The following is a 72,089-nucleotide window of genomic DNA, read 5'->3' as shown; positions in this document are numbered from 1 at the left end:
TAAACTATTTTTATCTTACCAAGTAAAACCCTGACCACAAATGATAGCTGAACAAAGTGGCTTATCACGTGGGATATTTATTATCAGCAAAATATTCTAAGATAAAGAATCTTGACCCTTGTGGTTGATGTGTTGTGGTGGCGGAAACTGGTGCGTGTACACAGGGAGACCAACTCGATGGTGGAGGAGTTCATGTTGCTCGCCAACATCTCTGTGGCGGAGCGCATCGTAGACGAATTCCCCGAGTGTGCGCTGCTCCGACGCCATCCGGCGCCTCCGCCTTCCAACTACGACATATTGGTGAAGGCGGCGAAATCAAAGGTAGATGTAGAACCCCTTTTAACGACCACCCTTGTTAACTAATCGCTTAACAACGGGCCTCCATAGAGCTCAATGTGTAGGCTTAACCGACCATTTCTCTGTTAACGACGGGCTGTTGTAGGTACAGTAAATATGAATTCATGCCACGTAGAAGGGAAACAATAAAATAACAAAAATATAAAACGATAAAATTCTCACGACGTTTCGACTGCAACACAAGCAATCATCATCAGGTGTGAAGACCACAACAAGAAAATTTGAAAAAAGGGGCAGTTATTTTTAACGTTAGCACCACGGAGAGAGATTTGACAGTTTGTTCAGATGGACGAGTCCATCTATGTTCGGAAAAGAGGAGGGGGGAGACGAAAAATAATGGATGCGTTCTGAAAGCCACCTTAAGCGTGATCAATCAATTAAGACCCGAAATGGTTTATCAAATCTCTCTCCGTGGTGCTAACGTTAAAATAACCGCCACTTTTTTCGCATTTTCTTGTTGTGGTTTTCACACCTGATGATGATTGCTTGTGTTGCAGTCGAAACGTCGTGAGAATTTTATTGTTTATATTTTTATTATTTTGTTGTTTCCCTTCTACGTGAATTTACCGAAATAACCAAGAATATGAATCCCTGCAGTCACGAAAGCTTTAAATCAATGAATTAATGCATTTATTAACAGTGTTTATTTTAATATGATGTGTTTATAATGTTAGTATCTTTATGTATTAATATCCATTTTTAAATATTATAAAGTACGTTTTTTGGGTGAACAAGGGAAACTTTCGATGCTATCGGAATGAATTAAGCTTTTAACACGTATTTCCTATACTCGCTTAATGACCAAATCCTTTAATGCTCGTGTTCGTGGAACCAATTACCGTCTTTAAGAGGGGTTCTACTGTCTCTAGATTGCTGTTAACCTTCCTTCAATATCATCCTCCTCGCAAGGAATTCAGAGGTTGCCGGGTGGCTCAAATTTTTGTTTGAGGTCTTTTGATTTAACTGGGTGAGAACTCAAGAGACCATAATAGTCTCATTTGCAAGGGTCACCTGGGTCACCCTATGACCCAGAGATTACAGCTGGCACCATGGCTTCAAAATCCAGCAGCCGCATTGAACATACTGTGTTATCAAGTGTAGGGAGTTGAAGGACTCGGCTCGTTTCCCAGCTACTCCACAGAAATAAGCAACAAAAAACCATCACGATAAATGTGGTACTGTATTTAATTTTAGATAAATTCCAGCACTGAAATGTTGAAATATCAGTTCGACTTATCGTGATGAACATTATGCTCAAAATGGGTGGGAATGTGCTACCCCCTACTGTGAAGCAGAGGTGTCTTGAAACGATGTCAGTATTGGCCTGAACGAGCAATTGCAGGGCTGTCCTACCAGACAGTCTCGTCCCTTCACCTGATGAAGGCCGCTTGTGTTGTGGCCGAAACGTCGTGAGAATATTATTGTTATTTTATTTCATCAATTTATTATTTTATTCTCATTCTACGTGACTTTACCGAAAGAACCAAAGAAGAACAATGCTATACTTAAAGTAGCGCATTTTGATGTGACGTCACATTTCTCAAACCCCCCCTCGTCACACATCGTCACAAATGTCTGACCCCCCTCCCCCCCCCCCCGAGGTGTTCATTCTGTGGTGAAGGGATGAGGAAAAGGAAGAGGGAAAAGCATGCAGTGTCGCCGCACGCAGGCAACATGTTTATCACACAGTTGTCAAAATATAAAAATACATATATATGTAGTGGGTTTTACGGAGACTGGAGACGTCTTTAGAGGCAACACGGTTTATTTGTAACTATGAACAGAACTCCCCTTAACTCCCACTATCTAGGGAGGTACAGCCTCCGGGCTAGCGTGCCCTCGCACTGATCAAACCTGGCTCTCAGCCCTCTGGCTATCTGTGCCCTAGGGGAGGCTAACTGACCCGACCCAGGCAAGGTACGGGTCCTGACCACTGGTCCGCGCTCGGCCCCGACCCTTATAAGGATGTCGGGTCCCAGGGTCCTAGCTAGGCTGGTCTTCTATTCTTCGTCTTCGGAGCACTGCCCTGAGCTGTCCCGGAGGTGCCCCTTTAATACACCTCTCGGGGGCTCTCCACCCCCGGTACCGCCCCCTCTCTAGAACCTTCCAGGGGGCTCTGGAAGAACTCCCCAACCCCTCACCTGGGGCCTGGCTCTCTCTGTCCTTCCCCAGCTCAGGGTGGCACCCCCTATGGGTTTGTGCCCGCAACTGCAGGTAAGTATACCGACGGTAAAGGATGTGCATTTATGACGCTACATCTATGCGAGAGAGGTTGTGTACAGGAGTCTGCTCTGCGGGAAGCAAGCATTGCCATACGAATGAGATGAGCTCGCGTTCGATGCGGGCAGTCTTGAGGACGACCGTCGACAGGCACGCGTGGAGGCACGCCGTGGTCACAGCGCAGCGCCGACTCGTGTAGGTGGTGATGGCCCAGTTGTAGAGAGGAATGCCGGAGCTTCGAGCAGATGTAGCCGAATGTAGGATAGATCATCTTGAGGAGCGTTGCCCTCGACCCCCTCCGGGAGGCCGTATGGTTTACTAGGCACTCCCGTCCCTTAGAGTCCAGTCTGATGTAAGCCTCCTCAGGTTCCAGCAGCCTGGCTTCGTAGGTCTTCATTGCACCGCTCTGCTCGTCTAGCATAGTCTGAAGGGTCATATGTGGCTGCCTCCTGAATCTTCACCCTCCTGCAAACCTTACTCGACATCTCGTTGAGGACCCAAAGAAGGGCAGTATTCTCTTTGTTTTTTTTTTTACAAAAGGGCTTGTAAGAGCTCTCGTTCCTCCCACCGGGATCTCTGGTGTCAACTTGAACGGGGGTGGGGGGGGGAGAGACAAAGCTACGGCTTTTTTCCCAGGGGATCTGTCTTCTATGGAGCACAAAGATACAGGCGGAAGGTCCCCTTGGCCTAGCCATGAGGTCAGGCTCGAGTTGCTTACTGAGGACCCTACACCTAAGGAGGCTGTGGATCGCCCTAGGAAGCTCCAAAGTAGAAAACCAGCTTTCCAAGGCCCCCTATAAAGTGCCTGAGGCCAGGTAGAAAAATAAGAAAACTATCAAACAGGAAAGCGAGTGGTTATGTTGGGTCGAAAAAGGTAATGTTCTAATGTAGGGGTTGGAGCGGTCATTGCTGCTTACTCGGCCATGACGTCACTGCAACTCGTTTGATTAACACTTTTAAAATACAAAAATCACGACGCATACTGAACATATTATTCCGAATCGGTTTTACCACCACTACCACCATGACACAGTGGCAAGGCTGGCACATCGCAGTGCAGCTGCTAGGCTGAATCATATGAATGAATATAATCAAATCTAGAAATATCCTTTATGTACCCAGGAGAGCCCCATTGAGTCTCGAGACTCATTATTAGCTCCGTGCTGCATTAAGATGTTTGGACAATTTCAAGCATCAGGGTTCGGCACGTAGGAGGAAACCGGAGAAATGCGCAGATGTTGTGAAGCTGGCTTGGTGGTAGAAGTCAGTCCAGAACATTTGGCCCCACACCTATCACTGTAACGAATGAGTGTTCTACGGGGGCATTCTAAGCGAGGACTGATTGTATTAAAATCTACTTTTATCTACGAATCGTAATGTATCAATAATGTTAACGTGTAACATGCCCCACGGTTTTTCTTAATCTGGAAGGAGGGAACAATGGATGATCTGTGTGCTGATGATGTTGATGATCTCATAATGGCTGTTCACTTCGAGGAGTGGGAGAGTCTGATGGTGAACCTGGATCGTGCCAATAAGAGATAGGGCCTTACCATTCGCCCTACCAAATAAATCAAAGCAGTACCTGCCTTGATATTTTGTATGTCTTTAAGGACTCCACCCCCTCAACTCCGCATGATAGGTAGTTGTGGAAAGAGTGGAGGTATTCCCATATCTGGGCAGTTGTTCATGACCAGCTCCAATTTCAGAGCGAAGGTCTTACTCTGAATTAGTTCAATGGCATATCCTTTTTTCAGCTGCATAGCGCTGTATAAAAGTTACATGGCCTATCACTTCATAAAAAGCTCTGGTTCTTTTCTGCCAAACTTGTCCTCTCCCTCCCAGCTATAACCTCCCGAAAGCAACATGTGACCTTTGTTTTGGCGTGACAAACACCAGTGAAAGCAAAACACCGAAAGTGTAATGACTACACGTAATGCAAGAATCTCAGTTGTATTTCTCAACGGGTATTGAATATGAAGTCCCAGGAGGGGGTGTCGATGCATCTCCCAACAGCATCCCTGGTGGTGCTGGGGAATGTTGGTGGGAAAAGCCATTAGGCTGATGTATTTAAACATCGTATTCTGATTTATGTGGAGACACAAAAAGCGAGTTATGCTTCTACAGTATTTGCTTGTGCAAAGCATGGACAATCATTGCCACAGAGAAAGAATCAGCTCGGTGGCTAGGAGATGTTAACTACCTCACCTGGTATGGAGGAGGCCGAGGGTTTGATCCCGACTCTGATGCCTTTATAAGGAATACCTTGGATATCGAGGTGGTTACATTTTTGGAAAGTGCAGCAAAAGCCAAAAGCGTGATATTCAATACTTAAGCTTGACCTAAATAATGAGCTTACATACACGGCAACCAAAAATAGACACATCACAATAGAAATGTGCTGTACTGAATGCCTAATTTACTACTATAATGAGCCAAGAATGTCTGTGTCCCGCGCGTGACGTCACTCCACGTCGAGCAGGCCCCCTCATTAATACTCATGAATAGACTAATCTCTCACACTACAAAGGCCACTGCCACAGCCATTGACATGCTAATCTCACAATACAAAGGCCACTGCCCCAGCCTCTGTGGTTGGACCATCTCTAGCTCCACCCACCTACCTTGATGCACTCATCTCAGGCCTATATAAGACCTTGTCTCAGCAACTTTCGGGTGACGTCACTCCACATGGGGGGGGGGGCGAGGTGCCTCCTCCCCCCTCCTCAGCGTCAACTTAGAAACTCACTACAAAGGCAGAACCCTCACGTCACGCGATCTCCCTAACGCTATTAAGACATCGAAGTAAAAAAGACGTCATGATGAACAAGGGATTATAACCTTTAAATGAAATAGGTCTGTCACCGCGGCCTTACAAATTGCACACAAATGGCTGCAATGAATATCATTTCGCGGTCTGATTTACTGCAATAGATTTACTGCAATACACCCATGCTTGCACGGGCAAAAGGCTTGTAAACAAATAATCCCCTCGCCTGCTCCCCACCACAATATCACACAATGATATAGTACTTCCTTGTACAGTATACCCGCTAAAGACCAAAACTAATCCCCATGATAGGTAAATTGATATACATAGAGCTTGCCGGCGATAGGTCTAAACCACGAACTATGAACTCGTGATATTCAAGGGTCTCCCGTATTTGGAGTGTGCATGTTCTCCCCATGGTCACGTATCCTTTTCTCCAGGTCCTCCGGTTTTTTTCTCCACATCTAAAAACATGCGTTAAGATAATTACTGCTATAAATATTCACATAAGCCACTACGTTGAGCAATCATATGTGGCCAGGCTGCTTCTGGAAAAGAGCTATATATCTCGGTGGGCCTTACCTGGTCAAATAAAAATAGGTCGCTTACAGGAGCTGAATGGATTGCCACATCACAGGGACGCAAGGAATCGCAGCATGGAGATGGCTTCATCCAGCAGTGGATTGATCCTGGTTTATGTTTTGCAAATAGTAAACGTAAGCGTGCACTTCCAAATGAAGGTGTTTAAAGTATCTGTTTATCTTCTTTGGTTCTTTCGGTAAAGTCACGTAGAATGAGAATAAAATAATAAAATAAAAATAAGACAATAAAATTCTCACGACGTTTCGGCCGCAACACAAGCGGCCTTCTTCAGGTGAAAGAACATAACTGTCGGGACGACAGTGCTTCAATGAGTGCTGCTGAGATTCGTGGCGTCTTTTAAGCTCGGTGATAGGTGTGAATGACCTAGAAAGCAGGAGAATTTAGCATTGAAATAGCTAGGGATTAGCTTGTGACAAAAAATAGCTGTGTTAAAGTCAAAGTTTACATATCAACAGAGGCATTTAGTATATGGACGCTAAAGGGCCTCCAACTACCCAACTATCATACAGTAAACCAATGTGGGAAAAAACTAAGTCTATATTACATCAGTATAATAATTGTACTTGATATATTCTTCAATAAGCTGAGCTATTAATCACAAAGCAACTGGGTATACACTACACTATATAAACAGGTCCCTGCAGGGTGGGCTGGTTAGAACATTGGAATTTTGTCTATTGCAGGTTGGTACACTCAGTTTACAACTTCGTTCCTTCCAGTATTAATACCATATAGTAAAACCAATGAAAACCAAAATATAAACTACCTCAATGTTTTGATTTAAAGCTTTCGTGACTGCAGTAATTCATATTCTTAGTTTTTTCGGTAAAGTCACGTTGAAGGGAAGCAACAAAATAATAATATATATAAAACAAAAAATTCTCACGACGTTTCGACCATAACTCAAACGGTCGTCTTCAGGTGTGTTGGTTTGCATAAATTTATTTTTAAACGGCGCATTTATTTATTTATAAAAATGTTAGCGCCATGCGCAACGATTTGGCAGTTTATTTAGGACTAGTCCATCTATATTCTGAAAAGAGGAGGGGGGAGACGAAATTTTTTATAATGTATGCTGTCTGAAAGCCACTGTAAGCGTGAACAATCAATTAAGACCTGAAATGGTTTATCAAATCTTTCCAATGATTGCTAAGATAGAATCCATCTTCTCGGTTGAAATTGTCTCTGTGCTTGTATATGTGGATAGCCTCATGAACGAATCTCTCATGGAAGCCAGATGGCTTACAAAGAACCTCTGTCTTGGAAAAGTCAATGGCATGTGAGCCTACTGAATTAGAACAATGATCTGCCACGGCCGAGGTGTTGGTCCTACCGTGTTTAAGGTCTGCTTTGTGTTCACGAATGCGGTCCGAGACATGGCGTTTGGTTTCTCCAATGTAACTACTACCACAGAGGCAACTTAGTTTGTAGACACCAGGGTATTGTATGTCCGGAATCACATCTTTTACAGACGGAACCAGATCACGGATTTTATGTAATGTGTTGAAACGGACCTGGATCTTGTGTTTATTCAAGATTTTGGAGATTTTTTTGTGATCCCCGCAATGTAGGGTAAAGTGATGGTTTTGAAAGGCTCCTCAAGAGGGTTCTTCTTCATGGTTTGAGTGATAGCTTTGCGGATTGTATAGTCGGAGTAACCATTAGCCCTAAGAGCTTGGTGTACGTGCTTGAGTTCACTGCTTATGTGTTCCTGGTCGGATATGCATTTATAAATAAATAAATGCGCCGTTTAAAAATAAATTTATGCAAACCAACACACCTGAAGACGACCGTTTGAGTTATGGTCGAAACGTCGTGAGAATTTTTTAGTGTTTTATATATATTTTATTATTTTGTTGTTTCCCTTCAACGTGACTTTACCGAAAAAACTAAGAATACCTCAATGTTATCAATAAACTCTATATACTCTCCAATCAGCTGAGCCACCAACAATAAGTCGTTATATATCACAATGCCATATTGCAAAAAATGGCGGTTTTTCTTCCCATCAACGACCAGCACCACGGACAACGAACGAGCTTCGTTCAGACGGACGACTCAATCCATGCTCGGGAACGGAAGAGGGAGAGAGACAGCCATAATGCGTTGTTATACTCCATGTTATAAACCATACCATTAACCGTGGTGTGAGAGGTATTAAGAGGCAATATCAGCGAAAGAGCTGCGGTCTGACGGTAACCGTAAAATACAATTAATTAAGAACCATTGTAAAGATGTTTTAAACCATTTCGGAACTTCATTAGATTTATTGGCTGGTTGGGGAGGCTATATTAAGTTTGCGAGGTCTGAAACTCCAGGCCAAACATAAACTTCCGTTATCTCCGAAAAAGTAAGATGGATTGATGACCAAGCTGTGGAGGTCTGCCTAAATTCATGAGATGTCCATTGTTTCACAAGAGATAGCATGACTCGGATAAGAAATACACTATTAATTCTTATACACTGATCCATGCATACAATTAGTATATTAGTGGACTACGTTAGAGAAGGAGAAGATCAAGGGAGTAGAGGAGAAGAGGAGTGCCGGGGTGCCCGGAGCCCAGAGAGTGCCCAGAGGGGCCAGAGAGCCAGGGGCAACCCTCATGTTTATGTTGGCTGGATAGCATGTGCTCCCGTGCATGTGAGGTTGCTCTCAACAGAAGTCGTTCCTTGCACGAGAATGGCTGAAACGCTGAGTAACCACTCAGAGGAATAGTGGTTAAGCAGTGGAGACGATATAGTGGAAAAACAGTGGAGATTTCTGAAATATAGAAGACTTAAAGTGTGTTGCTAAAAAAATCTTGGAGGAAAGAGAGGATACATGTGTGCCTCTTGGAGAAGGAAAGGCATTGCTCAAAACTGTGCTGCAAGGTCACGTGCCATGAATCACATGAGTTTAGAAAAAACGTGACTGTAAACCAACAAGCTTGTGAATAATTATCATGGTGAAGACACCTCTATACGTTGGATACTGAAGGAAAACCATCGTGCTACGCATCGTCAAAGCACAACAACACCTGACATTTGAGAAGTACAATTTCATCGTTCTACACATCGTCAATACCCTACAACACCTGGAAAGTCACCAGCTGCATCAAGCATCTGACTGTTGTATTGTTCGAAAGACACTGTGTATAACGACTTTACATCCACCGGCACAGCGGATTTCTAAACGCCTGCCATGTCACCTTCTCAACACTAGCGTCAGAGACCGTCTGATACAGACTGAAAGCTGATTTCCTTTGTTGCACTGTTTGTCTTTTCATGAATGTCATATTGTGCACTGGGTTATGCCTTATTAACCTAAATTCTGAATTTAGCTATTCATGTATTTCTATTACAGTATCACATATTCTTTGGACCAAGTGTCAATTGCCTATTTGATGACTGGTACTCTGATAATTTTTTACAAATAAGGAACTTGTTTTATTTAAAATGTGTATGTGTGTGTGGTTGAACAGTGTAACAAATCCATGCGTTACATGTGTAGTGTTGCAGCGCCGACCTGGGCAAGGCCTATGATACAATCAGTAGGCCAGGGCTCTGGATTGTTATTCGTGTTTTCAGAGTCCCTTACCATCTGCTCACAATGAGTAAGGACCTTCACGATGGTGGGCAGGCCCGGATAAAGTTGCGTGCCCGGGAGTCAGATCAATTGCCTGTTTACAGTGGGGTGTGACAGGGATCTACAGTGAGGGAAAAAAGTATTTGATCCCCTGCTGATTTGTACGTTTGCCCACTGACAAATACATCATGAGTCTATAATTTTAATATTAGGTTTATTTGAACAGTGAGAGACAGAATAACAACAACAAAATCCAGTAAAACGCATGTCAAAGATGTTATAAATTGATTTGCATTTTAATGAGGGAAGTGAGTATTCGACCCCCTCTCAATCAGAAATATTTCTGGCTATCAGATGTATTTTATACAGGTAATGAGCTGAGATTAGGAGCACACTCTTTAAGGGAGTGCTCCTAATCTCAGCTTGTTACCTGTATAAAAAACACCTGTCCACAGAAGCAATCAATCAATCAGATTCCAAACTCTCCACCATGGCCAAGACCAAAGAGCTCTCCAAGGATGTCAGGGACAAGATTGTAGACCTACACAAGGCTGGAATGGGCTACAAGACCATTGCCAAGCAGCTTGGTGCGAAGGTGACAACAGTTGGTGTGATTATTCGCAAATGGAAGAAACACAAAAGAACTGTAAATCTCCCTCGGCCTGGGGCTCCATGCAAGATCTCACCTCGTGGAGTTGCAATGATCATGAGAACGGTGAGGAATCAGCCCAGAACTACACGGGAGGACCTTGTCAATGATCTCAAGGCAGCTGGGACCATAGTCACCAAGAAAACAATTGGCAACACACTACGCCGTGAAGGACTGAAATCCTGCAGCACCCGCAAGGCCCCCCTGCTCAAGAAAACTCATATACATGCCCGTCTGAAGTTTGCCAATGAACATCTGAATGATTAAGAGGACAACTGGGTGAAAGTGTTGTGGTCAGATGAGACCAAAATGGAGCTCTTTGGCATCAACTCAACTCACCGTGTTTGGAGGAGGAGGAATGCTGCCTATGACCCTAAGAACACCATCGCCACCGTCAAACATGGAGGTGGAAACATTATGCTTTGGGGGTGTTTTTATGCCAAGGGGACAGGACAACTTCACCGCATCAAAGGGACGATGGACGGGGCCATGTATAGTCAAATCTTGGGTGATAACCTCCTTCCCTCAGCCAGGGCATTGAAAATGGGTCATGGATGGGTATTCCAGCATGACAATGACCCAAAACACACGGCCAAGGCAACAAAGTAGTGGCTCAAGAAGAAGCACATTAAGGTCCTGGAGTGCCCTAGCCAGTCTCCAGACCTTAATCCCATAGAAAATCTGTGGAGGGAGCTGAAGTTTCGAGTTGCCAAACGTCAGCCTCGAAACCTTAATGACTTGGAGATGATCTGCAAAGAGCAGTGGGACAAAATCCCTCCTGAGATGTGTACAAACCTGGTGGTCCAACTACAAGAAACGTCGAACCTCTGTGATTGCCAACAAGGCTTTTGCCACCAAGTACTAAGTCATGTTTTGCACACGGGTCAAATGCTTATTTCCCTGATTAAAATGCAAATCAATTTATAACATTTTTACATGCGTTTTTCTGGATTTTGTTGTTATTCTGTCTCTCACTGTTCAAATAAACCTACCATTAAAATTATAGACTGATCATTTCTTCGTCAGTGGGCAAACGTACAAAATCAGCAGGGGATCAAATACTTTTTCCTCTCAATGTATGTGAGGAGTCTGTGGGTCGCAACATCACGTACGGCTGGAAGTAGGACATTCCAGACTAAGAGGGTTAATGATGGCAATGTCAACGATACTGAACCAGCCAGCACAACTCACTGCCAATAACACATATCACATAATTCACCCTTAAGCAATTGTTCAATCAATTAATTGAATCACTACAATTAAAACCAAAGAATCTCCCAGAACAAACACTTCGCACTCTCCTCCGTCAGCCACCTGCATCGACAATAGAAACGCATCAGTCCAGCAGTGGATAAAACCTGGCGTCGGAGGTATGGGGGGGGGCGGCGGCTTACACTTGCGGTGGACAGCAGGGGGGTGGCTGGATGCAGTAGCCATCGCAGATCAAGCGGTAGAACTTGTCATCGACTGCCATGCGCCAGGGTAATGGGCCTCTCCTACACCCACACACATCACACTGAGCGGCACACACGTCACACCGAGGAGCACGCACGTCACACACCGAGGAGCACGCACATCACACACCGAGCAGGTTGCACAGGTCTCCTTTATCAAGACAAACGTGGAGCAGATTACAACTACAACTCTTCTATGCCTGTCACAATGCCCCCCTCTCCCCCCCCCCAGTTTATGGGGGGCCGCGGGCCTCACTCCACCCCTTCGCGTCAGCCCCCCCTAATAAATGGTCCGGTTGCATTGTGAATGCACCACTCGAATGACGTGCAGTCCCGTGGCGCACTGTAACGGGCTCGTGATTTACTCACTAAAATTCAATGTAAAAAAATAAAAACGATCCCAAGACATTATTTAAAATAAAGTATGGCCATCGTGTGTCAGCATCACAGGCGAAAATTGGCATGTAAAAAAAAACTTCACTCCGAATCACTCAATTGGGATTGCTCGCAGCAAAGAGCACTTGACCTGCTTGCAGGTTAGGTGCTGAATAACCGTGTGTCACACAGAGAACAGTTGCCACTGAGGGTGCCCTTTTAAAATGCTTGAGATGAGATGTGATTATCGCGTGTAAATGTGCACACTAAAATAAAAAAAATCATAATTATAAGCGAACTATTATCGTTTCAGGTGGCAGGGTGTTGCAGCGGTGATCTTTGACCCTCGCAACAAGAAGGGCCTTGGTTAATCATCCGACTGGCACTTTGCGGATGTATGGGTTATCCACTTTGCTCACGTAGCTAGAAAACACACAATCACAATGTAACTGGGTATTGGCCAAGCATCCCAATGCTAAAGTTACCTGGAAATTACTTCATTGGGATGACACTCGGCAGCAGAGCCGGATGATGACATTGCTGGGGCCCTATGCCATTGTCAAGCTTAAGAGCCCCCTTCTATGAATGCCTGTATATTTTTGTCAACAGAATGAAAATAACTGCTTTGGAGAGTCTTTTTTTCTCACCGATCTTAATTTTTTTAAACAATTATGTTAAAACTCGAAACCTCGTGTCCATTTCTTGTTTCGTATTTAGAGCCCCCCCCCCCCCCCCTCTCTTAATGCGAGGCCCTTAGCTGTAAGTGTAGCCGGTGTGAGCTCGCCTGTGATGAATAACACGTATAATTGCGCACTCTTATTTTCTATGGGTGGCCAGGAGAATGTATTATTATTTAAGTGAATGCAATGGTGATCAGAGGATTGGACCCAGAGCCCCACGTACACAGTAGAATACAAGGGAACGCCCACAGTACAGATTTGAGCTGACCTCCGGATTGAGAAATTGAACTGTGTTGTGACGTGGAGGGTGTTTCTGAACGCTATTGTGACCGACCCGTCCCGACGGGAGGAGAGAGGACAGGGTGGACCGGCTGCATGAGCTTACTCTCCGGCACTGCACAGCACAACATCGCCTCCCTACTGCAAAAAAACTCGGCAGGACCCTCCTGAAAATAAAAGTCTTCGGAATTAGTGAGGCCTGTCCTTGGGAGGACAGGCGTAGTCTTGGTCGTCACAAGCGAACATTTGTTTCTCCATATTAATTTGTATCTCCGGGTTACCATCAGGGCTGGGCGCTGCAAGCTTAGCTTCTGAGATCTGATGAGACTGGTAGCCGTTTTTTAAAAGGTAATTTCGGCACGTGGAGCCCAAGCATGCAACAACTTTATGCAACTTCTTGGTTCTTTCGGTAAAGTCACGTAGAATGGAAATAAAATAATAAAAAATAAAACATAAAAAAATTCTCACGACGTTTCGGCCACAACACAAGTAGCCTTCTTCAGGTGAAGGAACAGAACTGTCGGGACGACAGCGCTTCAATAACTGCTGCTAAGATTCGCAGCGTCTTTTAGGCTAGGTGTGAGAGGTAAAGCGCCTTGACAAAGGAGTTTACATATCAAACAGGAGAATTTAGCATTGAAATAGCTGTGTTAAAGTGTTGAATCAGCAGGGTGTTAAATTCAGAAATTAGCATGTAACTGGGAGATTAGCATGATGTTAATGTGAGGGTTTAGCATGTGACTGGTCACGGAAATAGCTATGTTAAAGTCAAAGTTTACATCTCAACAGAGGCATTTTGTATATGGACGCTAAAGGACTGCAACTACCCAACTATCATACAATAAACCGATGTGGAAAAAAACTAAGTATAAACTACATCAATATAATAAATGTACTCAATATATTTTTCAAAAAGTTGAGCTATAAACATAAAGTAACTAGGTATACACTACACTATATAATGAATACCATATAGTAAACGAATTAATACAACTAAAATATAACTACATCAATGTTATCAATAAACTCTATATACTCTCCCATCAGCTGAGCTACTAACAATAAGTCATTATACATTAAATGCCCTATGGCGAAAAAATGGGTGGCGGTTTTTTCCTTCTTTCAAACGTTAGCACCATGGAGAGCGACGAGCCTCGTTCAGACGGACGAGTCCATCCATGCTCGGAACGGAGGAGGGGGGAGAAACAGCCACGATGCGCTGCTCTGTCCTGTGTTGCGTTACAACCATGCCATAAACTAGACGACTATACATTGTAATGTTATACCTTCCAATCTAAACTACATTGTATAATATCGTATACACAGCCCAATGTAAGCTCGAACATTATGCATGATATTGATATGTCTCCAACTAAAATTTTCCAACATTACACGACTATTCACCATAATATACACTACCATAGACAAACCCACCCTTGAATTATACAAGGTGTTACTTTACACTACCCTATACTTTAGACTGTTAAATGTTAGACTTGTAATATTACACTATGTATTATTCTACCAACCCTACTGTATACCACACTGCTGTATATTCACTATACAATTACGATACTATATATTGCCTAATGAATTATGTTAAACATTACAATGTTATACTATTTATTATTATATAACATGCTATAAACCATACCATTGACCGTCGTGTGAAAGCTATTAAGAGGCAGTACCAGCGAATGGACTGCGGTCTGAAAGTCACCATAAAATACAATCAATTAAGAACCGAAATGGTTTATAACATCTTTCCAATGGTTACTAAGCCAGAATCCATCTTCTCGGTTGAAATTGTCTCTCTGTTTGTATATGTGGATGGCCTCATGAACGAATCTCTCATGGTAGCCGGATGGCTTGCAGAGAACGTCCGTCTTGGAGAAGTCAATGTCATGTGAGCCCACTGAATTATAACAGTGATCTGCCATGGCTGAGGTGTTCGTCCTATCATGTTTCAAGTCTGCTTTATGTTCACGGATGCGGTCCGAGATATGTCGTTTGTTTTCTCCAATGTAACTGCTACCACAGAGGCAACTTAGTTTGTAGACGCCCGGGTACTGTATGTCTGGAACCACATCTTTTACAGACGGAACCAGATCACGGATTTTATGTACTGTGTTGAATCGGACCTGGATCTAGTGTTTATTCAGGATTTTGGAGATCTTTTTTGTGACCCCCGCAATGTAGGGTAAGGTGATGGTTTTGAATGGCTCCTCAAGAGGATTCTTCTTCATTGCTGGAGTGATGGCTTTGCGGATTGTGTAGTCGGAGTAACCATTAGCCTTGAGAGCTTGGTGTACGTGCTTGAGTTCACTGGCAATGTGTTCCTGGTCGGAAATGCATTGGGCTCTATGGTATAGAGTCTTGATGAGGGAGTTCTTCTGGGATGAATGGTGGTGGGAATCCGGTTTAAAGTAAGCATCTGTATGGGTAGCTTTCCTGTAGACAGAGTGGCTCATTGAACCATCAGGTCTCCTTTTAATAAGGACATACACAAAGGGTAGCTTGCCATCTTTTTCGACTTCCATGGTAAATCTGATGGCTGGGTGTATGGAATTGATGTGGTCGAGGAATTGGTCTAGAGCAGGCCGGCCATGTGGCCAGATGATAAAAGTGTCATCCACGTACCTCTTCCATAACGTCGGGCGTAGAGTGGCAGTCTGGATGGCATCAGTTTCAAATTTCTCCATGAAAACGTTGGCCCCCGTGGTGCCTCACCACAAACGTGGGGCCCGGTCAGCCGCGTCGACTGTCATGATCGCGTACAGGTGGTGAAACTGCCACACATGAACCATGATACCTTGCTGATCTCATGTCAAGGAGAATAAACCAGCAGCCCGTCGCTAGCAATGGGAATGATTGGTAAGGGAACACATTGGGCTCTACAGAGGCACTCCACTATTATACACCACTACTATACAGTAAACATTGGGCTCTATGGAGGCCTGTCGTTAAGGGATTACTCGTTAACATGGGGTGGTCGTTAAGAGGGGTTCTATTGTATATAACAAGTTTAAATATTTAATAAGTTAATAGAGAGTACTCAACTGAGATGGCGGAGGAGTTTGCTAAACTCACAATACAAAGACCACTGTCCCAGCCTCTGTGGTTGGACCATCTCTAGCTCCACCAACCTACCTTGATGCACCTATCTCAGGCCTATATAAGACTTTGTCTCAGCAACTTTCTCTCTCACCTGACCTGAAGACGATTGCTTGTGTTGCGATCGAAACGTCGTGATATTTTTATTATTTTTTATCTACGTGGCTTTACCAAAGGACCCATAGAATATAATCATAAACAGGTTACGTCCTCTACATGGACCCCCCCCCCCCCTCATTATTAATCATGAACAGGTGACGTCCTCCAAATGGACACCCCCCTCCATTGATAATAATTAGCGGGTGACATCACTCCACATGGGGGGGGGGGGGGGCGAGGTGCCTCCTCTCCCCTCCTAAGCGTCAACTTATAAACTCACTACAAAGGCAGAACCCTCACGTAACGCGATCTCCATAACGCTATTGAGACATCTAAGTAAAAACAACGTCATGATGAACAAGGGATTATAACCTTTAAATGAAATAGGTCTGTCACCGCGGGCTTACAAATTGCACACAAATGGATGCAATGAATATCACTTCGCGGTCTGCTTTGCGCTTGCAAGTTTCAGATTTACTGCAATACACCCATGCTTGGACGGGCAAAAGGCTAGTAAACAAATAATCCCCTCGCCTGCTCCCCACCACGATATCACACGATGATATAGTACTTCCTTGTACAGTATACCCAATAAAGACCAAATCTAATCCCCATGATAGGTAAATTGATATACATAGAGCTTGCCGGCGATAGGTCTAAACCACGAACTATGAACTCGTGATATTCAAGGGTCTCCCGTATTTGGAGTTTGCATGTTCTCCCCATGGTCACGTTGGGATGACTGCTATGAATTTTCACATAAGCCACCTCGTTGAGCAATCATATGTGGCCAGGCTGCTTCTGGAAAAGAGCTATGTATCTCAGTGGGCCTTACCTGGTCAAATAAAAATAGGTTGCTTACAGGAGTTGAATGGATTGCCACATCACAGGGATGTGAGGAATCGCAGCATGGAGAGGGCTTTATCCAGCAGTGGATTGAGTGTTCTTGTTGAAACGTGTGTATTTAATATTTCTCTGATGTTCTTTTAGTCTCGTGCTGATCATTTGTCCTGTTTGCCCAACGTAACATTTGCCACAAGTGCAGTTAATCCTGTACAAACCTTCTGTTGATAGCTTAGGTAATACATATTTTATACCAGAAGTCGAGTTCAAGAAACATAAGTACGTTTTTATTTCAACTGAAATGTATATATATACATATATAAATATACATGTCCATACAACCACGTCTCAATGTCTATGTCTGGGAGAACACGCTAGTTTCTCCCTCTGTGGAGTCTCCACCACTTTTCTTTCTTCTTGTTTCCCAGCTCCTCGTCTTGGTGCTCCTTCCCTCTGTCTCCTCCTCGTTCATTCTCCTCTTCATCTTTCTCCAGCTGCCGTGTGCAGCACATGAAGCTCCAAATTGCCCAACGCCAGAAACTGTTCTTTCTCTCTCCCTTAGAAGATGGGATGTGCTTAATCTCTTTCTTCTCTTCCTGAACACTCTCTGCCCTCCAAGGTTGCTCACATCTTCCTTCCTCATTCACCACTTCCTGCTTTGTATCGTCTTCAATCGTGTCGACCTCCTTCAGCTCTACCTCATTTGCCTCTAACTCAATAGCTCCTACTTCTTTTGCGTCTACCTCTATTGCCTCTACATCATTCGCCTCTACCAAAATCGCCTCACTCTCCTCCACCTCAATATCCCCTACCTTCACTTCTACCTCAATCACCTCTACGTCATTCGCCTCTAACTCATTCGGCTCTACCTCCATAACCACCTCCTGCTTGGCCTCTCCCTCAATCTCCTCTACCTCTTTTGCCACTTCCTGGATGGCATCTACTTCATATGCCTCAACCTCATTTGCCCCTTCCTGCTTTATTTCCTCCACCACGTTCTCAACTTTTGTTGCCATTTCCTGTTTGGCCTTTAGCTCATTCTTGTCTACCTCATTGATCAAGACCTGCATGGCCTTTTCTTCGATCGTGTCGACCTGAATTGCCTCGACCTGTTTCACCAATTCCTGCTTTGTATGTCTCGCAATCCCTTCTACGACATTGGCCACAACCTCTTTCACCACTTCCTGCTTGGCCACTGCATCTACCTCAATCACCGCTACCTCTACCTCACTCGCCACTTCCTTCTTGGGCTCTACATCATTCCCCTCTCCCTCAATCTCGTTTTCCTTCATCTCTTCTACTTCGCGAAATTTCATCTCAGTCCTTCGTAGCTTCCTATTCCTACGTTTCCTCTGAACACCATCCTCTCCTTCTATCTTTGTCTCCACAACATCATCAACTTTCTTAGCCACTTCCTGTTTGGCTATTCCCTCATTCCCATCTACCTCACTTGCCTCTACCTCTTTCCCTAAGTCCTCCTTGGCATCTCTCTCAATCCCTTCTACGACATTGGCCACTACCTCTTTCACAAATTCCTGTGTGGCCACTGCATCTACCTCAATCACCGCTACCTCTACCTCATTTGCCTCTACCTCACTCGCCACTTCCTTCTTGGGTTCTCCATCATTCCCCTCTCTCTCAATCTCGTTTTCCTTCATCTCTTCTACTTCCCGAACTTTCATCTCAATCCTTCGTAGCTTCCTATTCCTACGTTTCCTCTGAACACAATCCTCTCCCTCTTTCTTTGTCTCCACAATATTCTCAACTTTCTCCGCCACTTCCTGTTTGGCCATTCCCTCATTCCGATCGACCTCATTTGGCTCTACCTCTTCTGCTAATACCTGTTTTGCATCTCTCTCAATCCCCTCTATGACATTGGCTGCTATATCTTTCACCACTTCCTGCTTGGCCACTGCTTCTACCTCAATCACCGCTACCTCTGCCTCATTCGCTAATTCCTGCTTGTCATCTCCTTCTAATACCTCTACCCTATTCAACTCTACCTCATTCATCACATCCTCCAAAGCCACTGCCTCAATCATCTCTACCTCAATCGTCCCAACCTCCACCACTTCCTGCATGGGCTCTCCCTCACTCCCCTCTCTCTCAGCCACCTCTTCTTTCACTGTCTCCAGAACTTTCTTCTTGTTCTTGTGTTTATTCCTATTCCTACGTTTCCTCTGAACACCATCCTCTCCCTCTTTCTTTGTCTCCACAACATTATCAACTTTCTTAGCCACTTCCTGTTTGGCTATTCCCTTATTCCCATTTACCTCACTTGACTCTACCTCTTTCCCTAAGTTCTCCTTGGCATCTCTCTCAATCACTTCTACGACATTGGCCACTACCTCTTTCACAAATTCCTGTGTAGCCACTGCATCTACCTCAATTACCGCTACCTCTACCTCACTCGCCACTTCCTTCTTGGGCTCTCCATCATTCCCCTCTCCCTCAATCTCGTTTTCCTTCATCTCTTCTACTTCCCGCACTTTCATCTCAGTCCTTCGTAGCTTCCTATTCCTACGTTTCCTCTGAACACCATCCTCTCCCTCTTTCTTTGTCTCCACAACATTATCAACTTTCTTAGCCACTTCCTGTTTGGCTATTCCCTCATTCCCATCTATCTCACTTGCCTCTACCTCTTTCCCTAAGTCCTCCTTGGCATCTCTCTCAATCCCTTCTATGACATTGGCCACTACCTCTTTCACAAATTCCTGTGTGGCTACTGCATCTACCTCAATCACCGCTACCTCTACCTCATTTGCCTCTACCTCACTCGCCACTTCCTTATTGAGCTCTACATCATTCCGCTCTCTCTCAATCTCGTTTACCTTCATCTCTCCTACTTCCCGAACTTTCATCTCAATCCTTCGTAGCTTCCTATTCCTATGTTTCCTCTGAACACAATCCTCTCCCTCTTTCTTTGTTTCCAAAACATTCTCAACTTTCTCCGCCACTTCCTGTTTGGCCATTCCCTCATTCCCATCGACCTCATTTGGCTCTACCTCTTCTGCTAATACCTGTTTTGCATCTCTCTCAATCCCCTCTATGACATTGGCCGCTATATCTTTCACCACTTCCTGCTTGGCCACTGCTTCTACCTCAATCACCGCTACCTCTGCCTCATTCGCTAATTCCCGCTTGCCATCTCCTTCTAACACCTCTACCTTATTCAACTCTACCTCATTCATCACATCCTCCAAAGCCACTGCCTCAATCATCTCTACCTCAATCGTCCCAACCTCCACCACTTCCTGCATGGGCTCTCCCTCACTCCCCTCTCTCTCAGCGACCTCTTCTTTCAATGTCTCCAGAACTTTCTTCTTGTTCTTGTGTTTCTTCCTATTCCTACGTTTCCTCTGAACACCATCCTCTCCCTCTATCTTTGTCTCCACAACATTATCAACTTTCTTAGCCACTTCCTGTTTGGCTATTCCCTCATTCCCATTTACCTCACTTGCCTCTACCTCTTTCCCTAAGTTCTCCTTGGCATCTCTCTCAATCCTTTCTACGACATTGGCCACTACCTCTTTCACAAATTCCTGTGTGGCCACTGCATCTACCTCAATCACCGCTACCTCTACCTCACTCGCCACTTCCTTCTTGGGCTCTCCATCATTCCCCTCTCCCTCAATCTCGTTTTCCTTCATCTCTTCTACTTCCCGCACTTTCATATCAGTCCTTCGTAGCTTCCTATTCCGAAGTTTCCTCTGAAGACCATCCTCTCCCTCTTTCTTTGTCTCCACAACATTATCAACTTTCTTAGCCACTTCCTGTTTGGCCATTCCCTCATTCCGATCGACCTCATTTGGCTCTACCTCTTCTGCTAATACCTGTTTTGCATCTCTCTCAATCCCCTCTATGACATTGGCTGATATATCTTTCACCACTTCCTGCTTGGCCACTGCTTCTACCTCAATCACCGCTACCTCTGCCTCATTCGCTAATTCCCGCTTGCCATCTCCTTCTAACACCTCTACCTTATTCAACTCTACCTCATTCATCACATCCTCCAAAGCCACTGCCTCAATCATCTCTACCTCAATCGTCCCAACCTCCACCACTTCCTGCATGGGCTCTCCCTCACTCCCCTCTCTCTCAGCCACCTCTTCTTTCACTGTCTCCAGAACTTTCTTCTTGTTCTTGTGTTTATTCCTATTCCTACGTTTCCTCTGAACACCATCCTCTCCCTCTTTCTTTGTCTCCACAACATTATCAACTTTCTTAGCCACTTCCTGTTTGGCTATTCCCTTATTCCCATTTACCTCACTTGACTCTACCTCTTTCCCTAAGTTCTCCTTGGCATCTCTCTCAATCACTTCTACGACATTGGCCACTACCTCTTTCACAAATTCCTGTGTAGCCACTGCATCTACCTCAATTACCGCTACGTCTACCTCACTCGCCACTTCCTTCTTGGTCTCTCCATCATTCCCCTCTCCCTCAATCTCGTTTTCCTTCATCTCTTCTACTTCCCGCACTTTCGTCTCAGTCCTTCGTAGCTTCCTATTCCTACGTTTCCTCTGAACACCATCCTCTCCCTCTTTCTTTGTCTCCACAACATTATCAACTTTCTTAGCCACTTCCTGTTTGGCTATTCCCTCATTCCCATCTACCTCATTTGCTTCTACCTCTTTCCCTAAGTCCTCCTTGGCATATCTCTCAATCCCTTCTATGACATTGGCCACTACCTCTTTCACAAATTCCTGTGTGGCTACTGCATCTACCTCAATCACCGCTACCTCTACCTCATTTGCCTCTACCTCACTCGCCACTTCCTTATTGAGCTCTACATCATTCCGCTCTCTCTCAATCTCGTTTACCTTCATCTCTCCTACTTCCCGAACTTTCATCTCAATCCTTCGTAGCTTCCTATTCCTATGTTTCCTCTGAACACAATCCTCTCCCTCTTTCTTTGTTTCCAAAACATTCTCAACTTTCTCCGCCACTTCCTGTTTGGCCATTCCCTCATTCCCATCGACCTCATTTGGCTCTACCTCTTCTGCTAATACCTGTTTTGCATCTCTCTCAATCCCCTCTATGACATTGGCCGCTATATCTTTCACCACTTCCTGCTTGGCCACTGCTTCTACCTCAATCACCGCTACCTCTGCCTCATTCGCTAATTCCCGCTTGCCATCTCCTTCTAACACCTCTACCTTATTCAACTCTACCTCATTCATCACATCCTCCAAAGCCACTGCCTCAGTCATCTCTACCTCAATCGTCCCAACCTCCACCACTTCCTGCATGGGCTCTCCCTCACTCCCCTCTCTCTCAGCCACCTCTTCTTTCAATGTCTCCAGAACTTTCTTCTTGTTCTTGTGTTTCTTCCTATTCCTACGTTTCCTCTGAACACCATCCTCTCCCTCTTTCTTTGTCTCCACAACATTATCAACTTTCTTAGCCACTTCCTGTTTGGCTATTCCCTTATTCCCATTTACCTCACTTGACTCTACCTCTTTCCCTAAGTTCTCCTTGGCATCTCTCTCAATCACTTCTACGACATTGGCCACTACCTCTTTCACAAATTCCTGTGTGGCCACTGCATCTACCTCAATCACCGCTACCTCTACCTCACTCGCCACTTCCTTCTTGGGCTCTCCATCATTCCCCTCTCCCTCAATCTCGTTTTCCTTCATCTCTTCTACTTCCCGCACTTTCATATCAGTCCTTCGTAGCTTCCTATTCCTACGTTTCCTCTGAAGACCATCCTCTCCCTCTTTCTTTGTCTCCACAACATTATCAACTTTCTTAGCCACTTCCTGTTTGGCCATTCCCTCATTCCGATCGACCTCATTTGGCTCTACCTCTTCTGCTAATACCTGTTTTGCATCTCTCTCAATCCCCTCTATGACATTGGCCGCTATATCTTTCACCACTTCCTGTTTGGCCACTGCTTCTACCTCATTCACCGCTACCTCTGCCTCATTCGCTAATTCCCGCTTGCCATCTCCTTCTAACACCTCTACCTTATTCAACTCTACCTCATTCATCACATCCTCCAAAGCCACTGCCTCAATCATCTCTACCTCAATCGTCCCAACCTCCACCACTTCCTGCATGGGCTCTCCCTCACTCCCCTCTCTCTCAGCCACCTCTTCTTTCACTGTCTCCAGAACTTTCTTCTTGTTCTTGTGTTTATTCCTATTCCTACGTTTCCTCTGAACACCATCCTCTCCCTCTTTCTTTGCCTCCACAACATTATCAACTTTCTTAGCCACTTCCTGTTTGGCTATTCCCTTATTCCCATTTACCTCACTTGACTCTACCTCTTTCCCTAAGTTCTCCTTGGCATCTCTCTCAATCACTTCTACGACATTGGCTACTACCTCTTTCACAAATTCCTGTGTAGCCACTGCATCTACCTCAATCACCGCTACCTCTACCTCACTCGCCACTTCCTTCTTGGGCTCTCCATCATTCCCCTCTCCGTCAATCTCGTTTTCCTTCATCTCTTCTACTTCCCGCACTTTCGTCTCAGTCCTTCGTAGCTTCCTATTCCTACGTTTCCTCTGAACACCATCCTCTCCCTCTTTCTTTGTCTCCACAACATTATCAACTTTCTTAGCCACTTCCTGTTTGGCTATTCCCTCATTCCCATCTACCTCATTTGCTTCTACCTCTTTCCCTAAGTCCTCCTTGGCATCTCTCTCAATCCCTTCTATGACATTGGCCACTACCTCTTTCACAAATTCCTGTGTAGCCACTGCATCTACCTCAATCACCGCTACCTCTACCTCACTCGCCACTTCCTTCTTGGGCTCTCCATCATTCCCCTCTCCGTCAATCTCGTTTTCCTTCATCTCTTCTACTTCCCGCACTTTCGTCTCAGTCCTTCGTAGCTTCCTATTCCTACGTTTCCTCTGAACACCATCCTCTCCCTCTTTCTTTGTCTCCACAACATTATCAACTTTCTTAGCCACTTCCTGTTTGGCTATTCCCTCATTCCCATCTACCTCATTTGCTTCTACCTCTTTCCCTAAGTCCTCCTTGGCATCTCTCTCAATCCCTTCTATGACATTGGCCACTACCTCTTTCACAAATTCCTGTGTGGCTACTGCATCTACCTCAATCACCGCTACCTCTACCTCATTCGCCTCTACCTCACTCGCCACTTCCTTATTGAGCTCTACATCATTCCGTTCTCTCTCAATCTCGTTTACCTTCATCTCTCCTACTTCCCGAACTTTCATCTCAATCCTTCGTAGCTTCCTATTCCTATGTTTCCTCTGAACACAATCCTCTCCCGCTTTCTTTGTTTCCAAAACATTCTCAACTTTCTCCGCCACTTCCTGTTTGGCCATTCCCTCATTCCCATCGACCTCATTTGGCTCTACCTCTTCTGCTAATACCTGTTTTGCATCTCTCTCAATCCCCTCTATGACATTGGCCGCTATATCTTTCACCACTTCCTGCTTGGCCACTGCTTCTACCTCATTCACCGCTACCTCTGCCTCATTCGCTAATTCCCGCTTGCCATCTCCTTCTAATACCTCTACCTTATTCAACTCTACCTCATTCATCACATCCTCCAAAGCCACTGCCTCAATCATCTCTACCTCAATCGTCCCAACCTCCACCACTTCCTGCATGAGCTCTCCCTCACTCCCCTCTCTCTCAGCCACCTCTTCTTTCACTGTCTCCAGAACTTTTTTCTTGTTCTTGTGTTTCTTCCTATTCCTACGTTTCCTCTGAACACCATCCTCTCCCTCTTTCTTTGTCTCCACAACATTATCAACTTTCTTAGCCACTTCCTGTTTGGCTATTCCCTCATTCCCATTTACCTCACTTTCCTCTACCTCTTTCCCTAAGTTCTCCTTGGCATCTCTCTCAATCCTTTCTACGACATTGGCCACTACCTCTTTCACAAATTCCCGTGTGGCCACTGCATCTACCTCAATCACCACTACCTCTACCTCACTCGCCACTTCCTTCTTGGGCTCTCCATCATTCCCTTCTCCCTCAATCTCGTTTTCCTTCATCTCTTCTACTTCCCGCACTTTCATATCAGTCCTTCGTAGCTTCCTATTCCGAAGTTTCCTCTGAAGACCATCCTCTCCCTCTTTCTTTGTCTCCACAACATTATCAACTTTCTTAGCCACTTCCTGTTTGGCCATTCCCTCATTCCGATCGACCGCATTTGGCTCTACCTCTTCTGCTAATACCTGTTTTGCATCTCTCTCAATCCCCTCTATGACATTGGCCGCTATATATTTCACCACTTCCTGCTTGGCCACTGCTTCTACCTCAATCACCGCTACCTCTGCCTCCTTCGCTAATTCCCGCTTGCCATCTCCTTCTAACACCTCTACCTTATTCAACTCTACCTCATTCATCACATCCTCCAAAGCCACTGCCTCAATCATCTCTACCTCAATCGTCCCAACCTCCACCACTTCCTGCATGGGCTCTCCCTCACTCCCCTCTCTCTCAGCCACCTCTTCTTTCACTGTCTCCTCCAGAACTTTCTTCTTGTTCTTATGTTTCTTCCTACTCCCACGTTTTTTCTTCATACCATTTCTCTCCCCCACTTTCTCCATCTCTTCGATCTCGTTCTCAACCTTGTTGCTATTCTGCATTGTCTGCTTCACATCCTCATTATTGGTGCTGACTTCTGCCTGCTGCTGCTCTTCTGCCTTTTGCTGCTGCTGCTGCTGGTGGTGGATGATGAAGCTCTTCAGCTCGGTGCTGTTCTGGAATTGCAGCAGCTCCCGCTGATATTTGGCCTGCTGCTGTGCACAATGATCCAGCAGGATCATCTCAAGCTCCAGAATCTGGCGCTTAGCTTCTAGTCTTGTGTCAACGAGGAACCTCTTTCGCTGCCCCTTCGAGCGACGGTCTGGGGAGTCACATGGGGAGGAGAGAGCAGCACCACAATTGATTCGTTAATGGGTATTTGAGTATTTCCTGTATGATAATAGGTTTTTCCCGTTTTTACTGGCAACAAAACAGGTGTTAAGATGTTAAAACACCAAACTGAAACCTTTTACAAGGAATCATGTCTGCATTAACCATGATGCTTGTGGTCAGAATGCAAACAAAAAACATACTCTGATAATATATGCATTGTCTTTGAAACTGATTGGTCCACACCAGGGACAGCTTTCTTTTGAGCCTCGTCTCAAACGGTGTTAGACCAGAGGACGCCAAAAGGCGTATTTCCTGTATGTTATTTTGGTAAAGAAACTTGGCACCATTGACAGGAATCTAACTTAACTTGAGACCGATGTAACAATGATAACACTGTAGAGAGGTCTGGAGGTTGACTCATGTGCCGGAGACACCTGCTCCTCCAAATAACTTCATTAGGATTATGGGCTGGTTGGGGAGGCCATATTAAGTTTGCGAGGTCTGGAAACTCCAGGCCAAACATAGAAAAACTTCCGTTATCTCAGAAGAAGTAAGATGGATTTATGGGCAAGCTGTGGAGGTCTGGCTAAATTTAAAAGATGTCCATTGTTTCACAAGAGAGAACATGAATTGGATAAGAAATACACTATTAATTCTTATACACTGGTCCATTCATACAATTAGTATATTAGTGGGCTACGTTAGAAAAGATAAAGGGAGGAGAAGAGGAGGGTGCCCAAAGGGGCCAGAGTGCCAGGGGCAACCCTAATGTTTATGTTGGCTGGATAGCATGTGCTCCCGTGCATGTGAGGTTGCTCTCAACAGAAGTCATTCCTTGCACGAGAATGGCTGAAACGCTGAGTAACCACTCAGAGGTATAGTGGTTAAGCAGTAGAGACGGTATAGTGGTAAAACAGTGGAGATTTTAAAAGCAAAGTTTAAGATTTGCATTTGTCACTTTATATTGAGCCGATACATATGGCAAGTGAAATTAAGAAGACTTAAAGTGAGTTTTACAGAAAGAGAGGATACATGTGTGTCTCTTGGAGAAGGAAAGGCATTGCTCAAAACTGTGCTGCAAGGTCACGTGCCATGAACCACATGAGTTTAGAAAAAACGTGACTGTAAACCAACAAGCCTGTGAATAATTATCATGGTGAAGACACCTCTATACGTTGGATACTGAAGGAAATCCATCGTGCTACACATCGTCAAAGCCCGACAACACCTGACATTCGAGAAAGAAGTACAATTGCATCGTTCTACACATCGTCAATACCCCACCACATCTGGAAAGTCACCAGCTGCATCAAGCACCTGACTGTTGTATTGTTCGAAAGACACTGTGTGTAACGACTTTACATCTGCCGGCACTGCGGGTTTCTAAACGCCTGCTATGTCACCTTCTCAACACTAGCGTCTGAGACCGTCTGATACAGACTGAAAGCTTATTTCCTTTGTTGCACTGTTTGTCTTTTCATGAATGTCATATTGTGCACTGGGTTATGCCTTATTAACCTAAATTCTGAATTTAGCTATTCATGTATTTCTATTACAGTATCACATATTCTTTGGACCAAGTGTCAATTGCCTATTTGATGACTGGTACTCTGATTCTTTTTTTTACAAATCAGGGACTTGTTTTAATTAAAATGTGTCTGTGTGTGTGGTTGAACGGTGTAACAAATCCATGCGTTACATGTGTAGTGTTGCAGCGCCGACCTGGTCAAGGCCTATGATACAATCAGTAGGCCAGGGCTCTGGATTGTTACTCGTATTTCCGGAGTCCCTAACCCTCTGCTCACAATCATTAAGGACCTTCACGATGGTGGGCAGGCCCGGATAAAGTTGCGTGCCCAGGAGTCAGAGCAATTTCCTGTTTACAGTGGGGTGCGACAGGGATCTACTCTGGCTGACACATTATTTAGCATCATCTTCGACCACATAGTTCGAGAAGTTTTTTTTTATGGCTGTACCGGTGGACTTTTTAATATTTGCTACAGATACAATGCGAGGCTGATTGATGCCTGGGTGAGGTCAAGGGATGGCTCCCTACTGGTCAACCATGTTATGTACACTGATCATTTGGAAGTTGATGCTCACACTGAAAAATAGTTGGAGGTTCTGCTGCTAAGCCTGGAGCGTGTGACAAAGAGGTGGTGCCTTACCATCAGCCCCACCAAAACTAAGCACCCACCTGAGTATTTTGTGTAATTTAATACTCCGCCCCCTCAACTACTCTTGAGTGATGGGGTAATTGTAGAGAGAAGTTTACGTACCTGGATAGTGTGCTTATGCAAAAATTCTGGTTTGGCAGCAGAGGTCTCACTCCGAATCGGTCAAGTGGCATATTTTCATCAGCTTCGTAACACTTTGGGGTATCTACCTGGTCTGTCACTCGACACAAAACGCTAGGTCTTCTTGGCCAATGATAGAATAAATGAAAAATCTGAACCAGCTTTACACTTTCAGACTGGCCTGCCTACGATCCACCCTGGGTTTAACTAGGCTGGAATGTGTGAACAGCTCACAGTGAGCTCCACTGGTGGGCAGGGCTGCATTGCCTGGGTCATGTAGCCTGCTTGCTCAGCCACCGCATCCCCAAGCAGCCTCTGTTTTTCCAGATAGAGGGGGCTAAATGGGCGTGGCACGGCCTGGAGAAGAGATGGACTGATGCAGTACAGGAGGATACGGAACTAAGTGGACTTGCCAAAGACTGGTACCACTGGTGTCAAGATCTGCCTCTATGGAGGAAGCTCGTGAAGGATGCTTATGGGAAGTTGGTGGCAGTTGCCCTCAAGCAAAAAAGGAGGGTGAGAGGAGCGACGCTCACAACAACAGACGGTGCACTGGATGACTAAAACGCAGCAAGTTGGCACAGTAGGATGCAAAGGTGGTGCGTCTGCCAGTCATCTCAGTCAGTCAACCCATCGCACTGGGGTCTGTCCCCTGATCTCCTGTCGGCAAGCCTTCGACACTTCAAGTGGCCTCGGAGTGCACCAGGCCTGGCACAAGCGCCATGGTGACGTCTCCGTCACTTAGTGGCGAATGAGGGCTGTTGTTGTTATCTGAGTCGGTTAGGGGCCTCCCCTAGGTCCACTCAGCCTCAAGTATCTGATACGGTGTGTAAACATCGCCACTTGGGAGACAAAGACGGACAAGTGTGGTGCTGGCAACCCACCCCTCGTGTGCGGTGCCGGCCGTCATAGGTGCTCACTAACAGCACTTGCTCCTACAGTGTTTCAAGGCTATACACAAGATTTCTGTCTTTGTTTGTGTCTATGTGCAGTGTCTGTATGAGTGGTTGGGAGCAGTTGTGTCTGTGGGGATCGACCTGAGTTCGATTCCCATTCACAACCATCAGTGACTAATAAATAAAACCGGTCGTGTGCGTCCCCTACATCTACTCAAACTTAAAATAGTACCTCGTGCAACGTATAAACATCAAATGTGGGGAGACAAAGGCATCCGGATGCGGTGCTGACCACCCACCCCATCATAGGTGCTAACTCGCTAACAGCACTTGACTCAATAGTCTGTTAAGGCTATACGGGGATCTGTCTTTGTATACAGGTGCATGTGTCTGTGTGTATGTCTGTGTGTGGAATTACAGTACTCACTTCCCGTCGGCTTGCTCATCTCTCCACCCTGCAACAAAATCACAGCAGCGCACGTGAGACTCTAATCATATCACAGCTTACAACCACCACCACCATCATCATTACAGTCCTCATCATTAAACATTTCGAACAGACACACATTCACATATAGATGTTCTCTCAGATTAATGTTATCCTGATACAGCGCGCGTGTGGATGTACTCACGGAAGACATCGCCTTGAAGGCAGAACGAGAAGTCACGGAGGGTCACGTTTTGTCAATAGATTTCGTTAACTGTGTTAATGAAGTGTTCAACCTCACGGATGTTTGTCAATGAGGTTTACCAAGTAATTTAACCGCGTTATCGATGTTCACTGACGACGTTGTCAAAGTGTGCTCCCGAATGCGATCTTTAAGCACACAGAGCGCGCGTCCACCTCCGTCTGTAACGATCGACCGTTGCTAGGGAAGTGACGTCACTTGTTAAGGTAACGAACCCCGGAAACCACGTGGTCCACTGTATCCTCCAGGCCTGATTAGTTACACGACTGTCAAATTTTTACTTTAAATTTTCGTAACTTGCAGGAATTCATATTTTTGGTTCTTTCGGTAAAGTCACGTAGATAGAAAATAACATTTTAAGTGAAGGCAAAAAACCCACGAGGTTTCGGTGGCAACACAAGCGGTCTTCATCACGTGTTGCGATCGAAACGTCGGGGTTTTTTTTCTTTTATTTTAATTTATTTTTATTTTATTGTTATTATTTTCTATCTACGTGACTTTACCTGAAAGAACCAAGAATATAGTAAGGATTGTACCCTGGTCGCCACGGATGAAGAGGCCGAGCGGGCTCGGTTCAACTGTTGCCAGGTACCTCCACCACTCAGCTCGCAGCACACACACACAGTGTCCACTATGTAAAAATCAGGCTAAACTAAACCTTTCTAGAAGTTACTAAAATAATGCTATAAAAACAATGCAACAGTGATCATAAGAAATGTGATTGAAAGTTAACAATAGCGACATATAACATATATTACTAAACCTAGCATCCTTCGCTAGCTGCTTGAGTCAATCCATAATAGCAGGAGTAACAATTATGTATGTTGATTAACTGCGAATAACCCAATCAATAACAGATATCCATTGTAATTTACATCAATACATTACCCCCCCCCCCCGTCTTCGTATCGGATCTGCTTACAAGCGACGACGTCACATTTATCCCCCGTCTACGTCTATTAAAGACCGAAACAGGGGAAGGATTTCACCACAACTCTGGCTGTCACCTGACGAGGCGGATTGTTGTTGTAGTTACAGGCGAAACGTCACGGTACTTGAATTGTAAATGTTGTGGGTTTACTCTCCAACACACCGATGTGCTGAAATAGTCACTAATTGGCATGTATTGTTACGCGATCTAACCCAAACAAACAAAAACACCCTCTAATAAGTCAATATTTGTATTAATTCCATGAATGGACCTTGGCATGGGACTGTGCGGATTGAGAAGTTATGTATGCAGCTTCTGTTTGTGCTGCCATCAGAATGACCAACAAATAAATAAATAATACACACGGATTGGTGACTACAGTACTAGACCCCCAGTGCTTTTATATTTAAAAGTGTATGTGCTTTGTGGTTGCTTTATTGCGCGTGTGTACGTACTGTGTAACACTTGTTTGAACGCAGGTGATGGGGTTGTCCATGTTGGGTGTCATTACAGCCAAAAACAAGCAGCAGTTCGAAGACCAGGACGCCGTGGCCGACCATGAGGACGGAAATTGGCCTCGCCCGGTCACAACGTACGACAGCAGTACAGGTTTCCCTCCACACATGCACACATCTACGAGTTTCCCACTACAGAGACGAAGATCCCCCATATAGCCTTAACAGACTGTTGTGGCAAGTGCTGTTCGCAAGCACCAATGAAGGTCCGCATGGATACCAGGGGGTAGGTGGCCAACACCCAAGTGGTGACGTATAACACACCGCTCCAGGTATTCATTTGAGGTTGAGTCGACTCAGGACCAGTTCAGATAAATAATTGTAATTGGTGTTGGCCATGAGCGGGACTCCAACTCGGATGTTTGCGGGGTTTGGAGCGTAGCGTACTATCCACTGCGCCACTGCTACCCTCACATAACGCACACAGAAACAACACACAGGGACCCACATGCACGGACACACAGGGACCTGCTCAACATTGAAATGTGCAGCCCTTGTGTGGCGGCCTGCGTTGAATTTGGGCGTTCATCTCGTCACCCATACAAAAGGTCTCGACACAATCAATGGCAGTCCCCCTTGCCCTGCCTGGCACGCACATCGGGCCAGTCACCCCACGCACAGCACACACAACGTGCGCGTCGCGTATGCCAAATCAAGAGTCGTCCCCGAGTGTCCGGCAAATTGGACCGACCATCCCGGGCCCCGCGCTTCGGGGGAGGCCCCACGTGTAGACATCAGTGTCACATGTAATGCTTCCGGTTTAGTTTGAAGGCATCGGCGGGGGCCCCACGCACCCCCTATGGACGGCCCTGGTCAAAGCACACGGCAGCGCGGAGCACGCGCGTCAAGCGCACGGGCCACGTGCGTCACGGGTACGTGACATCTACAAGGCAAGCACCTGCATCGCGTGGTCATCACTTGTAAGGCATGCCCTTTGTGCATGGGACGTGCGTAGTGTGTGCAACACGTGGCACATGTATGTCACACATGCACATCGCAATGTGATGTCATGTGTACGTGGACATTTGAATCGCATGTAGCTGTCTGGTGGGCAGGACGGATCTACGCGTGGGCAAGTAAGGGGGTGGCTGAGTAAGACTGATACGGAGACACGTCAAGCCACACACTCACCACACACTCACCGGCACACTCACACACACCACATTCACCGCACACTCACTTACCGGCACACTCGCACACTGGCACTCACTGCACACTCACACACCGCACACTCACCACGCACTCACTTACCGGCACACTGGCTGCACACTCACACACCGCTCTCACCACGCACTCACTTACCGGCACACTGACTGCACATTGACACACACTCACCGCACATTCACCGCACACTCACCACGCACTCACTTACCGGCACACTGACTGCACTTTCACACACACCGAACACTCACCACGCACTCACTTACCGGCACTCTGACTGCACATTCACCCACACTCACCGCACACTCACCGCACACTCACCACGCACTCACTTACCGGCACTCTGACTGCACATTCACACACCCTCACTGCACACTCACCACGCACTCACTTACCGGCACACTGACTGCACTTTCACACACACCGCACTCACACCGCATTCACACACACTCACACACACACACCGCACTCATTCACTCACACACACTCACTCACACACACTCACACAAATTTACACACACTCACCGCACACTCACACACACTCACTTACACACACCGCACACACTCACACTCACCGGCACACTCGTGTGCAAGCACACTAGTGAGCTTCCACAAAATGTTCTGCACATTAGTGAGGCCACACACCAAAGAGCACACACCAGCAGGTTTACACATCAGTGAGCTTACACACTAGTGTGCACACACACAGTTGTAAGCTTACAGATTAGATAGCTTACACACCAGCTCACCAGTGAGGTGAGCTACACACTGGTGAGTTAACACACCCACCTGTTCACGTGCGCAAAGCTCTTAACCCTAAACCTAACATATCCCAAATGCCATGGCTAAAGTTATTTTACACATGCACGTCCATACACGCATGCGCATATGAAGGCACGCATGCACACATACGTGCACACAAACACACATGCACGCACATGTTTAAACATATACAATTCCATGGCGTTGGACTTGAGACTCCCAGAAGTGGAATCAGGACTCCTGAGTGTGCGATATAGCTCAGTGGGCCTTACTTGGTAAAATTGAAATAATTAATTTAGTTTCAGGATGTAGGGTTCTGAAGATATTTCATCTTTCAGTCCTTTCTGACCGTTTGAGTGTGGGTGAGTGAGTGACAACTACTTATGCATTTTTTTTTATTACAAATACAAGCATTTCCAGCTATTGACATGAAATGTATTAACTCTGGAAGATGATGGTGATACAGGTGGTGGGTAGCGGTAGTGTAGCGTTTAGCACGCTGCGCTATGAACCCGGCGACCCGAGTTAAATTCTCGCTCATGCCCAACGCAGGTAACGACTCTCTGAACCGGTCATGCGCCTCCCCTAGGTCGACTCAGCCTCAAATGAGTACCTGGTGTGGTGTAAACATCACTACTGGGGAGACAAAGGCGGCCGGGCGTGGTGTTGGCCACCCACCCCTCTTGTGCCATGCTGGCCTTCACAGGTACTCGCTAACAGCACTTGCCCCAACAGTCTATTCGGGCTATAAGGGGGTCTTTGCTTTGGTGGTGATGATACAGATGGTGATTGATTATACAGATGGTTGGGATGATGATAATGATACATTTGGTGATGATGGTGGTGATGATGGGACTGTAAGAGTGGTCCTTGAAGATATTTACTGTGTAATATTAAGACACACTAATATAAAATGTAATCATTAAAGCACAATATATAACATTTGTAATTTCTGTTGAAAGCATGTGCTTATAATGGTCACATGTATTTGTACGTGGTTGTGCATGAATGCACGTGTTTTTTATTTTCTGTATTAGGTGCTTGTCAACAGCACTTGGCCCAACATTCTTTATTGGTTGTACAGCAAATCTTTGTGTTTTGATTTGCGAATGTTCCATTCACGAAATTTAGTGAAAACGAAATTGACAAATTAAGGATACTTTTCGACTTACGAAATAGAATTTCAGCGGAAACAATATATCACATGGCACGCGCCATGAGATCATCAAGCAAGAAGCTGTCATCCATCCACGACAGTGTCACGGTATCCCCATAGTGCAAAAGTAACGCCTCGTCACCTCTCCAGTCACTCCAACATGCAGATCTTTTGGTGAGTTCCTTGAAGATGTTAATTATTTTTGTCTTAAATTGATTGTTATTCAACCGTTATAATATTTGTTCTTAATTATTTTTTGTATTGTGAAATATTGGTGTATATTTTGGGTTTAGGAGCATAGCAGAAATGACTGTCTGAAACACATCGCAAGTTTTTCGTATTCAATTAATGGGAAAGGCCATTCCGATTTACGATATTTTGTTTTGCGTGCGTTTTCAGAAGAACGCATCCCTTTCGTAAGTAGAGGCATACATGTACAGGAATCCATTGCCAACCGCGAATTTACCAACCACGAGATTTTAGTAAACACGGATTGACTACTGGACACCTGTTTACTAACCACGAGCATCTCGCTTTGAGTATTCGCGAGTTGCGCCGAGTCGTGAAATCAAAACAACACGATGTACCTTATGGGGGGGGGGTTCTTGTATTTGTTCTTGTATTTGTACGAGCTGTTGTTTGTTTATGTTACCGATGTTTACGGGGAGCGTTAGTGCAGCGGGTTAGCGAGGTGTACTATGAAGCCATAAATCCTGGTATAATTCCTGCTCATGGCCAACACCAGTGGCAATTATCTGAACCATTCCTGGACCTACCCTCGGCCTCAAATGAGTACTTGGTGCATTGTGAAAACATCAGCACTGGCAGAGACAAACCCCATATGCTGTGCTGGCCTGCATAAGTGCTCATAACGGCACTTACCCAACAGTCTGTTACATGGGGGGATCTTAGTCTTGGCGTGTATGTGAGAGTTTGTGGACTTTGCATGTTCTTCCCCTGTTGTGCACGCGTTTTCTCAGGGTTCCTAGCTTTCAAAAAAGAACAACCAATTCTAACAGTGAGATTTTACTTGCAAATTACTTAAACAGGGATTACACACCGTGGCAACATCGCCCCCTTCTGTGAAAGCTGGACAGGACCCTCCTGCAAAAGAGTGAGACTTCCCTGAATAAACAAATGTAGCACGGTAATCTTTGAAATAATAAAATAAACTATTCACCCCTAGAGTGGACAAGGTAGCGAGGGTGATTCTAGCAAGCGAGGGAGCTGTACTCGGACGGAACGGACGACGGCTCCCAGCCGACCTCTTTGCCTTTGTGGATCTTGTCATCGTTGGAGGCCGGTCTCAGCTCTGCGAGGATCGCCTCAAACGTGGGGCGCTCTAACGGCGGGTGGCTCCAGCAGTGGTGCATCACCTTGCGGCTGTGGGGCGAGGGGAGGGTGCGGTGAGGGTGCGAGGAAGGTGAATCGCGCACAAGCTCGGACTGTGCTTTCACCTCTTCCAGTGCGCGTTCGTTCTCAGAATGGTTGAATGAGTGCCGATGATGTTAATGACGTCACAGAGGGGGATGAAGGGGGTCAGGTGGCGAGGGGGGTGAGGGGGGGGTGAGTAGGGAGAGGGTCATGAAGGCATAAAATATCTACAGTAATGATTCACACAGCGGCGTCTAAATGCCACTGCATCTCCATACGTAGTGCAGAAACACTGGTCATGTTTATCTTGTAGAGAGAGAAGCAGTCTGTGGGTCTCTACAATGAGGGAAAAAGTATTTGATCCCCTGCTGATTTTGTACGTTTGCCCACAGACAAAGAAATGATCAGTCTATAATTTTAATGGTAGGTTTATTTGAACAGTGAGAGACAGAATAAGAACAAAATCCAGAAAAACGCATGTCAAAAATGTTATAAATTGAGTTGCATTTTAATCAGGGAAATAAGTATTTGATCCCTCTGCAAAACATGACTTAGTACTTGGTGGCAAAACCCTTGTTGGCAATCACAGAGGTCAGACGTTTCTTGTAGTTGGCCACCAGGTTTGCACACATCTCAGGAGGGATTTTGTCCCACTCCTCTTGGCAGATCTTCTCCAAGTCATTAAGGTTTCGAGGCTGACGTTTGGCAACGCGAACCTTCAGCTCCCTCCACAGATTTTCTATGGGATTAAGGTCTGGAGACTGGCTAGGCCACTCCAGGACCTTAATGTGTTTCTTCTTGAGCCACTCCTTTGTTGCCTTGGCCGTGTGTTTTTGGTTATTGTCATGCTGGAATACCCATCCACGACCCATTTTCAATGCCCTGGCTGAGGGAAGGAGGTTGTCACCCAAGATTTGATGGTACATGGCCCCGTCCATCGTCCCTTTGATGCGGTGAAGTTGTCCTGTCCCCTTAGCAGAAAAACACCCCCAAAGCATAATGTTTCCACCTCCATGCTTGACGGTGGGGATTGTGTTCTTGGGGTCATAGGCAGCATTCCTCCTCCTCCAAACACGGCGAGTTGAGTTGATGCCATAGAGCTCCATTTTGGTCTCATCTGACCACAACACTTTCACCCAATTGTCCTCTGAATCATGCAGATGTTCATTGGCAGGGAAAAAAGTATTTGATCCCCTGCTGATTTTGTACGTTTGCCCACTGACAAAGAAATTATGAGTCTATATTTTTAATGGTAGGTTTATTTGAACAGTGACAGACAGAATAACAACAAAAAAAATCCAGAAAAATGCATGTCAAAAATGTTATAAATTGATTAGCATTTTAATGAGGGAAATAAGTATTTGACCCCCTCTCAATCAGAAAGATTTCTGGCTCCCAGGTGTCTTTTATACAGGTAACGAGCCGAGGTTAGGAGCACACTCTTGAAGGGAGTGCTCCTAATCTCAGCTTGTTACCTGTATAAAAGACACCTGTCCACAGAAGCAATCAATCAGATTCCAAACTCTCCACCATGGCCAAGACCAAAGAGCTCTCCAAGGATGTCGGACAAGATTGTAGACCTACACAAGGCTGGAATGGGCTACAAGACCATTGCCAAGCAGCTTGGTGAGAGGTGAGAAGAGTTAAAGCGATTATTCGCAAATGGAAGAAACACAAAAGAACTGTCAATCTCCCTTGGCCTGGGGCTCCATGCAAGATCTCACCTCGTGGAGTTGCAATGATCATGAGAACGGTGAGGTCGTGGATGGGTATTCCAGCATGACAATGACCCAAAACACACGGCCAAGGCAACAAAGGAGGGGCTCAAGAAGAAGCACATTAAGGTCCTGGAGTAGCCTAGCCAGTCTCCAGACCTTAATCCCATGGAAAATCTGTGGAGGGAGCGGAAGGTTCGAGTTGCCAAACGTCAGCCTCGAAACCTTAATGACTTGGAGAAGATCTGCAAAGAGGAGTGGGACAAATCCCTTCTGAGATGTGTGCAAACCTGGTGGCCAACTACAAGAAACGTCTGACCTCTGTGATTGCCAACAAGGGTTTTGCCACCAAGTGCAGAGGGGTCAAATACTTATTTCCCTCATTATAATGCAAATCAATTCATAACATTTTTGACATGCATTTTTCTGGATTTTGTTGTTATTCTGTCTCTCACTGTTCAAATAAACCTACCATTAAAAATATAGACTGATCATTTCTTTGTCAGTGGGCAAACGTACAAAATCAGCAGGGGATCAAATACTTTTTTCCCTCAATGTATATGTGCTTTCTTGAGCAGGGGGACCTTGCGTGCGCTGCAGGATTTCAGTCCTTAACGGCGTAGTGTGTTACCAATTGTTTTCTTGGTTACTATGGTCCCAGCTGCCTTGAGATCATTGACAAGATCCTCCCGTGTAGTTCTGGGCTGATTCCTCACCGTTCTCATGATCATTGCAATTCCACGAGGTGAGATCTTGCATGGAGCCCCAGGCCGAGGGAGATTGACAGTTCCTTTGTGTTTCTTCCATGATGCGCACCAACTGTTGTCACCTTCTCACCAAGCTGCTCGGCAATGGTCTTGTAGCCCATTCCAGCCTTGTGTAGGTCTATAATCTTGTCCCTGACATCCTTGGAGAGCTCTTTGGTCTTGGCCATGGTGGAGAGTTTGGAATCTGATTGATTGATTGCGTCTGTGGACAGGTGTCTTTTATACAGATAGCAAGCTGAGATTAGGAGCACTCCCTTTAAGAGTGTGCTCCGAATCTCAGCTCGTTACCTGTATAAAAGACACCTGGGAGCCGCTTTCTGATTGAGAGGGGGTCAAATACTTATTTCCCTCATTAAAATGCAAATCAATTTATAACATTTTTGACATGCGTTTTTCCGGATTTTTTTTGTTGTTTTTCTGTCTCTCACTGTTCAAATAAACCTACCATTAAAATTATAGACTGATAATTTCTTTGTCAGTGGGCAAACGTACAAAATCAGCAGGGGATCGAATACTTTTTTCCCTCATTGTATGTGAGGAGTCTGTGGGTCGCAACAGCACGTACGTCTGGAAGTAGGACATTCCAGACTAAGAGGGTTCATAATGGCCGTGTCAACGAGACTGAACCAGCCAGCACAACTCACTGCTAATAACACATCACATAATTCACCCTTAAGCAATTGTTCAATCAATTAATTAAATCACTACAATTAAAATCAAAGAATATCCCAGAACAAACACTTCGCACTCTCCTCCGTCAGCCACCTGCATCGACAATAGAAACGCATCAGTCCAGCAGTGGATAAAACCTGGTGTGGGAGGTATGGGGGGGCGGCTTACACTTGTGGTGGACAGCAGGGGGGTGGCTGCATGCAGTAGCCATCGCAGATCAAGCGGTAGAACTTGTCATCGACTGCCATGCACCAGGGTAAGGGGCCTCTCCTACACCCACACACATCACACACCGAGCGGTACACACGTCACACCGAGGAGCACGCACGTCACACACCGAGCAGGTTGCACAGGTCTCCTTTATCAAGACAAACGTGGAGCAGATTACAACTACAACTCTTCTACGCCTGTCACAATGCCCCCCTCTCCCCCCCCCCCAGTTTATGGGGGGGCGCGGGCCTCACTCCCCCCTTCGCGTCAGCCCCCCCTAATAAATGGTCCGGTTGCATTGTGAATGCACCACTCGAATGACGTGCAGTCCCGTGGCGCACTGTAACGGGCTCGTGATTTACTCAATAAAATTCAACGTAAAAAAATAAAAACGATCCCAAGACATTATTTAAAATAATGTATGGCCATCGTGTGTCAACATCACAGGCGAAAATTGGCATGTAAAAAAAAACTTCACTGCGACTCACTCAATTGGGATTGCTCGCAGCAAACAGCACTTGACCTGCTTACAGGTTAGGTGCTGAATAACCGTGTGTCACACAGAGAACAGTTGCCACTGAGGCTGCCCTTTTCAAATGCTTGAGATGAGATGTGATTATCGCGTGTAAATGTACACACTAAAATAACGAAAAAATTATAAGCGAACTATTATCGTTTCAGGTGGCAGGGTGGTGCAGCGGTGATCTTTGACCCTCGCAACAAGAAGGGCCTTGGTTAATGATCCGACTGGCACTTTGCGGAGTTTTCTACGTTCTCACCTTTGTTCTGTATGGGTTATCCAGTTTGCTCACATAGCTAGAAAACACACAATCACAATGTAACTGGGTATTGGCCAAGCATCCCAATGCTAAAGTTACCTGCAAATTACTTCATTGGGATGACACTCGGCAGCAGAGCCGGATGATGGCATTGCTGGGGCCCTATGCCATTGTCAAGTTTAAGAGGCCCCTTCTATGAATGCCTGTATATTTTTGTCAGCAGAATGAAAATAACTGCTTTGGAGAGTCTTTTTTTCTCACCGATCTTTATTTATTAAGCAATTATGTTAAAACTCGAAACCTCGTGTCCATTTCTTGTTTCGTATTTAGAGATCCCCCCCCTCTCTTAATGCGAGGCCCTAAGCTGCAAGTGTGGCCGGTCTGAGCTCGCCTGTGATGAATCACACGTATAATTGTGCACTCTAATTTTCTATGGGTGGCCAGGAGAATTTATTATTATTTAAGTGAATGCAATGGTGATCAGGGGATTGGATCCAGAGCCCCACGTACACAGTAGAGTACAAGGGAACGCCCACAATACAGATTTGAGCTGACCTGCGGATTGAGAAATTGAACTGTTTTGTGACGTGGAGGGTGTTTCTGACCGCTATTATGACCGACCCGTCCCTACGGGAGGAGAGAGGACAGGGTGGACCGGCTGCATGAGCTTACTCTCCGGCACTGCACAGCACAACATCGCCTCCCTACTGCAAAAATACTCGGCAGGACCCTCCTGAAAATGAAAGTCTTCGGAATCAGTGAGGCCTGTCCTTGGGAGGACAGGCGTAGTCTTGGTCGTCACAAGCGAACATTTGTTTCTCCACATGAATTTGTATCCCCGGGTTACCATCAGGGCTGGGCGCTGCAAGCTTAGCTTCTGAGATCTGATGAGACTGGCCGTTTTTTAAAAGGTAATTTCGGCATCTGGAGCCCAAGCATGCAACAACTTTATGCAACTTCTTGGTTATTTTGATAAAGTCACGTAGAATGGAAATAAAATAATAAAAATAAAACATAATAAAAAATAAAATTCTCACGACGTTTCTGCCAAAACACAAGTAGCCTTCTTCAGGTGAAGGAACAGAACTGTCGGGACAACAGTGCTTCAATAACTGCTGCTAAGATTCCCAGCGTCTTTTAAGCTAGGTGGGAGAGGTAAAGCGCCTTGACAAAGGAGTTTACATATCAAACAGGAGAATTTAGCATTGAAATAGCTGTGTTAAAGTGTTGGATCATCAGGGTGTTAAAGTCAGAAATAAGCATGTAACTGGGAGATTAGCATGATGTTAATGTGAGGGATTAGCATGTGACTGGTCACGGAAATAGCTATGTTAAAGTCAAAGTTTACATCTCAACAGAGGCGTTTAGTATATGGACGCTAAAGGACTGCAACTACCCAACTATCATACAATAAACCGATGTGAAAAAAATAAGTATAAACAACATCAATATAATAAATGTACTCAATATGTTCTTCAATACGTTGAGCTATAAACATAAAGTAACTGAGTATACACTACACTATATAATGAATACCATATAGTAAACGAATTAATAAAACTAAAATATAAACTACATCAATGTTATTAATAAACTCTATATACTCTCCAATCAGCTGAGCTACTAACAATAAGTCATTATACATTACAATGCCATATGGCGAAAAAAAGGGTGGCGGTTTTTTCCTTCTTTCCAACGTTAGCACCACGGAGAGCGACGAGCCTCGTTCAGACGGACGAGTCCATCCATGCTCGGAACGGAGGAGGGGGGAGAAACAGCCACGATGTGCTGCTCTGTCCTGTGTTGCGTTACAACCATGCCATAAACTAGACTACTATACATTGTAACGGTATACCTTCCAATCTAAACTACATTGTATAATATCGTATACACAGCCCAATGTAAGCTCGAACATTATGCAGTATATTTATATGTCTTCAACTAAACATTTTCCTACATTACACGACTATACACCGTAATATACACTACCATAGACAAACCCACCCTTGAATTATAAAATGCGTTACTTTACACTACCCTATACTTTAGACTGTAAAATGTTAGACTTGTAATATTACACTATGTATTATTCTACCAACCCTACTGTATACCACACTGCTGTATATTCACAATACAATTACGATACTATATATTGCCTTATGAATTATGTTAAACATTACAATGTTATACTATTTATTATTATGTAACATGCTATAAACCATACCATTGACCGTCGTGTGAAGAGGCAGTGCCAGCGAATGGACTGCAGTCTGAATGTCACCATAAAATACAATCAATTAAGAACTGAAATTGTTTATAACATCTTTCCAATGAAATTTTGATTTAAAGCTTTCGTGACTGCAGTAATTAATATGCTTAGTTCTTTCGGTAAAGTCACGTTGAAGGGAAACAACAAAATAATAAAATATATATAAAACAATAAAAATTCTCACGACGTTTCGACCATAACACAAACCAATTCCTCAACCACATCAATTCCATACACCCAGCCATCAGATTCACCATGGAGGTCGAAAAAGATGGCAAGCTACCCTTTTTGGATGTCCTAATTAAAAGGAGACCTGATGGTTCAATGAGCCACTCTGTCCACAGGAAAGCTACGCATACGAATGCTTACTTAAAACTGGATTCCCACCACCATCCATGTCAGAAGAACTCCCTCATCAAGACTCTATAGCATAGAGCCCAATGCATTTCCGACCAGGAACACATTGCCAGTGAACTTAAGCACGTACACCAAGCTCTCAAGGCTAATGGTTACTCCGACTACACAATCCGCAAAGCCATCACTCCAGCCATGAAGAAGGATCCTCTTGAGGAGCCATTCAAAACCATCACCTTACCCTACATTGCGGGGGTCACAAAAAAGATCTCCAAAATCCTGAATAAACACAAGATCCAGGTCCGATTCAACACAGTACATAAAATCCGTGATCTGGTTCCGTCTGTAAAAGATGTGGTTCCAGACATACAGTACCCGGGCGTCTACAAACTAAGTTGCCTCTGTGGTAGCAGTTACATTGGAGAAACCAAACGACATATCTGGGACCGCATCCGTGAATATAAAGCAGACTTGAAACACGGTAGGACGAGCACCTCAGCCGTGGCAGATCACTGTTATAATTCAGTGGGCTCACATGACATTGACTTCTCCAAGACGGACGTTCTCTGCAAGCCATCCGGCTACCATGAGAGATTCGTTCATGAGGCTATCCACATATACAAACACAGAAACAATTTCAACCGAGAAGATGGATTCTGGCTTAGTAACCATTGGAAAGATGTTATAAACCATTTTGGTACTTAATTGATTGTATTTTATGGTGACTTTCAGATCGCAGCCCATTCGCTGCCACTGCCTCTTAATACCTTTCACACGACGGTCAATGGTATGGTTTATAGCAGGGGTGTCCAAACTTTTGTTTCCCGAGGGCCACATACAGAAAAATATACGAAGGATTGGGCCACTCACTAGACGTGAGGTATACTGCCTCACTTCTCATGCACTAATATTGTCAAAATCAATCAAATGCAGGTAAATTACGTTTGATTATTGAACATGTTTGAAGAAAAAAAGCCTCCATCATAGCTCTTCATTAGTAGATTTTAATTTTATTTTTTACAAAAAGGTTGGCAGGTAATTCTCTCAGTGACAGCCTCAGATTGGTTCTTAGGGTGCTGATCCCCCTTCATTGTCCATATGAAGGGAGAGACAAGAAGACAAATAGGGGATGTGGATATTTCAAGCTTATTACACAAATAAATTATTGGGCTTGTTAACACATCAACTAACGTTTGTTAAAAAAATTGTCATCAACTTTAATTGACTGAATTTATGAAGTAATTGGGCTTATTAACAAATGAAAACGGTGTGTATATTTTAACTCACCTGTAATGGGAATAATGTTACGCTCAGTGGGAGCAGTGATGCTGCGCTTTGGTCTGAAGGATAGCTGGCAGGTCAGGAGTAAGTTTGGTGGTTGAGATGCGAAGGACGTCACGGAGATGGCTGTCGGTCGTTCTGGTTCTCAGCCTGCTTTTGTTCAGCGTTAACAGAGAGAATGTCTGCTCACATATGTATGTTGAGCCGAACAGACTCATCATTCGTTTTGCATGGCGTCTCGTCAGAGGAAACTTGGGCCTTTTCCAAACTCCGGTAGAAGTCAGGTAGGGAGAGAAGCTGATGCTGATTCTTCAGAGAATCATCACACTGAATTTCGATCAGTTCTAATTGCAGACTCTCCTCCACTTCTTTTGCATCCATTGAAAACGGAGCCGCAAACAGTGTGATTTCCTTCTCAATGACAGAAAAATCTTGGAAGCGCTGACTGAATTCTGTCATGAGAGATGTGATCACAGACACATATTCTCCCATTTTTGCAGAGAGCTTGGCATTTGGAAATGCGCATTGATTTCGTTCAGCGTGGGGAAGTGCGCTACATTGAAGTTGCGCAGTTGTGACTCGAAGAGACGGAGCTTCGCACGGAATGCTTTCATGTGCACATACAGCTGTGGTACCAGCTGCTCTTTGCCTTGTAGTCTCTTGTTTGGGGTGTTGAGATGATCAGTGAGATCAACTAAAAAAGCCAGGCCTGCCAACCATAAAGGGTCACTGATCTCATGGAGTGGTCTGCCCTTTTCTTTCAAAACTTGTCGATATTTGATCTCAGGGAATAAAACCACTGCAGCACGGAGCCGCGACTGAGCCAGCGCACTTGAGAATGGTAGAGTAGGTCCCCGTATTCAGCATCGACATCAGAGAGGAACGCTTGCAATTCTCTGTGGTAAAGCCCTCGGGCCATACTTTTTTTTGATATTTTTCACAACTGTGTTCATCACATCGCCAAGCTGGATTATCTTGGCACAGAGGGCTTCTTGGTAGATGATACAGTGCATTTTAACAGTCTCACCTCCGCTCTCCTGCACCTTGGCACTCACCATAGAAGCCATTCCTTTGCGCTCGCCTGTCATTGCTGGAGCCCCATCCGTTGTAATTCCACACAGCTTGTCCCATTTAAGTCCAGCCTGGTTAATTGAATCTGACACAGCTTCAAAACATGTCCTTCCCAGTTGTTGTCCCCTTTATACTCCGAAGATCAAGCAGTTCCTCCGTAATGCAAAAATTCTCATCAACTCCCCGCAAAAAAATTAACAGCCGTGCAGTGTCCGTGGCATCTGTGCTCTCATCACATGCAATCGAGTAAAAATCGAAAGCACAAGCTTTATCTGACACTTGCTGTTTTAAGTTAGCCGACAAGTCTTCAATTCGCCGCACAACCTTATTTCTGGACATACTAACATCGTTAAAATCCTGCATTTTCTCCAGGCACATTCCCACGACTTTAGTGAGGCACTGTTTGATGAAGTCACCGTCTGAGAAAGGTTTCCCGTGTAGGGCAATGAGTTGAGCTACTTCATTGCTGGCTATTGTTGCATTTTCTTGAGCTTTGTTAGCACCGAAAAAAACCCTGCTGCTGCGTTAGCAGGCTAGCTTGCCATTTGCTTTACCTTCTCTCTCCGCTCGGCGCCAGTGTAGGACGTGAAGGTCTGATGTTTCGTTTCATAATGCCGTCGTACATTGTACTCTTTCATCACGGCAACACTCTCATTACAAATCAAACAAACACACTTCCCCTTGGTTTCTATGAAAAAACATTCATTTTTCCACCGAGTCTGAAATTTTCTGCACTCGCTTGCAATCTTGCGTCTCTTCGGTTCCGGCATTTCTGGTGACCCTGAGCAAATGTTTTCTACGATTGCTTGCTTTGTGGAGACGCTGCCTTGTTCAAGACAATAGCGCTATCTAGTGTTTAAATTAAGAAATGCAATACAGTGGGCCATAGTCCATTATATTTTTAAACTTTGATACGGGCCAATTAAAAATGGATGGCGGGCCGCAGTTGGCCCGCGGGCCGTAGTTTGGACACCCCTGGTTTATAGCATGTTATATAATAATAAATAGTATAACATTGTAATGTTTAACATAATTCATAAGGCAATATATAGTATTGTAATTTTATAGTGAATATACAGCTGTGTGGTATACAGTAGGGTTGGTAGAATAATACATAGTGTAATATTACAAGTCTAATATTTTACAGTCTAAAGTATAGAGTAGTCTAAAGTAACGCATTGTATAATTCAAGGGTGGGTTTGTCTATGGTAGTGTATATTACGGTGTATAGTTGTGTAATGTAGGAAAAAGTTTATTTGGAGACATATCAATATAATGCATAATGTTCGAGCTTACATTGGGCTGTGTATACGATATTATACAATGTAGTTTAGATTGGAAGGTATAACATTACAATGTATAGTAGTCTAGTTTATGGCATGGTTGTAACGCAACACAGGACAGAGCAGCGCATCGTGGCAGTTTCTCCCCCCTCCTCCGTTCCGAGCATGGATGGACTCGTCCGTCTGAACGAGGCTCGTCGCTCTCCGTGGTGCTAACGTTGGAAAGAAGGAAAAAACCGCCACCCATTTTTTTCGCCATATGGCATTGTAATGTATAACGACTTATTGTTAGTAGCTCAGCTGATGGAGAGTATATAGAGTTTATTGATGACATTGATGTAGTTTGTATTTTAGTTTTTTTATTAGTTTACTATATGGTATTCATTAGATAGTGTAGTGTATACCCAGTTACTTTATGTTTATAGCTCAATTTATTGAAGAATATATTGAGTACATTTATTATATTGATGAAGTTTCTACTTAGTTTTTTTTCACATCGGTGTATTGTATGATAGTTGGGTAGTTGCAGTCCTTTAGCGTCCATATACTAAATGCCTCTGTTGAGATGGAAACTTTGACTTTAACATAGCTATTTCCGTGACCAGTCACATGCTAATCCCTCACATTAACATCATGCTAATCTCCCAGTTACATGCTAATTTCTGACTTTAACACCCTGCTGATCCAACACTTTAACGCAGCGATTTCAATGCTAAATTATCCTGTTTGATATGTAAACTCCTTTGTCAAGGCGCTTTACCTCTCCCACCTAGTTTAAACGACACTGCGAATCTTAGCAGCAGTCATTGAAGTGCTGTCGTCCCGACAGTTCTGTTCCTTCACCTGAAGAAGGCTACTTGTGTTGTGGCCGAAACGTCGTGAAAATTTTATTTTTTGTTACGTTTTTATTTTTTTATTTTATATCCATTCTACGTTACTTTACCGAAAGAACCAAGAAGATGAATCCCTGCAGTCACGAAAGCTTTAAATCTGAACTTTACGCAATTAATAATCATAGTGTAAGATAAGACTACAATCGTTGTCTGCTGTGAGGATCTTCTGTACTCAGGGCCCCGAATGTTTGTGGCAAGTGAAAGTTTGTCTCAGCAAAATATAAGATTTCTCACAGTAGCATACCGTATGACCACACGTCGCTCTGCACCTTGTAGAGCCCATGGAACATGCTTTCTGAAGACATCCACTTTACAGGCAGAGGCACCTAATGGACATGACCGCATGGCCACAAGCACAACAACAATACGTTCAGTAAATTCAGTTCAGGCCGATGCATCGCGATTCGTCATACGTTTTTTGCGTCAGGCCACATTCATCTGGCCAAATTAGCGTCATCTAGCCCTCCACTACCCTGAAGGGTTAAATGTGTAGTGACATCACGGGATGTCACTGTGTAGTACCGGCCCTAGAGGGGCTCGGTCAGCGCTGATTGATCCCGCTGGATGGCATCACGCTTGGCGTGCAGTGCCAACCCAACAGGATAGGGTGTGGGAGTGCCGGCCGTAGGAAACGGGTTACTAAATGCTATGGCACTCTGGTTGACCCGAGAGGACACGTGACCGGTTAAGTCTACAAAGGGGCCCCAAGTGGGGTCTAGGGGTGGTCACGTGGTCGGGGTCCAGATCCTGCTGCTCGATGATTCTTGAAGGTGGTCGTGGCCAAGGGCGGAGCCAGCCACGCCACAGAGAATATAAGCTGGGTCCCCCAGAGGGACCGGCGTTGTTGTTCATCCTTAAGAACCTTTGTCTACGTCTACGTTCTACCGAGTCTCCAACACATGGACTGGGACCCGAGCTGTGGTCCCGTTCTGTCGTAGCTAGTCATGTTGTAATTAGTGTAGTTAGCCTGGTGGTCACCACCACAGGTTCTTATTCTGGGCCAGTTACCCCGTGTACCACATGGGGTGGGGAGGAGGAAGGGGATTTGTGAAATTGCCCCATATTGTGAACTGTCGGCAGAGCAGGGAGATTGAATCCAATTGCCGACCTCTGGATTGCAAGTCCAGGGTGGGAGAGCCATTGCACCACCGTGTGTGGCAGCACCCCCGCTCTTTTTTTCTTAGGGGCTGTGCAAAATAAAATAAAAACATTGAGTACAATGAAAGTGATGGGCCTTCCATTCCGATGATGGTGATGACATTGGCGATACTGATAATGATGCTGATGATGCTAAGTAAGGTGCAGGACTCACTTTGCCCTTCACCACGTAGTTGGGGTCAGTCTGGACGTTCCGTGCCAGCCCAAAGTCGCAAATCTTGGCGATGTGTCCATGCGTTACCAGCAAATTCCTCGCAGCCAGGTCGCGGTGGATGCACTAAAAAAAAGAAAAAAATTCCCTGTGTGGCCTTCAACAAACTTGGGGCAACTTCTGTGAAGGTCGGCCACGGTACACGACGGGGTGGGTGCCCAGCACCACGCCCGGCCGCCTTTGTCTCCCCAGTGTAGATGTTTATACACCGCACCAGGTACTCATTTGAGACTGAGTCCATCTGGGGAGGCCCATGACCGGTTCAGATAATTGTCACTGGTGTTGGCCGTGAGCGGGAATCGAACTCTGGCCATTGGGTTCGTAGTGCAGTGAACTAACCACTGAGCGACCACTCGCCACCCAGACAGACATATTAAGGGCAACAAAGACGTGCACCACAGACACAGTCACATACAAAGACACAGTTAAACACGCACAGTCACAGAGATACAGTTAAACATACTCTTTGGTTCTTTCGGTAAAGTAACATAGGTATAAAATAAAACAAATCACGACGTTTCGGGCGCAACACAAGTGTCCCTCATCAGGTGGGAAAGCATGATCTGCTGCTGAGGCAGACTGTTTTAAAAGGTTTGAAATAGGTGTAGCCTAAGGGTCATAAAGAAGTGGGCGGGGCTAGTGATGTTAATGTGAGAAATTAGCATGTAAATGTAAGATCGGAGAGCGGCCTCCTCGACGAGGGCTTCAAATCAAGACAGTTAAACACACGCAGTCACACATGGTCAAATTGAAACACAGAGGTGAATTTCCGGAGGTTCTTAAAGATGGTCATGGCCCTGTAGGGATAGAGACAGACAGGCACGGAGATACATACAGAGAGACACAGAGACAGGTTAAAATCATCACGTATTTTCATCATTATGTTCCACCACTCTTTTAACCGAGGAGAGAGGCTCACTGCTGATTCACTCCTCTCGCGACTCACGTTCTTGTGAGCGAGGAAGGCCATACCGCTCGCGACCTGCTCCGAGAAGCTCGGGAGGTTGTCCACCCCGGATGGAGTAGAGTCGCTCACGATCGCTTCTCTCTCCGACGACGACGCGTCCCAGCCTGCGGCGCACAAGGAAGCCCGGACGATTCAGAAATGCCCTAACTATAGAGTATCTATAGTAGATCATCGATTATTCGGCGGCTACGGGGGGGAAGGGGACGCCAAATTTTTTAACAACGCCGGATATTCACTACATAATAATTTTAAAAAGCTAATTTTTTGCACATTCTTGCATAGCATTGTTTTTAAATGTTGTGAATGTTTTGTTGTCTTTTAAATTAGTTTACTATATGAAATTGGTGTGAATAAACATACAAATACACAGAAATAAATATCCTACTGTAAAATGTAACCTATTTACTGTAACGTACTTACCAATCCAATCTCGAAGACTCTGAATGGAGTGATGTATATACGTGCAGTATTGTCATTTTTTAAAGTTGTATTTAGTGTATAATGTACCGTCCGTAATATTTAACACTGAAATGAAGTCGGTGGCCGCTCTGGTTAATAACGCGGTCTACTTCGCAGTAGACACAGAGCGAACACGTACATGATTAGAAAAAGAGAGTCGGCCAAGTGTTGTGTGGTGTAATTACCCAAATTTGAGAAATTTACTCGCAAATTATTCCATCGGGGAAGCTGCCTAATAACATCACAAACCCACTTGGCAGGGTAAAGCCCGCTTGCAAGGCTGTGGCTGCACAGGGGCAGCTGCCCCCAGTCCATGGAAACTGGTACTGATGTAGTTTACGAATCGCCATGGGCGGCATGGTGGCACATTGGTAAGTAACCCTTGCGCCTTGCAGCAAGAAAGCTGGGTTTGATTCCCGACTCGGGCGCGTTTCGGCGTGGAATTGTCATCTTCTCTCCCCCTGTTCGTCAGAGTGTGTAAGTGCAATGAAGTGTTTGAGTGAGTGTGTGAGCGAGTGAGTTAGCGTGAATGTGTGAGTGTGTGAAGATTGTATGTTCTCCCCCTCTTCTGGGTCTCCTCCGTGTTCTCGAGTTTCCTCCCATAGTAAAAAAAATACCCAATACAACGAGTCTGGCATTGGGCAAAACATCCCAATACTGAAAAATCACCTGCAAATTACTCAATTGGGACTACACAGTGACAGCAAAAACTTCGCAGGACCCTCATGAAGAAGTCTTGAGTTTTTGCACAGTAAACAAATGTAATAATAAATCTTGACTTAAAGCTTTTGTAACTGCAGGAAGACATTCTTTGGGTCTTTCGGTAACGTCACGTAAATAGGTTCAAATGAAATAACCAAAAATAACAAAAAACTACGACGTTTCGATCACAACACAAGCTTTTGTCATCAGGAAGAAAAAAAGAGAGGGGGACAGCTGCTGAGGCAGACAGTCTGCCTTATCTCAACCGGTGTTGTCCCTATCCTAGGTAAACTCTGTCTTAAATGAGTACCTGGTGCAGTGTGTAGACATGAGCACTGGGGAGACAGAGGTGGCTGCATGCGCGTAGTGCTGGCCACCCACCTCCTCGTGGGCCATGCCGCCTAACAGCAGCACAGTCTGTTAAGGCTTATTTGGGTGATCTTCATCTTTGTTGTACGCTTGTGCCATCTTGTGTGTCCGCTGTCACAGATTCCAGGCTACAACCCTCTGGAGTCCACCCCATGGGGCTCCCCTTCTCCCCGGCCCAAAAAACCCAGACAGTACTCGTGCATCATGCATGCGGTGTCAGCAAGAGGTAAGAGGTGCATGAGTGGGCACACACTCTGGGTTTTACATCTGCAGAGTTAGTTAAGTGTACAGTGTGCTCGCAAGCAGAGGTGAACAATAAAAAAAAAATCAGTGGCGGTTATGAGAAACGCTACCCTGAAGTAACGGGCGGTTTGCACTCTGAACTTGCAATCCTGAAGTTACTGGTTCGTTTTCCCATCGCAGCGTTTGAAACAGTGGCGCAATTTTCTTAAATTTACAATTTTTACCTTGCCAACCAGTACAAACAGCCAGGTGAGGTGTATAAGCGTCACTATATATGAATAGTTTAGGACATCTTATGCTCACAAACTCACCCGTTCACGCACTCAACCACCAACTCAATCTCACTCAAATCACCAACTCACTCTCACTCAAACCACCAACTCACTCAACCATCAACTCACTCAACCCACCATCTCACTCAAACCACCAACTCACTCAACCATCAACTCACTCAACCCACCATCTCACTCAAACCACCAACTCACTCAAACCACCACCATCTCACTCAAACCACCAACTCACTCAAACCACTATCTCAAACGACCATCTCAAACCACCAACTCACTCAAACCACCATCTCACTCAAACCACCATCTCACTCAAACCACCATCTCACTGAAACCACCAACTCACTCAAACCACCAACTCACTCAAACCACCACCATCTCACTCAAACCACCATCTCACTCAAACCACCACCATCTCACACAAACCACCAACTCACTCAAACCACCATCTCACTCAAACCACCATCTCACTCAAACCACCATCTCACTCTAAAAGGTTGAAGGTTAAGGTGCAGGCAGCCCTGAAAATATATTGGCTCGTGCCACTGCAAGCTCCCTTCTGGAGGATATGTTGTTGAGCCAGACGTTTGGAAGAGGTGGGAGTAACCCACATTTTACCCCACCACACACGACCTGCCGATGGACTACCCATTGACAGTGCTGAGTGGACAACGGCAGGGCCAGTGAGGGGGGATTTAAGAAACGGTTCAATCACCTGCCGCGCTTGGAGGATGAACCGGCGGCATTTGGGTTGCCAAGCCCAGTGTGATAACCGTCACATTATGGCAGCATCATAATCTGAATATTTTTCCTGGATCAATCCGATGAGCTATAAAGCTCTTTTTCACAGGTGTCCAGCACCACTTCATCATATGGATGAGGGGTTCCTGAATCAGGTGAGAGACAGATTTGTCCTCCTCTACCAGGTGAGGTCAGGCAATTTTACTTCTCACTTCACCTTCCTCACCTCAACTGGTAAGGTAGGAAAATCATTGCTCCTGAACTAGGTGAGAGCCCAATCAGGTGTGACCCGTGGTGCATAAGGGGACCACACCAATGATAAAAAAAAATACTAAACTATTTTTTATTTTCATTGTTCTTTTGGTAAAGTCTCGTAGAAGATAAATAATAAAAATATAAAACAATACAATTCTCACGACGTTTCGACTGCAACACAAGCAATCATCATTCCTTCTACGTGACTTTACCGAAAGAACCAAGAATATGAATGCCTGCAGTCACGAAAGCTTAAAATCAAAATGTATTTTTTATTTATTTACCAAGGTCACATCTATAACAGCAGCCACTATACCTGACCAGTGTTACTCATTTCTACTGTTACCTATTATGATTAGTGTGTGGACCCACCACAAAATGTCATACTTAACTTGCAGTTCATCAATCTTTGTAATAGCGTAATCAACCAGATTATGCGTTAATTGTGTTTTGACCGACCGTCTGTGTTGCTTTATATGGTTTCCAAATTTTGCTAAATACTGTTTGTTTGGTATGCTTCTCTCTCTGTGTCCCCTGTTGTATCTGTGTTAGTTTCCCCCTACTTGTGTGTCTGTATATACATATGGGGTTATGTGTTTCCTCTCTCTCGTAAATTTAGCTTTTCTGTACCTGATGATGGCTGCTTGTGTTGCAACCGAAACGTCGTACGCTATTATGTTATTTTATTATTTCTTATTTATACGTGACTTTACCGAAAAAAAACAAAGAGTAATTCCTGCAGTCACGAAAGCTTTGAATCAAGTCTGTAGTGCCTCTTGTTAAACAGTGCTTCAGTTAAACAGGAAAATTAATAAATCCAGCAGGCATGACTTGAAAAGTAACACATTTACATTTTGGGTGGCACTCTAAATCGTCCGGTAAATCGTGTCGCCAATTATAATTTCTGCGTTTATCTGCGCGTGTCTGTGTACCCCCAGTGGAGGAATACGTGCGCAGCTTGCTGGACAACCCTGAGTTGATTGACCGTCTGGCACTGGCCTCGGAGCAGGTGAGACTCCGTATGCATGCATCAGCTCTGCCCCCCCCTCATATTTATGGTGCGGGCCTGTACCCTTGTCCGACCCCTCACTTCCGCGTTGCATCCAGCTGCCTCACTGAAGAAAGGGACACTTGCCTTGGGCTGAGTACGACGTTTCGCTGGTTGTAATCGCCAGGGAAACGATATACTCGATTTGTAAGTGTTGTGGGTTTACTCTCCAATACACTGGCGTGCTGCAGTAGTAACTAATTGACACGTTTTGTTTTACGTAACAAACCTTACTAATTGTCTGTGCCGGGTTAACTACGCACATTTACGCGCTCTTACCCAAAAAACCTTTATTATGGATAATATTGGTCGCAAAAGAACACGTGTTAAACAGCTCCCGTTTAGAACGTCTCATCCTCACCATCAATGGTCAATCAATCAAATAAATCCTAGATTTATAACGTGGCATATTTGCCAAAAAGCAGAGACGGAAGGGTGAAACTCTAGAGGTAGCTCTATGATATCCGCTTTTGTGGAACGTTCTCTAACACGGATGGCCGTACTGCTCTGAGATAAATGAGACTGGATCCTTCGTCTCGTTACGTGATGGCGGTTGCAAAATTGTTGTTGACGCGTGCATGTGCCGTGCGTGTGCTGTGTACGTGTGCAGGATGTGGTGGAATCCCGGGTAATCTTCCCCGAACATCTCCCGCTGTCCCAGCTGCAGCAAGGTGTGCGCTCCGGCCGGTTTGTCCAGGGAACCTTCCTTGCGAGTCGTGAGAATTACCTGGAGGGGACTCTGAGGGTGCGAGGGGACGGTGACAGTGATAAAGAGGTACACGTTTCACAAGCCTGCGTCTGGAAGGAACAATGCTGTTCGATCGTATCTGTGTGAGTTTTAAAAACACATTTATAATTAAGCAGTGGCATAGCGTTCTTGGCATGAGCAGTAGCTCTTAACCTTTACTGCAAGGCTGCAGTAAAGGTTAAGAGCTACTGGGCTAAAATATTTGTATTTTGAACGTCTTTTGCACCCTACGTAGGTGTCATAGCCTGGCTCCTGCCCCCCCGGCCTGTGAGTCTTGGTGCAGTTGCACTGCCTGCACACTCGATAGCTACGCCACCACAACTACAGTATATACGTTAATTGTGACTACTTTAATAATAGGGTTTTTCCCTTTTTTTCTGGCAACAAAACTGAAACCTTTTACAAGGAATCATGTGTGCATTAACCACAATACTTGTGGTCAAAATGCAAACAAAAAACACACTATGATAATATATGCATTGTCCTTGAGACTGATTGGTTCACACCAGGGACGGCTTTCTTTTGAGCCTCGACCCAATTGGTGCGAGACCAGAGGACGCCAAAAGGCGTACGCATATATTGCAAATATTATCAGTGTGTTTTTGTTTGCATTTTGACCACAAGTATTGTGGTTAATGCACACCTGATTCCTTGTAAGAGGTTTCAGTTTTGTTGCCAGAAAAAAGGGGAAAAACCCTATTATATTTTGGTACTGGCAAAGGAGGTCTAATGATGGTTGTGACTACTTTGTTAACAAAATGAATGGTCTATTTCCACCTCCAAAATGTAACGTTAAATAACAATTAGGTACATTGGCCCTTTGTTGGAAAAAAAAAACCCAGTCTAGAAATTGCCCTACTTGAACATATGTTACTGAAAAACATTGGTTTCAGAAGATTCATGGGCTCATAGTCCTACATTTTAAATTGTTTATTCGTGGTATTAAAACTCTTGTACAGTAAAACCTTGGATTGCGAGCATAATTCGTTCCGGAAACGTGTTTGTAATCCAAAGCACTCGTATATCAAAGCACTCGTATATCAGTTGTGATCACGTGACGCTCGGCAGTACAAAGCTGCTCGTATTGCAAGACCCTCGCTCGTTTATCAAATTAATATTTATTAAAAATTTTGCTTGTCTTGTAAAACACTCGCAGACCAAGTTACTCGCAATCCAAGGTTTTACTGTATATGCTGCTCTCTAACAGCACTTGGCCCAGCGGTCTGTTAAGACTATACGGGGGATCTTTTTTGTCTGCGTGCAGGTGTTAATCCAGGGGCTGCAGCATTTAAACCGCGCGATGCACGACGACATCGTGTGCGTGGAGATGTTCCCCGAGGAGCGCTGGGTTGCCCCCTCCTCGCTGGTCCTGCACGATGAGGGCGTCGCAGGGGACGTTGCAGAAGAGAATGAGGAGGATGTGGTGAGTGGAGCGTCAACACTGCCGAACCAAAATCAAACCCAGACACCTGCAGTGTGCGTGTCTCTCTCCCCGTGGTCGCATGGATTTTTCTCCAGGTCCTCCGGCTTTTCCCTCCACAGTTACAATCTGACATGCACTTAGAGTATGTGGCTGCTATCAATTTCAAATGTGATAAGATACTTCACTGAACGATCATTTGTGGCCAGGTCACTTAAAAAGAGCTATAGAGCTCTCAGGGTCCTTACCTGGTAAAGTTATTTAGTTTATAGTTTTTAAATAGTTTTAATATAAATTTTGATTTAAAGCTTTCGTGACTGCAGTAATTCATATTCTTAGTTTGTTTTCGGTAAAGTCACGTTGAAGGGAAACAACAAAATAATAAAATATATAAAACAATAAAAAAAATTCACGACGTTTCGACCATAACTCAAACGGTCGTCTTCAGGTGTGTTGGTTTGCATAAATTTATTTTTAAACGGCGCATTTATTTATTTATAAAAACGTTAGCGCCACGCGCAATGATTTGGCAGTTTATTTAGGACTAGCCCATCTATATTCTGAAAAGAGGAGGGGGGAGACGAAATTTTTTATAATGTATGCTGTCTGAAAGCCACTGTAAGCGTGAACAATCAATTAAGACCTGAAATGGTTTATCAAATCTTTCCAATGATTGCTAAGATAGAATCCATCTTCTCGGTTGAAATTGTCTCTGTGCTTGTATATGTGGATAGCCTCATGAACGAATCTCTCATGGAAGCCAGATGGCTTACAAAGAACCTCTGTCTTGGAAAAGTCAATGGCATGTGAGCCTACTGAATTAGAACAATGATCTGCCACGGCCGAGGTGTTGGTCCTACCGTGTTTAAGGTCTGCTTTGTGTTCACGAATGCGGTCCGAGACATGGCGTTTGGTTTCTCCAATGTAACTACTACCACAGAGGCAACTTAGTTTGTAGACACCAGGGTATTGTATGTCCGGAATCACATCTTTTACAGACGGAACCAGATCACGGATTTTATGTAATGTGTTGAAACGGACCTGGATCTTGTGTTTATTCAGGATTTTGGAGATCTTTTTTGTGACCCCCGCAATGTAGGGTAAAGTGATGGTTTTGAAAGGCTCCTCAAGAGGGTTCTTCTTCATGGTTTGAGTGATAGCTTTGCGGATTGTATAGTCGGAGTAACCATTAGCCCTAAGAGCTTGGTGTACGTGCTTGAGTTCACTGCTTATGTGTTCCTGGTCGGATATGCATTGGGCTCTATGATACAGAGTCTTGATGAGAGAATTCTTCTGTGATGGATGGTGGTGGGAATCCGGTTTCAGATAAGCATCCGTATGGGTAGCTTTCCTGTAGACAGAGTGGCTCATTGAACCATCAGGTCTCTTTTTAATTAGGACATCCAAAAAAGGTATCTCGCCATCTATTTCGACTTCCATGGTAAATCTGATGGCTGGGTGTATGGAATTGATGTGGTCGAAGAATTGGTCTAGAGCAAGCCGGCCATGTGGCCAGATGACAAAAGTGTCATCCACGTACCTCTTCCATAAGGTTGGGCGCAGAGTGGCAGTCTGGATGGCGTCAGTCTCAAATTTCTCCATGAAAATGTTAGCTATAACTGGAGAAAGGGGGGGGCCCATTGGGGTGCCCTCAGTTTGTTTGTAGAAAGTTCCATTCCAAGTGAAGTATGTATTGGTTAAACAGTGTCTCACCAGGGGGGGTACCTCAGTGTTTAGTCCTTGATGAACCAAGTCTTCAATGATTGCAATGGTGTCAGGTACAGGAACCTTGGTGAATAAGGAAATTACATCAAAACTGATAAGCAGGTCGTCTGGGGACAGGGAAATACCCTTGATTGTCGATACCAGGTGAGTCGAATTTTGTACCACAGAGGTGGTCTTTCCAGTGAAAGGACGCAGGATTTCAGACAAAAAACGAGCTAGTTTGTAGGTGGGGGAGCCGATAGTAGAGACTATGGGACGAAGGGGTGTATCTACTTTATGTATTTTTGGTAAGCCGTATAATCTTGGTGGCCTGGCAGCAGAAGGTTTCAACGAAAACTGTTTAGATTGATCAATTAATGCGGTTGAATCAGAAATTATTTTGTTGGTTTGTGTGACGAGGCTGTTGGTGGGATCTCTTTTTATTTTTGTATAACTACCATCGTCGAGTAATTCTTTAATTTTGTTGTTGTATTCTATTTTATCCATGATGACAGTAGCATTGCCTTTGTCAGCTGAGAGGACTACAATATCATTCCTCTTTTTTAATTTATATAATTCAAAACGCTCATCTTTGCTGAGGTTGCTAGCTGGCATCTTAGCGTTTTTGAGGGTTGCAGCGATTTCAGATCTTGCTACATCTGCAGCGATGTGACCCAGGCCCCTGAGAGCAACGTCTACTTGGGCAATTATATCATTAATTGGTATGTGTTTAGGTGTGACTGCAAAGTTTAGACCTTTAGCTAAAACGGATTTCAGACTATCGGAAATAGAACTGTTACTGCGATTAATTACGACTTTGTTAACGTCTAACTATAAATGCACCGTTTAAAAATAAATTTATGCAAACCAACACACCTGAAGACGACCTTTTGAGTTATGTTCGAAACGTCGTGAGAATTTTTTATTGTTTTATATATATTTTATTATTTTGTTGTTTCCCTTCAACGTGACTTTACCGAAAAAAAACTAAGATTATAGTTTTAATATAGTTTAAACAAAGAATAACAACAAAAACTCAACAACTACAAGAGAGACCTTAAACATAATGAACACCGTGTGACCAGACAACAATCCACATTAGAGATGTTGTTAGCTTAATTTTGCGTTTATTAAATGACTTTACATTACATTACTTCAAAATCAAGTCAGGAGTGCTAATCATTTCATACTATTTTTGTATGTACGTAGGGGTTATTTGACCATACTTCGATGCGGGTTGGTGAACGGGGGGGGGCATAGATCAGGAGCATAGAAGGACAGGACAACAGTTCATTTTGCTGTACTGCGCTCTGCTGCCTGCCATTTTGGCGCAGAGCCTATACCACCTGTTATGCATATCCAGGCTCAACACGGCATCGTTTCCACGGTCTGAGCTCCTTTTTAATGTTTATTTTAATTAACTTAATTAGAACTCAAGAGATCAGGACACGTATCATTTGCGAGAGTGACCTGGGTCACAGGGTGGCCTCTATATTGAAAACTAATTTCTTTAGAACTGCTTTTTGTATTTAGATTGTTGTCCTTTCCGCGCACCTCCGATTAGCATGGTTGGCTGTGTACGGTGCGAAATAAGTTCTACATGCATACATACCACAGTGACAAAATGCAAAACATAATAAAGTACAGCAATGAAGTTAATTGAAATTGGCACGAAAACAACTGTGGTTTATGAAAAGTCGACAATATTGCACAAACATAAACAAGTGTTAGATATTAAATCGCATGTAGTGCAAGTTGGCTTGGGCAGATTATTTATAGGCTGATCATTGCACAGTTATACTTATTAAAACGTTACGTAACATTAAACACATATAGGGTGACTGATGTGCTAAGCAGGTAAGAGAAAATGTCAATCAGTGAAATCATAAAGAATCGAGAGATTAAGCATCAAATTGTGAATTAGATGGGAGGGTAACCTTTGTTGTAGATAATATTGGTCGCAAAAGCTTACGCGTTTTTTTTTAAACGTGTGGTATCTGATGGGCGTGTTCCGGTTGATTCTATCAATCGCCAGAACTGTTTTAACTTATAAATATTTACGGAGGACTCCTCACTGTGATCTTTTGTCATTTTAACAAAGCGTCAGTCTCATTATTGACATTGATGAGACACAGCATGAAACCACATCCGCAGGTTAAGCGCTATTGTTTTGGATTGCTCCTTCCCCTTCAAGCCAAATTGTATTGTGTTATGCAGTGAGTTGGTTAAAAAAAATAGTTATTTCATTATTTCAGTGTGTGAGAGAGACGCTACTGTGGTGAGTGCTCATTTGAGTTTGCGTTGTCATCTCCCGGTGCTATCCCAGCTGCTGCTGCTGTCGTCGCTCTTGCTTAGATTACGCAACACGATGTTTGTCCTTTGTTTTGGTCTCCAGCTGAAAGCCGAAAGTGGGAAGATGCGTCGGCCCACTGGCAAAGTGGTCGGCATCATCAAGCGGAACTCGAGGCCGCTGTGCGGCATGCTCATGCCCAGCCCAATCAAGGAGGTGGGCTGATCTGCATGTGTGTGTGTACGTGTGGGGAGCAGTAATGTAGCGGTTAGCGCGCTGCGCTACGAATCCTGGGACCCGAGTTGGATTATATTTATCGCTCATAACCAATAAACAGCGCCAAATGTCTGAACCTGTCTTGGGCCCTTCCCTAGGTCGACTCGGCCATAAATGAGTCTCTGATGTGGCATGTAAACATCAGCGCTGTGGAGACAAAGGCGGTCGGGCATGGTGCTGGCCGTACCCACCCCGTCGTTTGCCGTACCAGCTTGAATAGGTGTGTGCTGACGGCACTTGCCCAAACAGTTTGTTGAATGCCTTACTGGGGGCTCTTTGTGCGTGTTGCAGGCCACCCGCCACCTGTTCACGCCCGCGGACCGCCGCATGCCACGAGTGCGGGTGGAGACAAGACAAGCAGCGTCCCTGCAGGCCCACCGCATCGTGGTGGCCATCGGTGGCTGGCTGCGACACTCCCGCTACCCGAACGTACGATTGCACCGTGACGCCCCGGACGCCGTGACACCTCACCCGTCTGTCCCGTGGTCGGCATCGTCGGGCTCATCCTTCTGTCACTTGACGCACGGCCACGCGGCTCTGTATGCAATACAGCCGTCGAACCCAAAACACGAACGGTGACACAGTGAATTGGAAGTCAGGGTGGATGAGCTGGTACCACTGTGATTTTTTGTTTGAAAGCATGGAAAACTCACCTGTGATTCAACCTAGGTTATTAAGGTGTTGTAAGTTGATAGTCTCAGCCCAGTCACCAATAACTGCACCAAAAACGATATTAAATTTGGTCGTGCACTTCGATTGTTTAATTTCCATCTCTGAGAAAACTACTGCGTTTGACTGCCATGTGATGAACATTAATTTGATTGGCAGAGTGGTTGGAAAAGCACTGCCCCCCTACAATTTGGACCGCATTTAACTTCATTGGATCTTAGAAGTAGCTCTGTTATGTCTGCTCCTGTGAGTCGTCCTTGACCACGAAGGGTGGTATAGATTGCTTGTCTTGTGTGATACCATTAACACAATGAGAAAAAAAATTGGTGAAAAGCTAAATATATTGTTAAGATGTATTATTTGGGTTGCATCTTTGTTTAAACAGATGTCGGTTAATATTCTACATAATGTACGTTAGGTACAAGGTTGGCATTGTGGTTGTGCTTTTCATACCTATTTGCCACTGCACAACCGAGCGACACCATGGCTGGCACGGTTTAGTAGGCTGCAGGTTGTTTATCCACTGCAAAAGCGGATCCATGCCATGGACGGTCAATGCTTTGAACAAGGCTAGGCACGTGCAGATGACGCTGTGGTGCCACGTCCCCGCGGTGTACTGACTGCCGTCACACAATTAACGTGTCGCTAGCCCCGCCCCTGGCCCTGCTCGGCCCCCGGATATATTTGGATGCCTTGTGGGGCCAGCATACTACGGTTTGGTTCTGGTTCGACACGGCAAAAAGCCAGTGGGTGACCACAGACACTTCGAGAGATCTGCACTGTCTGGGTTCCAATGTACCAGTGGAAAAGGGATACCGGTGACGATTGGCCACGTATGTGCATATGCATGTTGAACTTCTTCCGTACCATACGTAGACAACCGTGCTAATCGTCGGTGTGCTTGTGCAGGGCCATTTTGTGCGCTCTCTGGGCGAATGTGGGGATAAGGAGACGGAGACGGAGGTGCTGCTGCTGGAGCACGACGTGCCACACCAGCCCTTCAGCCAGGCCGTACTTGCATGCCTGCCCCCTCCCATGTTCAGCATCACAGCAGAGGTACGCATGAGACGTGTGACGATATGTCAATTCATCGATTGAGTTCAATTCTTACGCCTGCGGTGTGTTGGTGTGTTCGGTCGTGCATGTGAGAATCCTTTAATTCAATGTTCTTCATTACAAGGCCCACGGGCCACTGGTGGCCCCTGGGTGGCCTTTGGTGTGGCCCATGACGTGTGGCCCCCGACGTATAGGCCCCCGACAATAGACAAATGCGAAAACACCCCCCATCATCATCATCGTGCTGTCAAACCGCAATAGTTTCAAGATGTTTGGCCTGCGTAGAATACCTTCTAGAGGACCTCTCTGGAGCTCTCCCTCCAGTCGAGGTCCTTCCGCTGCACTGTCATGAACGAGAAGCCACGGGGCTCTACACCTTTACCGCAGACCGTATATAGAAAAGCCGTCGACCTGAAAGAAAGTCGATGGCTCGGACACATCATCGTAAGAAGAGAGGAAATTCACATCGGAGGAATGAAGGCGATGGACTTATGGAAGCACCAGGGCGGAGACCCGAGAGGCAGGCCTCGAGAGATGCGGATCAAAGTGGTGAGCCAGGATGTGGAGGACTCTGCAGTAGCCGTGGAGATGGTCCAGTACAGAAATGAATGGAGCAAGGGGACTACAAACTTTTTTCCTATAACGCTGTACTTGCGTTCCTGAAGAACACCGAATTGTGGAAAAATCGCATAATAAATAATATAGGGTAAAGCACAGTCCGCGATAACACGTGAGATGCGTACGCAGGCTTAACAAAGACTTCGGGTACGTGAGTAGCATCTAGAAGCATCCAGAAACATCCCGCCTTGTGTGATGCTACACCGAGGCAACCGTACAACAGCTTATTCTGCCTCGCACAACGCAGTTCTGTTCACTCGATCGCCTTTTATCCAATTCGCATCCATGTTATGAAAAAATGTGTTCCCTAATGCATTCATCACATTATATCTAATTCACGATATGAAAACACGCAGAGTTATAGGAGAACGGACTGTACTTTCAGAATATTCAGTCGCCTATTGAGAAGATAGAACGCCATTAGAATGAAGTTGGTTTACCCATGTATGGCTCACCCTGTGTTTTGTTTGTTGTAAGTCAGCGTTTTGTTGAACCTGGTGCTGTGTGTGTCTCGTACAAGGACCAGGCTGGCAGGGAGGACCTTCGAGCGTTGTCCATCTGCAGTGTGGATCCTCCAGGCTGCACAGACATCGACGATGCCCTACACTGCAAACCGCTCGACAATGGGAACACCGAGGTATTCATTTGGTGGTGGTAATCGTGGTCACGGTCGCGGTAATTCGTGCCTATTCCTTTCATGGTTTTGTCAATGCTAGCGGAGGTTACAAGGGGAGTTTAAGTGGCACAATGATAAGTGCAATGCACATTCATCCTGTCAAGCTGGTTTAGTTCCAGTCATGGCTAACACCGGTACAGAGTGATATCTAAAAAAAACTGCCCAAGTTCTCCCCTTCACCACCTGCATTGACCATCGTAACAAAGCAAGGTCAAATGACAATCGCAACCCATTACGGCATGGAGAAGCCCTCATCCTGCAGTGGATTGACAAAGGGGTGGACAATATTCCTGTTATTAAGTTTCCAAACATTGTTGCCTTAGTGCCCGTATTCTTGGTCTCTGCTCGGCTCAGGACTGACTTCAACATGGCTTGGTTCTGGCTTGATCTGCTCCGTTGCCTCCAAAGAAGTATGAGTGGCTCAGCTGTGCCTTGGCTCAGGCTCAGCTCACGGAAATTCTGAGCGTGGCTGGGAGCATGCAGAGATATACGTGGAGGCACAAGGGACACGGAGGCTCAGGGCTGGAACCATGCTTAGAGGCAGCTTGGGTTTTAAGCGTTGCTTTGATGTGGCTTATTGAGAATTAGAATCAGAATATTTATACTGGAGGAATCCAATGAGCTATAAAGCTATTTTTCACATGTCCAGTAGAGGCGGGTAATAACGTTACAACAGCAAACAGTACAAAAACATAATAGTAGTGCAAAGTACAAGAAAGATCAACAAATAACCCAAACACAAACAAATACAACTAGACCATCCCCATCTTACCAGGAAAAGCCCACTGAGGTATTGATTTATTTTTGATTAGTGACCTGGCCACAACTGAATAGCTCAACAAAGTGGCCCATCATTTGGACATTTATAGCAGCCAAAATAATAGAAATAATCTCAATGCATGTTGCGCGAGAGCCAAGCCTGAGCCAAGCCATGGCTAAGACCCCACTGGCCTAAGTGTCCACGTCACTGGCCGAATGCCTGGTTCACAATGAATGCACCAGGTAGTAATGGGTGTGCATTTCATTTCACATTATTGTGCTTTGGTTGGAGTGGCTATGGTGGAGGTTATGCATGCATGTGGAGTGAGCGACTTCCGCCAGACGTCTAGTAGAAGGCGTCTTATTTATTAAAAGCACACAGGGCGATACACTTCGTAACGCGGCTACACCTAGGCTGTACAAACACGCAGCCCATTTGCGTCCTGCGTAGCTACGCTGGCTGGTTGACGAGCGTAGCGGCGGAGACAGAGCTGCTCTTGCAGAAGAACCAGCCACGTGGTCGGAGACGAAGAGATGACGACCGTAGCGACGCAACCAGGACCCAGACCCCACGCCAACAGCCCCGAAGTTCTGATTCGGTGCTCTTTATATCTGCCTGTAGTGGCCAAGCTCCACCTCTGGCCACGCCCCCTTTCTAGAACCTTCTAGGCCCTTCGGGATGGTTCCCGGAGCTTCTCGACTGACTCCGCCGTTGACCTTTACCCCAGATACGCCCCTTCATAATAAGGCATTATGTAATGCAGCTATAACCTTAATTACCCTTACAGGCCGGCAGGTATCACCCTGTCATTACACATCCATGCATGTGAGGGTGGTGACGGTGTGTTAATGTGTGTTCTAGGTTGGGGTACACATCGCCGATGTGAGCTATTTTATCCGGCCGGGGAATGCCTTGGATGAGGAGGCATCTCTGCGTGGTACCACAGTTTACCTGTGTGAGAAGGTGAGATGTGGATTTCTTCTTGCCACAATATCAAGTGTTTTACGACCCGCCGATTTCATCCTTTCATTCTTAACTTTACGACATGATGTAAAATATTACGATGTAACGATCATCGCGGTACCAGTTTCCCCACAACTTTGTAATTGTATTTGACATTTTCACCACATTTTTTTGCGTGCTTTTCAGTACTTCCCGTATGAATAACGATAACTTAAAAATGAATTAGAATTTAAAAAATGTGCAACAACAATGATAAATATCTCTCATGATGTTTTAAACGAGGTGATTTTTGTGGATTTCTTATAATATGATGTACCGTGACATCATGAGCGGCAGGCTATCGGCGCAGTGGTAACACTCGTGCCTTGCAGCAAGGAGACGCTGGGTTTGATTACTCAACTCTTGTGCCTTTTTGCTTGCAGCTTTGTTTGTTCTCCCCCCTGTTAGTGAATGGGTTTCCTCTGGATTCATCAGATTTCCTCTAAATAAAACCCATACAATCTTAACTGGCATTCGCGAAAACATCCCCTTGCTGAACAGTTACCTGCAGGTGACTTAATCATGTGTGGGTTTGCTTGCAAAACACTCGTTGAGTTGGTGCATTGACAGAGAAGTTGTTGCGTTTATGTGTTTGTGCGCCTGCAGAGGATTGATATGGTGCCAGAGTTATTGAGCTCAAACCTGTGTTCCTTGAGATCCAACGTCGACCGGTGAGATGCACCAACAACTGTGAACTCGCGAGTGTGCACATTGCAACCCATACTCAGCAGCTAACGTGCGTTGTTGCCAGGTGCACATGTAATCCCATGATGCGTGGCACTGTTTAAGTGTCATTGTACAGATCCACACAAGCATGTGTACATACATAAGCAGCCAAACCAGGATGGCACAATGGTAACACATGTCTCACAGCAAGAATGGCCTAAGATTGATGCCCGACTTGGTTGCCTTTCCATGTAGATTTTGTATGTTCTCCCCCTATTTAGCATGGGTTGACTCCAGGTTATCAGGTTTCCTCTCATCGCTAACATAAACGTGTTATTACTACTATGATCCATAACCATGGAAAGCCTCACTGAATCTCATAACTTCGGGAGGGTACTGCAAAGCTTTTGCAGTCGAACAATGGTTGCTACATATATATTCCAGTTGAGTAATTTGTAACAACCCAAACCGGTATTTGGCCAAACATCCCGCTGCTGAAAGAATGACTCGACTACCAAAAACTTGGCAAGACCCTCCTGAAAAAGAGTCTCGAGACTTTGCGAGGCTTTCCTGAGTGAACACCCTGCACCACTCCAATGTCGACGACTCTGCCACTCGACGGTGAATGGCGACGGTGCATGTGCTGTGCGCGTGCAGGCTGGCGTTCTCGTGCATATGGGAGATGACTCCAAAGGCTGAGATTGTGAGCACACGTTTTACCAAGAGCATCATCAATTCCAAGGTGATTCCCCCCCCCCCCCCCACAGACGTTCAGTTTTTGTAAAACTCTCGTTTGCTTTCACGTGTATTGTATCGGTGCCTTGCTATGTTAGTGCAGTTGAGGTTTCCGGATGGCTGAGAGGTCAGAGCGTTGAGCTTGCACCTCTGAGTTCACAAGTGTAGCGAGATGAAACGGGTTCACAAGTGGTAGTATGTATGTTGAACTTCTTTCGCACCGTACGTAGCCAACTGTGCTAATCGGAGGTGCGAGGTAGGACATGAAAGTAGTGAGTTGATGGTCTCTGTTTAGTCAACAATCACTGCACAAAACACAGGTTTGTTTTTTTAGGTTATATCGTGTAAATATGTAAATGTGTCATTAAACCCACCCCCACCCGACACAGCCAACTAATAAGGGTTGTCACGTAAACAGAACATGCCAATTCGTCACGAGTACAGCACACCGGTGTGTTGTACCAGTGACGAATTGGCCACGTTCTGTTTATGTGACAACCCTTACTAGTCGGTTGTGTCGGGTGGTGGCGGGTTTAACGACACATTTATGTATTTACACAATCTAACCCAAACAACCTGTATTATGGATGATATTGGTCAAGAAAGCCTACGTGTTAAACTCACTGCACGAAAGACCACCAAATTACATTGCACTAAATTTGGTTAAATTCCAGCTTTGAGAATTAAAAAAATATATCAATTTTGCTGTCTTTGGGTGAGCGTAACCCTCAGTGGTCATCGGGAGCCACGTAGACATCTGTTGAGTTCTGGCTTGGGCTTGGATCAGGCGTGGGCATTGTGTAATTGCGAGGATCCCATGGTTCACCCGTGGTGTGTTCATCGTATCCCCGCAGGCGTCTCTGACGTACGCAGAGGCTCAGCTAATGATGGACGACGCCGGGCGGAAGGATCCGGTCACCAGCAGCTTGCGTGGCCTCAACTCCCTGGCCAAGATCCTCAAGCAGAGGCGCATTCAAAACGGGTAACTCATTGTCAAGATCCTCATCCCCTCCACCGCCTCTGGAGCGATGAGCAGTATTAATGGGTGCACCGCATTTAGTCGATCGGCAGGTCGCCTGTGGCGCGGTAAAGTGTGGTTACTCCCGTGTCTTCTAAGACATCCGGCCAGCGTGGAAGAGTAGGCTAAAATACATTGAGAGGGACTGTAAAAGGGTGTATCCCTAGAGGGGCCGCCTCTTATGGGAGCCCCCTTCTTCCAGCAGTGGCTTGAGCAAGCAATTGCAAGGCTGCACCTGTTGCTTTTTTGACCCCATGATGCATGAGGCTTGGGTGAATATCATGCACAAACAAGTGTTACAGGATTCATACTCTGTTTTTTTTCGGTAAAGTCACGTAGGTAAAACTATAAAATAAAATAACAACTAAATTAAATCACGACGTTTCGGGCGTAACACAAGCGTCCTTCTTCAGGTGGGACAACCACAGCCAGAAACAATTGCTGAAGTGGGCAAAAAAGGGCTGTTGTAACAAGAGGCTATATAGGTAAGAGAGTGGGGGGGAGCAAGGGGGGAGAGATAGAGATGGGGGGTGTGGGGTAGGGGAAGTGGGGTGCTGCTAGAGGGATTAAAGGGGCGAGCACGGCAAAATGCCGGGGGGGGGGGGAAGTGAGTGGGGCTGGGAGTGGGAGGCTGAAGAAGCTGGAGATGCGGAAATGAAGGCAACAATAAAGAAGTTAAGGTTTTACCTGGTTAATAACATCCTTCTAGATTGGAGTGTTACAGGCTGCTGCGGGGCTACATTGTGGGCAATAGAGGACAATGCAGTGACATAAATTGTTTTACTCTTCTTAATGCTCCCATGTCTGTGCTCCCCCACCTTTGCCAACGCGTACTGACCACCACGGTTAAGTACGGTAAAACCACCCCACGACCCGTATGACATGGGGCGGCCCTCATCCAGCAGTGGATTGACTTAACGAGCTGTGCATGTTCAACTCAAATATCTGAGTTTGTGAAGTGTCTTATATTAAGATTCTGTGTTGTTTTGGCTGGACATGATAATCGCTCATGTCCCTTCTCCACCCGTAGGGCATTGACTCTGGCATCCCCTGAGGTCCGATTCCACATGGACAGCGAAACCCACGACCCGATCGACCTGCAGACCAAGGAACTCAAGTGAGTCTCGTCAACAAGACACCTCCCATGACTGCGATCCGACTGTTGTGCAGATCTCTCTATCAGAATCAAAATATATATTTCTACTGGAAGAATCCGATGAGCTATAAAGCTCTTTTTTCACAGATGTCCAGTTGGGGCAGGTCACAACGTTACAACAACAAACAATACAAGCACACGTTAGGATTGCAAAGTATTGGAAAGGTAAACAAATAACTTAAACAAATATACAAATAAAACTAAACTATTTTTATCTTACCAAGTAAAACCCTGACCACAAATGATAGCTGAACAAAGTGGCTTATCACGTGGGAAATTTATTATCAGCAAAATAATCTAAGATAAAGAATCTTGACCCTTGTGGTTGATGTGTTGTGGTGGCGGAAACTGGTGCGTGTACACAGGGAGACCAACTCGATGGTGGAGGAGTTCATGTTGCTCGCCAACATCTCCATGGCGGAGCGCATTGTAGGCGAATTCCCCGAGTGTGCGCTGCTCCGACGCCACCCGCCGCCTCCGCCTTCCAACTACGACATCTTGGTGAAGGCGGCGAAATCAAAGGGAGAGTTAGAACCCCTTTTAACGACCACCCTTGTTAACTAATCGCTTAACAACGGGCCTCCATAGAGCTCAATGTGTAGGCTTAACCGACCATTTCCCTGTTAACGACGGGCTCTTGTAGGTACAGTAAATATGAATTAATGCCACGTAGAAGGAAAACAATAAAATAAATATAAAACAATAAAATTATCACGACGTTTCGACTGCAACACAAGCAATCATCATCAGGTGTGAAAACCACGACAAGAAAATTTGAAAAAGTGGCAGTTATTTTTAACGTTAGCACCACGGAGAGAGATTTGACAGTTTGTTCAGATGGACGAGTCCATCTATGTTCGGAAAAGAGGAGGGGGGAGACGAAAAATAATGGATGCGGTCTGAAAGCCACCTTAAGCGTGATCAATCAATTAAGACCCGAAATGGTTTATGAAATCTCTCTCCGTGGTGCTAACGTTAAAATAACCGCCACTTTTTTCAAATTTTATTGTTGTGGTTTTCACACCTGATGATGATTACTTGTGTTGCAGTCGAAACGTCGTGAGAATTTTATTGTTTTAAATGTTTATTATTTTATTGTTTCCCTTCTACGTGAATTTACCGAAAGAACCAAGAATATGAATCCCTGCAGTCACGAAAGTTTTAAATCAAAATGAATTCATGCATTTATTAACAGTGTTTATTTTAATATGATGTGTTTATAATGTTAGTATCTTTATGTATTAATATCCATTGTTTAAATATTATAAAGTACGTTTTTTGGGTGAACAAGGGAAACTTTCGATGCTATCGGAACGAATTAAGCTTTTAACACGTATTTCCTATACTCGCTTAATGACCAAATCCTTTAATGCTTGTGTTCGTGGAACCAATTACCGTCTTTAAGAGGGGTTCTACTGTCTCTAGATTGCTGTTAACCTTCCTTCAATATCATCCTCCTCGCAAGGAATTCAGAGGTCGTCGGGTGGCTCAAATTTTTGTTTGAGGTCTTTTGGTTTAACCGGGTGAGAACTCAAGAGAACATAATAGTCTCATTTGCAAGGGTCACCTGGGTCACCCTATGACCCAGAGATTACAGCTAGGACCCTGGCTTCAAAATCCAGCAGCCGCATTGAACATACTGTGTTATCAAGTGTAGGGAGTTGAAGGACTCGGCTCGTTTCCCAGCTACTCCACAGAAATAAGCAACAAAAAACCATCACGATAAATGTAGTACTGTATTTAATTTTAGATAAATTCCAGCACTGAAATGTTGAAATATCAGGTCGACTTATTGTGATGAACATTATGCTCAAAATGGGTGGGAATGTGCTACCCCCTACTGTGAAGCAGAGGTGTCTTGAAACGATGTCAGTATTGGCCTGAGCGAGCAATTGCAGGGCTGCACCTTTTACCTTTATCTTGAGATGTAGCCGTATAGTTTCCACTCGCCCTTAGAGGCAGAACAACTCAAAAGGTGTGACGAACCACAGACAACGCTGGAAGGCAGCCAGGCACTGTGCCAGATGTACATTAATCCACTTGCCGTACTGCCTTCTCCTGGCAAGCCAGGTTATGGAAACCTGAATGCCTACAGGAAGTGCGCTGAATAACGTTTTCTTTCCAATACACCACAACCCTTGCTGCTTCCCCAGCACTGAACTACAAGCCACGTGCGGGATAGTCACCTCACAAACGCCGGTGTGCCCGATTTTTTTGCGCAGAACATCGAGATCCAGGTGGACTCGGCTAAGGCGTTGGCCGAGTCCCTGGACCGGGCGGCGGTGCCGGGAGCGCCACCATACCTCAACACTCTGCTGCGCATCCTGGCCACGCGCTGCATGATGCAGGCCATCTACTTCTGCTCCAGCATGGATCCCGACACCCACCACTACGGGCTCGCCACCGCCATCTACACCCACTTCACGTTGCCCATTCGACGGTGACGTGCTCTGGCGTCAGGCACACGCGTGAAATCGACCTTCGCGATTATTGAGGGGACTATGTTGTTGTCTTGGTGTGGTCTGGGACTGTGCTGCCTTTCCCAAGTTTAGGAATTTATTCATTAATTGATGTACTTATGCAATGTTAATTTGTCATTATGGCACACCTCCGATTAGCACGATTGGCTACGTACTTGTATATCTTTTTTCTATTATTTACTTTTAGTGATTTGTTTACCTTTCCTATTCTTAGCACTCCTATCATCTACCTACTGGACATCTGTCAAAAAGAGCTTTTATCGCGAATCGGATTTCTCCAGGATAAAGATTCAGATTTTGACTTATTTTTCTAAAAGGTCCTATAAACGGGAAGTTTGGCCAATTCCTTAAATGGTTGTTTGGCTTGTGTTGGAGAAAAACTAGAGGATCCAAAGAACACCAACGCCTACAAGGAGGGTGACAGTGTTCCACGTGCAGAATCAAGAATCCATTGCCGTGTTGCAGCGGCGGCCAAAAGTGAATTGCAATTCTGCCATGGATCGCTAACGATTTTGTTGTGAATCTTAAATAAGAACACAGATATGAGCAGGCAGCAATTTGCGTTACATCTGATGACAAATAAAAAAAATCCTCAACAAAGAATTAAATTCATACATTAATAAAGCTAATTTCCACAAGCAGATGGTGCTAGAACGTGGTATGTCCAGAGTACAGTATTCTATCACAGCGTTAAATCCATCTGAGTCATTGTTTGAGTAGCTTTCTGGTGGATCGTGAAACCCGCTGAGATCCACCAGAATGAATCGCGGTGCTTGGTGGATTAATACCGCTGCTCCGTTGGCATCTCGTGGCCATACCGCAGCCTGTATCTACTGTAAATTTAATCTTCATATTAAATAGAGGCTACAACAAATGTGAATATTGTTGTTGTTGTCTCCCTGTACCGTTACAGATACTCGGATGTGATTGTGCACCGGCTGCTGGCCGTGTGCGTGGGCGCCGACCCCACGTACCCGGCGCTCACCGACAAGCAGAAGCAGCAGCAGCTCTGCAACAACCTCAACTACCGCCACAAGATGGCGCAGTACGCCCAACGCTCGTCTGTAGCTTTCCACACGCAGGTGGGAGGCGGAAGTGTGGGCCACGTGGAGCTTGCACGGCGTGTGCTTAGGCACCTGATAATGCGTCCATTCGTCTCTTTAAAACCATTTTTAAGGCCACGAAAGCAGGCATCGTATTGTGCGTGTAGTAAGAATCAATTGTTTTCTATTCACACGCTTACGTGTGGTGGTGCCGTGGCTGTACTGGTTGGCTACACTTGACATTGCTTTTCAGCATTCTTCTGTGTTTGCTGAAAAACCTAGTCACTTGGCACATTTGCCCATGATGTGACAACTTTATTTGATTGGCTCTGTCAGGTGATGGAGGATTATAGTCAATACAATTGACATTGTACCTTCACGATTGAACTCAAAATA

Source organism: Petromyzon marinus, unplaced genomic scaffold (assembly GCF_048934315.1).
Source record: "Petromyzon marinus isolate PM22_M1 ecotype Great Lakes invasive population unplaced genomic scaffold, UKy_Petmar_22M1.pri1.0 PM_Scaffold_7, whole genome shotgun sequence".
NCBI classification, from domain to species: Eukaryota; Metazoa; Chordata; class Hyperoartia; order Petromyzontiformes; family Petromyzontidae; genus Petromyzon; species Petromyzon marinus.
The sequence above is the reverse complement of the archived record's forward strand: the minus strand, read 5'-3'. Positions refer to the sequence as shown.